Source organism: Vicia villosa, unplaced genomic scaffold (assembly GCF_029867415.1).
Source record: "Vicia villosa cultivar HV-30 ecotype Madison, WI unplaced genomic scaffold, Vvil1.0 ctg.000883F_1_1, whole genome shotgun sequence".
In the NCBI taxonomy this organism is placed as follows: domain Eukaryota; kingdom Viridiplantae; phylum Streptophyta; class Magnoliopsida; order Fabales; family Fabaceae; genus Vicia; species Vicia villosa.
Window position 1 is genome coordinate 24,874 of NW_026705398.1, and position 72,089 is coordinate 96,962.

At 36.5% G+C, this 72,089-nt stretch overlaps 2 protein-coding genes across 2 annotated transcripts; both read left to right on the forward strand.

The window, feature by feature from the left end:
- The first annotated feature begins 30,321 nt into the window (after positions 1-30,321).
- LOC131631934 (uncharacterized) lies at positions 30,322-32,007 on the forward strand. The gene has a single exon (XM_058902694.1). It carries the CDS (start codon positions 30,322-30,324, stop codon positions 32,005-32,007), a length of 1,686 nt encoding a protein of 561 aa, XP_058758677.1.
- A 2,300-nt stretch (positions 32,008-34,307) lies between these two features.
- LOC131631935 (uncharacterized) lies at positions 34,308-36,068 on the forward strand. The gene is made up of 5 exons (XM_058902695.1): positions 34,308-34,354; positions 34,466-35,080; positions 35,312-35,416; positions 35,638-35,776; positions 35,859-36,068. Exons 1-5 carry the CDS (start codon positions 34,308-34,310, stop codon positions 36,066-36,068), a joined length of 1,116 nt encoding a protein of 371 aa, XP_058758678.1.
- The last annotated feature ends 36,021 nt before the right edge of the window (positions 36,069-72,089 follow it).

A 72,089-nucleotide genomic window follows, 5' to 3' on the forward strand; every position in this document is an offset into this window, starting at 1 on the left:
TCTGAGCACCCTCAGGATCGTGCGTGCCTTTGAACAATGGAGGATTGTTCCTCTCAAAATTCCCCAGTTGCCTATCAGCACCAATCCCTGTTCCTACAGTCCCTCCTCCAAGCACACCAGCAATCATGCCCAGGGCCTCAGCAAGAGCATCATCGTTTCTTCCTCCTCTTCCAGCCATTTGTTCTGCTTAAATACAACAATCCAGTCAGAACAAGTATCGACAATAACTCGTATTAGTCGTATACACAGGAAAACTGACACTGACACTAAGACTCTGGTCACAACGACCGACTATGCTCTGATACCACTATTGTAACACCCCTCTAAATAACCCGCGGCAATTAAACATATTATTAAATCAGAGTAACATGTAGAGAGGTATCACAATTCCTAAATAACAAATATACACGTCACATAAGTCATGCATCATTCGAACACCTGAAAATCATAACTCATTATCCAAACCATGTCCTACGCAGCGGAAAATACCTCATCAAGTCTACATTATTACTAAATGTTTCAGACTTCAATCAAAACAGATAAATATAGAGTTACATTCAAAACCACAAACAAACGTTCCCAGTGTTACAACTACCAGAGCATGACACCTGACGCTAACTAAAAACACTGACTCATGAGCTAATCCTCACCGAGTCGAACAGCCGCTATCTTCAGTCTGAAAATGACAACATGTAAGGGTGAGTCTCGTCATAATTAACAAATGTTATAAGGTTATAAAGCAATAACACGTCACAGTTGTATCATTCACCCAATTGTTTCATAAACAGACGAACAAAACAAAACAAATAACAGCCAACGCATCATCGGCATTTACAACACTGAAATACCTCCAATCATGTCATAAATCATGCATATGAATGAACTGACACTATGCATGTGGTACCAACGTCATCCAATGGGTATAACCCATGACCGATCTATCATCATCCAGATACGGCCCTGCCAGCACAGATTCCACACAATGGGAATCATGCCCTTCACTGATCCAACACATCCCTTATGGATACAGTATCAACAATGCACATGAATGAATGCAACATATATAACATACTTATATCATTATCATCATCATCCTCAATAATCATCATCATCATTCAAGTATGTTCATATATATTAACATCATTCAACCACAATTCTATCATCATCGTGTCGAAAACATGCACATATTTGCTACAATCATCATCATCATCAAGAAATAGCAACATATGTTATCATCATTCTAAAACCAGTCAAATCATCGTCACATAGATCGATTAATAAGGTTCATTTAGCCCAAAACGGCGCATCAAATGAACCAACGGTTAGAAAGTTATGCCTCTTTGAACTTTCTTAAAAAAAATCACAAAACATCAACAGCACGCGGCGCCATCACACATTCGCGGCGCGGAACGAATCGAAACAACGCCTTCGCGGCGCGTACACATGTTCGCGGCGCGGAACGATTTGGAACAACGCCTTTGCGGCGCGTCACCTGTTCGCGGCGCGTACTGAACGCAACAAAACTTCCTGACCTTTTGCCTTCAGGTTCGCGGCGCCTCCCCTCTGTGCGCGGCGCGAACCGCGATTCTAAAAACCCCAATCTGCAGAAAAACAGCATTCCATGTATCCCAAACACCCCAACACATACCAGTGCGAACATGGAGGATTATAATGCACAAACAACACAAATTACGTCTCATAATGCACCAAATATTCATCAATTGAGATTATAACAACACATACATCATAGATTCAAAACACAGGGTCAAATATCACACAATTGACACAATCCCTAAACCTATCATATGACTCAATTGATCCGAATTCTACATCTATTCAGCATTATCAACCCCTAACCCGATAATAGATGATAATCAAGACAAGTCCCCCCTTACCTCAGATAATTCTGGATTCTTGGTCTCTCCCTCTATCGTTCTCCTTCGCGTTCTTCGTTCTTCAGACCTCTTTCTTTCACGCTCTTTCTTTTTCCCAATTCCAATGTTTATGAAATAATAAAATTAGAGAAAGGTTTTAGAGAATCACCCCCCCTTCTTCTTCTATTTCCACATATGGCCCAAAAGCCAAAAACTTCATTTATTCATTATTTCCACAATTTCTTTAATAATTCTAATTATTAATTCAATAATAAAATTAAATTAATATTAAAATTATACGGGCGTTACATAGGACAATAAGAAAGTTCGTGTGATATCGTAGGAAGAACTGAAATAAAATTCATCCCACCACGGGCGCATTCTCCTTCCAAATTTCGCGTGAAGGGTATAGCGTGCCGTCCTCCCAAGTGAAACAGGGAGGTAAAAAAAACGACAACCACACAAAGAATTCAAAGGTTTTTATATTAAAAACTTCAAAGATTCAAAGATCATCAATGCAAGATAGCTTAGATTTGCAGCACCTCCATGGCTTATAAATGAAGTAGAACACTTCAATAGACAGACATACATGATTTCAGAACCAAATACATGCTTGTAACACACTGGTATCATGCTTGAAATATTGTAAGAAATTTGAAATTCGAATTTTAAGTTTCAGTTCAATTCAATCCAAACTAAACACTCAAACACAATCCCTGAACATCACTGAATCTGTCCAGATCAATTTCAAGCTTTGAAACTCACTAAATCGAGCTCTATAGCCCACGGTTTGTTCAAACCAAAACTCACAAAAATACAATCATGCATGCATATTTAACACGATGTAATCATATATTTGAGTTTGTTTTCATGTTCTGATCGTTTCTGGAAACTTAATTGGTGTTCGGACACCTATACGAGGAATCACCATTTTAGGGTTCTTGAGTTCAAAATTAGGGATTCACGATTTAGGCAAAATTAGAAGAAACAAGATGCATATTTGAACTCAGTGAATCAGGGCTAGTAGAATGAACATGTCGCGAAACATTTTTGTATAGGTTTACCCCTATTTGCTATTTTGCAGGGATGAAGATGAAGATGTGGCACCATCTGATTGGCCAGAACACGCGTGCAATTTTTTTTTAATTCTGGGATCTTGTGCTACGCGCTCCACCATCATGCCATGAACCATGCATCTGTGTCCATCAGATCATTCCATCCACTCATCCAACGCACCAAAACACGCGCACATACCATAGACCCTCCTATCTACCACACCAGATCATATATTTAATATATTTTCCATTTTATTTTATTTTCTTTGTAAAATTAATTTAAAATAGTTTTAAAAATCAGAAAAATACACAAAAAATATTTTTAGGTTGATAAAATGCTAATTAATTTTTGACACAAAAATATTTTATTTTTCTTAATAATTAAAATATTTTGTTTAATTAATTAGTATATATTTATATATTTGCTTTTTAATTATTTCAACCTATAAAAAAAAATCAAAAAATATTTTCTTTTTATTTAAATTAAGTTTATATATTATAAACTAATTTTGTTCTTATTTAGAATATTTTTCTCTTTAAGCTTTAATTATTTGTATAATTATTTGCATAATTATATATTAATTAACTTAATAAATTTCTAAAACAACTTCAAAAATCCAAAAAAATTTAGTTTTATTTCAAAATTAATTAACAAGCAATATGAACATATTTTAGACTTAATTTTTAGGTTTGAATTTTATTTCTACCTTTTTCTCAATTAATTAAATTAATTATGCATTAATTCTAATTAAAGTCAACCATCCAAAAAATCCAAAAATATTTCCCTTTATCTTATTGCAATTTAAATTCATAGATAAGTGTATAGGTTTTCAAAATCATGTAAATAGCGTAGTTTACATTTCTCGCACAATCGATGTAATAGCGTAGATTTACTTTCCGCATTTTACATTCCCGCACTTTAAATTTCTGTACATATAAAACTGCGTGTATGTCAAAGATAATAACTGAAGTGTTAGGTCAATAACTTCAAAGATAAAAATATCTGAATCAAAACACAATCACACTTGCACCTCTTAGGGTAATCCCTCTGTTACTCTTTTTTAAAACCAATTCTACTGTTTCAAATACAAAATCCAAACTTTTGTTTACATCCGGTCAAAAAGAGAATTTTCTAAAAGAAATGGGAAAGAACCTTATATATTTAGGGTAGATCTCCTAATTGCTTGCTCAAATCAAACAAAACAACAAATGTCTCAAATATCATTGTTTTTTCAAAACTTTCAAAAAAAGACAACATTTTGTATATATCCAAACAAGGATCATTACGAAGTTAAAGATCTTTTTTTCAAAAACATCTTTCGAAAGATAAAACACTTTGTATACATCCGCACAAGGATCATTACAAAGTCAATTTGCAAAGGTATTTTAAAACCACATACAAGCATTTCAAAGCAAGACAAATGATTCAAACAAGTGAGCTAAGCAATTAAGAGCCCATGGATAACCATGGATACAAAGGGGTGCTAATACCTTCCCTTTGTATAACCTACCCCCGAACCCAAAATCTCTTAAAGGTCTTTTTCTGTTTCTTTTATAAACCTTTCCTTAATTGGATAAAATAAAAGTCGGTGGCGACTCTCTGATTTTCAAAACTCAAAGATAAAAAAAGAGTCAATTCGTATCTCACGAAAAAAACCGAGGGCAACATAATTGGCGACTCTGCTGGGGATTTCAAAAAACAAAATGTTTTCAAAAGGGGTTACCTTAGAGTTTAGATCACTTCGATGTTTTCAATTGCTTGTCTTGATTGTTCTATTTTCCAAAGTTCTGTTTGGGTATTTACTTGTGTGAAAGATTCTAACCCGAATCTCGAGATACCTTAAGTATGTGACAATAGACCAGGGAAACTGTACGGCATGTACCGATATGGTTGATCTGGTAGTCACCGTTAGTGCGACACTTTGGTCTGTACTGATATCCCTTGAAAACGATCAAGGAGTATGTTAGGCTTCCGAAATGTCATTAAACACTAATTTGCCTTAGAACCTTTAGTTGAACTTGACTTGTGGCCTATTAAGTGACTAGATTTGAAATTGATCGAAGTTAGTTATCCTCGAGGAATATTTTGATCGGCCGTCCGAGCGCCGTATTGAGATGTTGTCTCCAAGGATCATAGAACCCGAATACTATTTTAAGACAGGTTTAAACCAACTCAACTTCAGTGGGGAGGGTATCACCTATCAACTTCATGCAAGCCTTTAAACCTAAGGCTATTGTTTGATTTGTTTGTGTGTGCCACATGTTTGACATCATGACATTATAAGCATCATAAACATATCATTTTCTCACTAATCATTTCAAGGATCGAAGAGTTTACCTTTGTTCTGTTATTGCAGGTAATGGCTCCCGCTACCAGAGATTATGTCCGGATCAACATTTCAACAGTACCATCTGAACTTAAGGAATTAATATCAGAATTTCCCAGAAATGCTCAATTCACCGAAAAGCACGGTCACCTACTCCATTTGGTTACCTTAAAATTTGAAGAAGACATGATATGGGTCCTGTTCCAATTCTTTGATCCCGAACATCATTGTTTTACATTTCCTGATTACCAGTTACTACCCACTTTGGAAGAGTTCTCTGAACTAATTGAGTTACTGTAGCGGGGAAAATCTGATATCGAAGCCATTAATTGACTCGACTCAATATTCCGTTTGAAATCGCCACCGCGCTTTATTGTTTCCAAAGGAAAAGGGAAAAGAACGTAAAACCCAAAGTTTTGTTTTTAAAACAAGAAAGAGATCTCAGGTACGGGTGTTGATTATACAAGGGGAAGGTTTTAAGCACCCCTCATATCTGTGGTACTCCACAGGAACCTTTTTGAAAATCTGTGTCGTGTGTGCTAAAAAAGGGGTTTGTTTTATTTTTAAAATAAGCTCGGCAAAGCATTAAGCTTTGTGCCTACATACCTCCTCGGTGCAATGGAGAAGTCAGAGCTAATGTAGTTCCGCTTTAAAAGGGAAAAACATTTTTTAAAACGAATAAACACTTTATCATCGTCGGAGAGAAATACTCAGCCATTGATCTTGAGCATGAGAACAAACAAGTTCTTTGCATCGCTAATGAAAGAAGGGCTCCAACTCGGATAAAATCAACGAGTATGCCACTAGCTCTCTCATGCGGAAAAGATCTCATTATATCAATCAATTTCAAAATCGTGGGGTATAACCACTCGTTTCGACAATTAACAGTGTCTAAACTTTTTGAAGAAAAGCCACTAAGGGCAAAAGATATTTTTAAAGAAAAGGTTTTGAAAAGGTTGCAAACATAAGAAGATTTTTGAAAAAGGGAGAAGATTTTGAAAATCTAAGAAGTGGGAGGAGATGAAGAGGCTATCCTAATACATAAAATAAAAGCTAAGGAAAGAACGGTCTAACCGAAGAAGAAGCCAACACTTGACATTATGAGTCAAGGTAGATTTCCCATCCTTTGGAATATCAATACCAAACCAACACATTATCACTTGGGGATCCAGATGAACTTATTATCTTAGCACCACTTTGCATTAAGCACATTAAAATTATGACGAAAATCGGGCAGAGTAACGGCTATTTTCGGGTAAAATCCTTATATCAATGCCTTGGAATTAACCATCAAGGCCTTTCAAGTAAATACCTGCATACACAAACAGACAACAATCCAATGCCAGACAGACAGAATAACCACGGAGTAATAACGGAATAAGGGTCCAGAGGTACTAAGTCCATAAGTCCGAATCTCCAAAATGCTATGGATAGTAACCAATAGTCCAAAAGAGAGCCTTATGTGTTTTTTTAGATTTTTGTGGATTATTAGTGTTTTAGCATAAAAGTAAAGTATGGTCCAAGTGGACAAAAAGAAAATGGCGGAAACATAAACATATGTCCAAGTGGACAAAGAGAAAATAGCGGAATATAAACGTCCAAATGGACAAAGAGAAAATGGCGGAATGTAAATATGATGAAATGATAAAATAAAGCGATAAAGCGAGAAATATAAAGAGCAATATAATAAATTGCGGAAGTTAAAGTCAATTGTTAGATGTTAAAGATAACCATCTTGAAACTTGTCAAGTATGTTATCAAAGTTAGTAATTAAGATCGATGGTGAGTGAAGGATGTACTCGGATTTAAATTCAATGGAAACTTATCAGAAGCTTGATAAAATCATAGCGACTACACGGTAAATTTCCATAAGTCATAAATCAACCGCATACAATTCTCTTCCATATTTGATCTTTTTATTCGGGACACGAAATATTGCGCTATGTTAAGCAGATCGCCAAGTGATTTATGTAGAAATCACCCTACAACGAGGCCGGTCAAAACTTTATGTGCTAATGCATGCGAGAAGAGCGATATGTAGATCGCCTTCCGAAAGCAATACCACACGAAATGAAAATAGGTAACGATCTAGTCTTTACCAAGAATCCATAGAATTCTCAAAGTGTTAAGACTTTCATCGATCAAAAGAAAAAAAGAAGGAGAAGAAGATAAAATGCCTAAAGTAACATCAACTCACACTATCATTAATATCATTCATCTAATATTATGGTTTTGGTCATTTCAAACCTATCAACATCCTAGATCTAATGATATTAATGAAGTGGAGGAAGTAGGAAGCCAAAACAAGCATAAAAAAGGCAAAAAAACACATTCTGCCAGCAGGAAATCGATTTACCTCTGTAGGAAATCGATTTCCTGAGTGCGGAGTTCAAATTTTGAAAAAAAAAAGGTGGATATCGATTTCCTACAGAGGGAAATCGATTTCGTGCGCGCAGCATTCAAAAAATCAGCATCAGAAGGCATAAAACTTGACTTAAGCAAACATACAAACACCTTATGATCACACATCAATTGGAGCACGAATTTTCCATCAATTCACCATCAAATAGGACCAATATAGCATCAAAGATGCATCACACACAAGCACAAAAAAAATCACATTATGATGGATGAATAAAGATGAAGAAAATTACCAAATCTTGAACAAAACTTAGATCTACTTCAAGAATCACCAACACAAATCTTGATCTCTCAACAATTGAAGAAAAAAGAGTGAAATGGATGGTGGTTTAGCTCAAAGTTTGTGAGGTTCAAGATGTGACTCACAAAGTTTATGAAAGAAAAAGAGCTTTGGTGAATTTGGTAAGGATGAGGAGAGAAATTGCAAGGGTTTTTTTGGCTCTCAAAGCTTGTGAAATGAGAGAGTAGAGGTCTCTATTTATAGAATTGGAGCAAGAGTAGTGGCAAATTGGTCTTTTTGTGTTTGGTAATTAATTTGTGGTTAATTGGTAATTAAATGGCATTTAAATGGTAAGAAATGGTAAAATGAGGTTTAAGTGGGTTTAATGAAGGGGTTAATTTTGATGAGGTGGAAAATTGGTAAAATGATCAAATAAAAAAGGTGCCAAAATGATGTCAAGCTTCCCTCCTTATATTTTTTGAATTTCGCCTTAAGGAAATCGATTTCCCCAGGAGTCAAATCGATTTCATTCTGTTCCAGAAGAGAATTTGGTGCAAAATACACTAGGGAAATGGATTTACCCAGGAGGGAAATCGATTTCATGCTGTCCAGAATGAGATTTTGTTGAAGATTGCTGCAGGGAAATCGATTTACCCAGTAGGGAAATCGATTTCATCAGTAAAAAATGTGAAAAAATGCCTTGCTTATGGATGTCTTGGCTTAGTACCTACAAAACAAAATCATACAAAGAAACAAAGCAATATTTTTGGTATTTAGGTTAGTATAATATGCATACAAGATAAACAATCATTGGTGCTTGATGGTCCCTCTCATTGATGAGGTGAGTGCAACATCACAAACAAAACTTCCAAGTGAAGCTCTTGATTAATGATTGGGATATGAATGATACAGGATCTTAGGGTCAAAAATTGGGGTATGACAGATGCCCCTATTTAAGTTTCTTCGATTTGGAGATACGATGATTGGAAATCTTCGTTTTGACGAAATCGAAGAGACTTAAATATATAAAACACAATTTTTGAACCTAAGATGCTATGAAATGTTTAATGAATGAATATGGTGAGGATAAACACGGCTACACCGGGGAGAAAAAAGGAACTCCACTGGGGAAAACAAATGTCTTGCGGGCATAACTCCACTGGGGAAAACAAATGTCTTGCTGGCATAACTCCACTGGGGAAGGCAAGACTTTGTTGGAGAGATGAAACTTTGGTGGGAAAAGAAACTTTTCTGGGGAAAACATTTCGCACCAGAGAGGTTAAAGCATCACCTTTCGCTGGAGGTGAGAAAATGGGGTATCCTCTTCCACTGGGGATGAGAAAATATGCATCCTCCTTCGCTTGGGAATCAGAATGCCAATCTTCCATTTACGGAAAACACACCACCGTTCCATTGAAGGTGAGCTACGGACGTTCCACTGAAGGTAGAAAAGAGATGTACCGCCGTACCATTGTCGATGAAGATATAAGATACACCAACGTTCCACTGAAGGTGAGCTACCAACTCAATAGTTGAAGGTAGAGAAAGATTGAATTATCGCCTCAATAGTTGACGATAAACTACCAACTCAATAATTGAAGGTAGAAGAAAATTGAATTACCGCCTCAATGGTTGACGATAGGCTACCAACTCAATAGTTGAAGGTAGAAGAAAATTGAATTACCGCCTCAATGGTTGACGACAAGCTACCAACTCAATAGTTGAAGGTAGAAGCAAATTGAATCATCGCCTCAATGGTTGACGATAAGCTACCAACTCATTAGTTGAAGGTAGAAGAAAATTGAATTACTGCCTCAATGGTTGACGACAAACTACCAACTCAATAGTTGAAGGTAGAGAAAGATTGAATTACCGCCTCAATGGTTGACGATAAACTACCAACTCAATAGTTGAAGGTAGAAGAAAATTGAATTACCGCCTCAATGGTTGACGATAAACTACCAACTCAATAGTTGAAGGTAGAAGAAAATTGAATTACCGCCTCAATGGTTGACGATAAACTACCAACTCAATAGTTGAAGGTAGAAGAAAATTGAATTACCGCCTCAATGGTTGACGATAGGCTACCAACTCAATAGTTGAAGGTAGAAGCAAATTGAATCATCGCCTCAATGGTTGACGATAAGCTACCAACTCAATAGTTGAAGGTAGAAGCAAATTGAATCATCGTCTCAATAGTTGACGATAAGCTACCAACTCAATAGTTGAAGGTAGAAGAAAATTGAATTACCGCCTCAATGGTTGTCGATAAACTACCAACTCAATAGTTGAAGGTAGAATAAAATTGAATTACCGCCTCAATGGTTGAAGATAAACTACCAACTCAATAGTTGATGGTAGAAGAAAATTGAATTACCGCCTCAATGGTTGACGATAGGCTACCAACTCAATAGTTGAAGGTAGAAGCAAATTGAATCATCGCCTCAATGGTTGACGATAAGCTATCAACTCAATAGTTAAAGGTAGAAGCAAATTGAATCATCGTCTCAATAGTTGACGATAAGCTACCAACTCAATAGTTGAAGGTAGAAGAAAATTGAATTACCGCCTCAATGGTTGACGATAAACTACCAACTCAATAGTTGAAGGTAGAAGAAAATTGAATTACTGCCTCAATGGTTGACGATAAACTACCAACTCAATAGTTGAAGGTAGAAGAAAATTGAATTACCGCCTCAATGGTTGACGATAAGCTGCTGAGAATAATAAGCTGCCGCTAAGAATAGGGATCAACTTCTTCTTTAATCAAGGACATGGCTTGAGAAAAGGAACTGGATGCAAACTGTCACTTCTGACAAAGGGACTTACCATTTGCTGAGCTTCTTCCATTTGGATGCAAACTGTCACTTACACTGAAGAGACTTACCATTTGTTGAGTTTCTTCCACTTGGATGCAAACTGTCACTTATACTGAAGCGACTTACCATTTGCTGAGCTTCTTCCATTTGGAATCAAGAAGTTCATAAAGCCTGAGAGATTATCACTTGCTTTGAAGATAAGATTGATATGTGGAGACGTACAAACTTGCTCAAATAAAGAGGCTTGTTGTCAACCAAAACATGATGGGGATAACATAAGTTGCTTAAAGTTAAAACCTTCCCCTTGCTTTCAAGCACAAATTCCAAGGGAGTGCAATAACAACACTGCTGGAAAATAAATATTTCAGTATCTGATAAGAACATCAATCACAAATGAATTTTCCATTGTTGAGGAAAGAAGAATCCTCAATAGGTGCAAAATAAATGCCTTCTCAATCTAGGTTTCCCAGCCTAGAAAGGTTCAAAATAGTATTGCAAGAGACCAAAGTTCAACTCCAAGAACAAACTGGATAGAAACGGTCAAACAAAGCTTTGCCCCTTGAGGAATAAACTAAATTGGGGATTAATTCCATCCTGACAAATGAGCTGAGGAGGAACACCGAAGCAAAATTCTTCCACGAGGAACAAACTCAGTGGGGATTATCAATCTCTGTGAGGAATTTACAGATCATCTTCTTCTTATCAAAAAGATTGGACAACACATCAAGCTCTATTATGGGAAATCAGAGAAAATTTCTTTGGAGAAAATCTCCATTCCGAACTTGCAGAGGAAATAAGAAGTTAACATCAAAGCAAACAAGTTAACATGCGGGGAATTTTAGTTCAAAACTCAACACAAGGTGAGAAAGAAAACCCAACTGTCAACCGTTGTCTTAAAACTTCTTGGTAGAGAGACATACTCTGGACTAATCATAGCAACAACCTTTGTACTTCAAGCTAATGAGGTGATCAAGGTAACTTCTGATTCACAACTTGCCCCAGACTACATAGTCTATGAAAGGAAACTACCACAAAAAGGTTCATAGGGATCCTTGGCGTCGTGAAGACTTGGAATAATCTGCCCCATATCAACAGATTTTTTGAGAGATTTGTCAAATCTCGACGTAGCTGCCCCAGATTGACTAAACTTGGCACATTCTTTTACTCGACAAAGTCTTCGAGCTTTGCCCCATGATGGTAATCAAACTTGCAAAAGCGTTATACTGGGAAAACAACATGCCCCTGACAATGTTTTAGTTTTCTACTGATGATCAGATGTAAACTTCCTAGATGTCAAACAATTGTTTACAAGCAGAAAAATGTTTATTCTGAGAATGATAATGAAAATACAACAATTATGTAAGTCTTGAAGTTTTATTGAAAAGATGTCACAAAACCTTGTGAATGAATCACTGGTTAGGAAATGACATTGATTTTTGTATGCATATGATACCAACACAAGTTTTCAGCATAACCGATAGGAGTCAGGAACGCTTTCCTGTTTAAGTATGCTTTCGAAATAAACCACGCTTCAATTAGGACTTTTGAGGGTTGTAACGTGGCCTGGTTCACGGTTTTTAGAAAAAAAAAGATTTTTAGGCTCAAAGTTTATTTAGCCCACCCCAACTTCGTGATGTTCTCCAGTCCTATGTTCAGTTAACTCAACATGAGTATTCATCTCTCAAAAAGATTTTATGCCATTAATGATCCAATGAAGCTTTCTTGGAGTAGCAGTCACCCTTTTGTCTTCATTTTTGTATTCACACAGATTTGTTCACTGTTGAGGACTTTTGCTTTGTAGTCCTTTCTTTTCACTTTTCGCTTTTTTTTCATTTTTTTTGTTGTTTCCCTAACTTTTGCCTGAACTGATTCTTTTGAATTGGTCGTCCAGCGGGATGCTCTAACTTTTGCCTAAGTCATTTATTTTCAAGTTTCTGACTTAGCGAGCTTTTTCTTCTTCTTTTTTTTTTATTCTTTTGATTTGAACAAATTGTGTGACATTGACTTTGTCTTGACTTGTTGAGAGGGTTGTGACTGCCTCATTCTTTGGCGGATGGAAGATAACCATTGTGGTTTCACAATTTCCAGCCTTTTGATGCGCGATGGATAACCATTGTGGTTTCACATAATCCAACCTTTGATGTGGATATGACGTGATCCTTGGATGCACAATCCTTTTTGAAATCTGAACACTTGGCCAAATCAACTGAACACTACCCTGCCCCAGGTTAAAAATTAGGGTTTTTTCGTTTAGAAAAGAAACTCCTACTTCAAGGTTCAAAGGGGTTAACAAGGGATCATCTTCCTTATATATCTGGTGTTTGGGAATTTGAAACAATGCCTGTACATCATCAGCAGGGTTTTATTCAAAAGCATACAACCAGAAATTTTGCATTTTCAAATCGTCATCCTCCCTCCACTCTTTGCATAAGCAAGAGTTTGGCAAAAGCAATTGGTATCATAATGCATAAAAAACAAATAAACATGAGTGAAACGAATGAATTACTTCAAGACAAACATTATCATTGTGTTAGCATTAACATTCAAAAATAAACAAGTTTCTACATGCAAACAATGCATTGAAAAACAAGAAATATTACAAATGGAAATCAATAAGAAAACTAAAAACTTAGAACTCTCTCCATCTGGGTTTGTGCTGAAGGAAACATCTTTCAAACTTCAGGCTACCATCAATAGTGATTCATTCATGCTTTGGCAAGGGATTGTTTTGAACATTAGGGCCAATGTCTCGGAAAGACAAAATACTAGCACGAGTCAATCTTTGAACTTCAACCTTTAGAGCCCAACAATCTTCTAAACTGTGTCCGGGAGCATCCTGATGAAAAGCGCAAGTAACATCAGCATTGTACCACCATGGAATCTTCTCTAGAATCGGAGGTGGTGATCTTGGTTGAACCGAGTTCTTATGAATTAGAGCGGGATACAATTCTGTATATGTCATGGGGATAGGATCAAAATTAGGCTTTCGTCTTGCTGGCTGTTGACTAGCCTGAGCCACATGAGTTGAATTCACAATGGGAGTCCCTGACGCCACTTGATGAGGTTGATGACTAGCTTTTCCCCTTGATCGACTATTCCTTCCTTGAGAAACAACATTAGCATCAGATTCATTCTTCTTCTGAAAAGATGAACCATACTTCTTCACAATGCTAGATACACTGTCATTCTGAACCAGACGTCCGTCTCTTACAGCTTCTTCGAGTCTGACGCCCATTCCCACCATTTCGGTGAAGTCTAGAGGAGCACTCGCCATCATCTTTTCATAGTAAAATGGACCAAGAGTCTTCAGAAAAATCTTAGTCATCTCTTTTTCTTCCATCGGAGGAATTACTTGGGCGGCAACCTCACGCCATCTATGAGCATATTCCTAAAAGGATTCCTTTTCTTTTTGCATCATAGCTCGCAATTGATCTCTATCAGGAGCCATGTCCACATTATACTTGTATTGTTTCACAAACGCCTCTGCTAAATCATTGAAGTGCGAATATGGGTGCTATCAAGGCCCATATACCACTTAGAAGCAGCTCCAGTTAAACTATCTTGGAAATAATGAATCAACAGACGTTGATCATCAGTGTGAGTGGACATCTTCCTTACATACATCACTAGATGTGCCTGAGGACAGGAATTTCCTTTATACTTCTCAAATTCAGGTAGCTTGAACTTAGCAGGTACTTTCACATTGGGAACAAGGCAAAGATCATGCACATTCTTTCCAAACAATTCTTTCCCACGCAAGGCTTTCATCTCTTTCTGCAGTTTTTCAAACTGTTCTTGGAAACCATCCATTCTGTCATGAATTTTACTTGGAGCAGCATCATAAATGGGCTTTGGGACAAAAGGACCAGTATGAACAATAGGAGATGTGTTAACCATAACAGGAGTCAACGGACGAGTCATCTCAGGAACAGACAAATAACCTTCAGGCATGCCCCAGGGATATCCATTAGGCATACGTTGCTGATTAGCACCAACAGGAACAGCAGGAATGGTTGTAGCAGCAATTTCAGAAATCATAGTGGTCTGACCCAGAGCTTGGGCATTGGGAGGAGGAACCTGATTCTGATTTTGATTCTGAGTAGTCATCAATGCCTCAACTAGAGCAGTGAGACGCTCCACAGCAGATCTCAAAGTAACAACCTCTTCACGTAGCTCACGATTCTCTTGTTCAAGACCTTCCATCTTCTTCTTGCAGTTAGCTCGAGCGTTATACCGGTGAGACAACTTGATTCTTTCACTTCAATATGAAGAACATTGAATAAGACCTCGGGAATACTCTCGGAAGCAAGACCATAATGCGGAATGATGCATGAAATGCAGATGATTTGTTTTTTATTATTATTTGAGTTTTAAGGAAATTAAGATATTAACTTGTAAACACTCAAACATTGGACTAAGGTTTCGATTAAGTTATCATTAAAATCAATCATCCATTTTGGTGGATTAGAGTTTTCACCCCATCAACACCCAAGATCCATTGAGTTTGATGAAACTTATGATGTTTACAAGGAAAGACCTCTAAGTTCCTTGAAAATCAAAAGAAAAAGAGTTTTCATGGATGCATGAATGCATGGTTTATGCATCAACCACAACCAAGAGCATGCAAGGTAACATAAGATCATAGTTCAAAGGTTCGACGTCACGAGCATGGAGCCATGGGTCCAACCATCCCAAAAGGTATGATCTAAGGAACTTTGTACCTGCCAATCGGGTTCTACAAAGGTTCTCAGAGTTTTCAATCTTCTATCGGATATTACCGGCACGCACAATTGCTCATGGGCGCCAATAATATGCCTAAAAAGACCTCGTCTGAGCGTAGTATCGCATGACAACAAGCTCAAATTGGTACTTGATCTTGTTTCTGCACTACATCCTAAAAAGGCTTAGATTGGTTAAAAAGGTTCTAGGCCATTCAGCTTCTACGGGCACTCACTATTGAAAGTAATAGCGTTATCACGATGATTCGTAACAACCTCTACTACCTTCCATGAGGCCTCCACTGATTGGGGTTCCACCATATGATGCTCATGTTAAGGATTGCTCCTGACATGCAACTATTGGTCTTACCACCTCCTATCTCAAGTTACTCACCAAAGTTCGGGTTAGAACTTTATCTCATCACGGAGGAACCATCGAGACCAAAAAGAAAAAGAAAAAACAAACAAAGCACACAACAATAAACACACAGATAAAAAAAAATAAGCTTAACACACTTAAAACTGGGTCCCCAGTGAAGTCGCCATTTTTCTGTAGCGGGGAAAATCTGATATCGAAGTCATTAATTGACTCGACTAAATATTCCGTTTGAAATCGCCACCGCGCTTTATTGTTTCCAAAGGAAAAGGGAAAAGAACGTAAAACCCAAAGTTTTGTTTTTAAAACAAGAAAGAGATCTCAGGTACAGGTGTTGATTATACAAGGGGAAGGTTTTAAGCACCCCTCATATCTGTGGTACTCCACAGGAACCTTTTTGAAAATCTGTGTCGTGTGTGCTAAAAAAGGGGTTTGTTTTATTTTTAAAATAAGCTCGGCAAAGCATTAAGCTTTGTGCCTACATACCTCCTCGGTGCAATGGAGAAGTCAGAGCTAATGTAGTTCTGTTTTAAAAGGGAAAACATTTTTTAAAACGAATAAACACTTTATCATCGTCGGAGAGAAATACTCAGTCATTGATCTTGAGCATGAGAACAAACAAGTTCTTTGCATCACTAATGAAAGAAGGGCTCCAACTCGAATAAAATCAACGAGTATGCCACTAGCTCTCTCACGCGGAAAAGATCTCATTATATCAATCAATTTCAAAATCGTGGGGTATAACCACTTGTTTCGACAATTAACAGTGTCTAAACTTTTTGAAGAAAAGCCACTAAGGGCAAAAGATATTTTTAAAGAAAATGTTTTGAAAAGGTTGCAAACATAAGAAGATTTTTGAAAAAGGGAGAAGATTTTGAAAATCTAAGAAGTGGGAGGAGATGAAGAGGCTATCCTAATACATAAAATAAAAGCTAAGGAAAGAACGGTCTAACCGAAGAAGAAGCTAACACTTGACATTATGAGTCAAGGTAGATTTCCCATCCTTTGGAATATCAATACCAAACTAACACATTATCACTTGGGGATCCAGATGAACTTATTATCTTAGCACCACTTTGCATTAAGCACATTAAAATTCTGACGAAAATCGGGCAGAGTAACGGCTGTTTTCGGGTAAAATCCTTATATCAATGCCTTGGAATTAACCATCAAGGGCTTTCAAGGAAATACCTGCATACACAAACAGACAACAATCCAATTCCAGACAGATAGAATAACCACATAGGAATAACGGAATAAGGGTCCAGAGGTACTAAGTCCATAAGTCCGAATCTCCAAAATGCTAGGGATAGTAACCAATAGTCCAAAAGAGAGCCTTATGTGTTTTTTTTAGATTTTTGTGGATTATTTGTGTTTTAGAATAAAAGTAAAGTATGGTCAAAGTGGACAAAAAGAAAATGGCGGAAACATAAACATATGTCCAAGTGGACAAAGAGAAAATAGCGGAATATAAACGTCCAAATGGACAAAGAGAAAATGGCGGAATGTAAATATGATGAAATGATAAAATAAAGCGATAAAGCGAGAAATATAAAGAGCAATATAATAAATTGTGGAAATTAAAGTCAATTGTTAGATGTTAAAGATAACCATCTTGAAACTTGTCAAGTCTGTTATCAAAGTTAGTAATTAAGATCGATGGTGAGTGAAGGATGTACTCGGATTTAAATTCAATGGAAACTTATCAGAAGCTTGATAAAATCATAGAGACTACACGATAAATTTCCATAAGTCATAAATCAACCGCATACAATTCTCTTCCATATTTGATCTTTTTATTCGGGACACGAAATATTGCGCTATGTTAAGCAGATCGCCAAGTGATTTATGTAGAAATCACCCTACAACGAGGCCGGTCAAAACTTTATGTGCTAATGCATGCGAGAAGAGCGATATGTATATCGCCTTCCGAAACCAATACCGCACGAAAAGAAAATAGGTAACGATCTAGTCTTTACCAAGAATCCATAGAATTCTCAAAGTGTTAAGACTTTCATCGATCAAAATAAAAAAAGAAGGAGAAGAAGATAAAATGCATAAAGTAACATCAACTCACACTATCATTCATCTAATATTATGGATTTGGTCATTTCAAACCTATCAACATCCTAGATCCAATGATATTAATGAAGTGGAGGAAGTAGGAAGCCAAAACAAGCATAAAAAAGGCAAAAAAACACATTCTGCCAGCAGGAAATCGATTTACCTCTGTAGGAAATCGATTTCCTGAGTGCGGAGTTCAAATTTTGAAATAAAAAAAGGTGGAAATCGATTTCCTACAGAGGGAAATCGATTTCCTGCGCGCAGCATTCAAAAAATCAGCATTAGGAGGCATAAAACTTGACTTAAGCAAACATACAAACACCTTATGATCACACATCAATTGGAGCACGAATTTTCCATCAATTCACCATCAAATAGGACCAATATAGCATCAAAGATGCATCACACACAAGCACAAAAAAAATCACATTATGATGGATGAATAAAGATGAAGAAAATTACCAAATCTTGAACAAAACTTAGATCTACTTCAAGAATCACCAACACAAATCTTGATCTCTCAACAATTGAAGAAAAAAGAGTGAAATGGATTGTGGTTTAGCTCAAAGTTTGTGAGGTTCAAGATGTGACTCACAAACTTTATGAAAGAAAAAGAGCTTTGGTGAATTTGGTAAGGATGAGGAGAGAAATTGCAAGGGGTTTTTTGGCTCTCAAAGCTTGTGAAATGAGAGAGTAGAGGTATCTATTTATAGAATTTGAGCAAGAGTAGTGGCAAATTGGTCTTTTTGTGTTTGGTAATTAATTTGTGGTTAATTGGTAATTAAATGGCATCTAAATGGTAAGAAATGGTAAAATGAGGTTTAAGTGGGTTTAATGAAGGGGTTAATTTTGATGAGGTGGAAAATTGGTAAAATGATCAAATAAAAAAGGTGCCAAAATGATGTCAAGCTTCCCTCCTTATATTTTTTGAATTTCGCCTTAAGGAAATCGATTTCCCCAGGAGTCAAATCGATTTCACTCTGTTCCAGAAGAGAATTTGGCGCAAAATACACTAGGGAAATCGATTTACCCAGGAGGGAAATCGATTTCATGCTGTCCAGAATGTGATTTTGTTGAAGATTGCTGCAGGGAAATCGATTTACCCAGTAGGGAAATCGATTTCATCAGTAAAAAATGTGAAAAAATGCCTTGCTTATGGATGTCTTGGCTTAGTACCTACAAAACAAAATCATACAAAGAAACAAAGCAATATTTTTGGTATTTGGGTTAGTATAATATGCATACAAGATAAACAATCATTGGTGCTTGATGGTCCCTCTCATTGATGAGGTGAGTGCAACATCACAAACAAAACTTCCAAGTGAAGCTCTTGATTAATGATTGGGATATGAATGATACAGGATATTAGGGTCAAAAATTGGGGTATGACAGTTACCTATTCGAGATCAATTACCTTTCACTGGTTTAGAAAAGATTCCAAAACCTGAAATCATTGCTGCTGCCTTATATTTACGAAAGTCAGAAATCGAGTCCAATTGGGAAACAAAGAGTGGAGTCAAGGGTTTGCTTGCTAAGTTCTTAATGGAAAAGGCTCGATTACTACTAAAAAACAGAAGTTACCTAGCTTTTGAAGAAGTTGTGGCTCTTTTGATGTATGGGTTGGTTTTATTCCCTAATCCCGACCAGTTCATAAGTGTGCACGTTATCAACATTTTCTTAACCCACAACCCGATACCTACCTTGCTGGGAGACATACTACATTCTTTACACACTCGTACTATGAAAAAGAGAGGAACTCTTATGTGTTATGTACCACTACTGGATAGATGGTTTATATTACACCTTCCTCGATCAGTGTTGAGAAACGAACAAAGGATGCAATGGTCTCGCAGGATTATGTCTTTGTCTCATTCTGATATCCGGTGGAACAACTTCTTTCAAAGAGACATCACTCTCATTGACCATTGTGGAGAGTACCCTAATGTGCCACTCCTTGGCATCAGGGGAGGCATCACTTACAACCCCTCTTTAGCTTTGCGCCAATTTGGATATGCACGAAGAAACGGTCCTCATAACATGATTATCCGTGGCATTGTGTTCGACTACGAAGATGATTCCTAAAGACATCGACGAAGGTTTATACATGCGTGGGGCAGTGTCTACAAAGTAGAAAGCAAAACTTTAGGACAATGGAACTCTATTCCCATGGAGCCTTACCTCAAATGGGTGCATGCTCATGCTCAGAAGTTCATCATGCCATATCCCGCTATTTTACCTGTAACTATTGAGCCAAAAGTCGAAGGGGACGAACCTCGAGTTATTCTACATCCGGACATGCCAACTGACCTGGAAGAGCTGCAGAAATCTTGGGTTCAACTAAGAGGAGAAAGAGACACCTTCAAAGCACACTGTCAAGAATATGAGCGGAAAGTGTTGGAACTCACCAGACAACTCCAGGAAGAACAGCAGATCAACACATTCCTGGGTGCAAAGAGAAAGCGTCCATGGGAGGCTTGAGAAATCCTTTATTTTCTTTATTTTAACTTGTAAGCCCGAAAGAGGCAAAGAAAAAAAAAAGAAAAAAGAAATAAATTGTTTGACTAATAAATGTTTGTTTCTCTTTTAAACAAATCTAAATTCTAAGATCCTTGAAAACATTGCATATACATTTCATTCATAAACATTGCATATACATTTCATTCATAAACATTGCATATACATTTCATTCATAAACATTGCATAACAGGTTCACATAACAGGTGTCTCATCTCCTCGCTGTTTATTTCAGTTAGAAGGGATGGATTCCGAAACAAGCATCATGAATTTCGAAGCACAAAACGCCCAAGTTTAGATAGCAATTCTGGAGTTAGCAAAGGGGCAACAAGAACTGAAAGCCCTGATTATCAAGAAGAAAAAGAAGCCCAAAGGATCTGTAGGCTTAAGTCACCTGACAAGGAAGATCAAAATCCCAGTCAAGAGGTCCAAAAAGGCGCCGATCCCTGAAATAGTCGGTGAAGGTGATCAAGGAGACAATCACAACAACCAGGGTTCAGCCAAACCCTCTCTTTCTTCTAACGAAGAAGATTATCATTCCGAAGACGAACAGGGTGATAACAAATACCAGCAGCTGGAAGAACGCATGAAAGCTATGGAGATACAAAAAATACCTGGTTTAGACTTCAATGATCTTGGACTCGTCTCAGATATTGTTATCCCTCCAAAGTTCAAAGTTCCTGTCTTTGCAAAGTATGATGGAGTCTCTTGCCCAAAGCCACATCTAAGGTCCTATGTGAGGAAGATACTACCTCATACGGCAGATAACAAATTGTGGATTCATTTCTTCCAGGAAAGTCTGTTGGGTACACAACTCGAGTGGTACTACCAACTAGAAAGTGCAAAAGTTCACACCTGGGAAGATTTGGCTGCTGCTTTCTACAAACAGTATCAATACAACGCTGACCTTGCACCAACCCGTACTCAACTACGGGGCATGACTATGGCACCAAAAGAAAGTTTCAAAGAATATGCACAAAAGTGGAGAGATCTAGCTGGAAGGGTTCAACCACCCTTATCTGATCGCGAGCTGGTCGACATGTTCATGGGAACTTTAACTGGCCCTTTCTATAGTCATTTGCTGGGAAGATCGTCATCAGGTTTCACTGACCTAATATTAACTGGAGAGCATGTCGAAAGCGGTATTCAAAGTGGAAAAATTAAAATAGGCTCCTCCTCTGGTACTACAGAGAGGCTCATCAGTGGGAGAAATGAAGTCAATACAATGCACAGTCAGAAAAGTCGCAAAAGTGAGCATCACCAATCTGTAGGGGATGTTCTGATCTCTGCATCTGCACCTCAAAAAGATCAATCGCCAAAGTATACGCGTCGACCAGATGCACCAAGAAGAAATTTCACCATAATCAACATGCCAATCTCTCAAGCATTGCAGCACTTATTAAAAGCAAATCTGATTACATTGAAAGACCCTCCAAAGAATGTCAACACTTCCTCTCCGAGTTATTGCCCCGATGCAACATGTGCATACAATTCTAACTGTCCAGGACACGATGCAGATCACTGTTGGGCCCTGAAAAATAAAATGCAAGACATGATAGATGCTGGGGAAATTGAATTCGATCCTCCAGAGACTCCAAATGTCATCTTTGCACCTATGCCAAAACACGACAAGACCGTTAATGCTATCATAGACACTGTTTATATCTATGATGTGAGAGAATTGTCAACTCTGCTCCTTGAAGTCAAAAGAAAGCTAATACGAGATGGTTTCTTTCCAGGTTGTGACCCTAATTGCTTTTATTGTGCACCCCTACCCAATGGTTGTGAGAATCTGAAAATAGGAATTCAAAAGTGGATGGATCATCGTATCATTATGTTTGAGAGGCTCCCTTCTATGGACGATTTATGGGAAGTTTTTTCAAATGGGATGAGAATAGAGGACGCCTTAGTGGTTTCTACCATACCATTGAAAATCCCTTCCAAAGCTCCTTTCAAAATTTCTGCTGCACCCAAAGTGGCATCTGTAATCATCACTAGTCCGGCTCCATTTCCATACTCCTCAGACAAAGCTGTCCCATGGAGTTACGACATTAATGTTTATGTCCATGGAGTTAAGCAAGACACCTTGACTGAAGAGGCCATGAATTTTACTACTCCGACTGTTGATAATATTCTGGGTACTAGTAAGATTACGAGAAGTGGAAGGATCTTTTCACCATAAATTTCTCCAAATATTGCTACTAATCCAGTCCAGGTCCCAGTTCCTAATCAAGATATCAACGCTCGAGGAAAAGAGCCACTAGTTGAACCAGTTCAAATACCGGTGGAAGTCACTATTGAAGATCCATCGAGGCAAGAAATGGAGGAAATATTGAAAATCATCTGCAAAAGTGATTACAATATTGTCGAACAAATGGAACACACTGCTTCAAAAATTTCAATGTTGTCTCTGCTAAAGTATCCAGAAGCTCATGCCAAGGCCCTCATGAGGTTCCTGAAAGCTGCACATGTACCACAGGAGATATCAGTCGATCAATTCGAAAATTGTGTTGCTAGTCTAACAGTAAATAACGGCCTCGGTTTCTCTGATGCTGATTTAACTCCTGCTGGGAAAAATCACAATAAAGCCCTACACATCTCTATTGAATGTAACGGAACCACTTTGTCTTATGTGCTGGTAGACAACGGTTCCTCTTTGAACATGTTAACAAAAGCAGTACTGGAAAAACTTGACTTTGAAGGAGTTGTGTTACATCCAAGCGATGTTGTGGTAAGAGCCTTCGACGGGTAAACAAGAACAGTTTACGGAAAAGTCAAGCTCCCAATCAGAGTGGGATCTCAGACCTTTGATTCTACTTTTTACGTGATGGAAATTCATCCAGCATATTCCTGTTTACTAGGACGCCCTTGGATACATGGGGCAAGCGCTGTAACTTCTACCCTGCATCAGAAGTTAAAGTATCCGGTAAAAGGCAAGGTCGTCACAGTTTATGGCGAAGAAGAATATGTGGTTAGTCACCTGAGTAATTCCAAGTATGTTGAGATGGATGGCGAATTCATCGAAACTCCCTGCCAATATTTTGAGGTGGTCCCTCCCGCTATCTCTGCTGCCAAACATATTTCTGCTACTCCTGCTACAAAAATAACTCCAACTATGGCTTCTCCCAAAGATGCCAAAGATGTGATCGAAGAAGGTGGTTGCACAATATGGGGACAACTCCTTGATGTGCCTTACGAGTTCGATAAGCTAGGTCTGGGCTATGCTAGTGGAACTCAGAAGAACGATCAAAGTCCTCGTTCTGGAGGATTAATGTCACATTTCATCAGCCAAGGAGTGAATGCTATTGAAGACGATGGGCTGATCTTGAACCATATTATTCAGCAATATCCAAACAAAGTTCCACCTGTTTCCATGGAAGTTTGGGATACTTTAGGAGAACCAAGCGGCGGGTATGATTTTATAGTAAAGTACACTGCACCTCAGAGTTCCTTTATTGCCATTGAAGACATCGTCCCAACTAGATGGGGTGATGAGTTTGAAGATTGCAAAAGTTTCACAAGTTCCATTATTGAGCAATACCAAAGTCCACCTAGTCCAAAAGAAGTCTGGGATACACTAGGAGAACTAAGTGGCAAGTATGACTTTATGGTGAAGTATTTCGTTCCCCTGAGCTCGCAGATCGCTATTGAAGACATCACCCCAACTGGATGGGACAACCATTTCGAAGACAATATGACATTCACAAGCCCTGTCGCTCCTGAAGAAGTCTGGGAAACACCAAATAATGAGAATGATTTCCTGACATAGTACACTGCTCCCCAGAATGCATAAGTCTCCCTCAAAGACATCATTCCAACTGGATGGGACGATCTTATCGGGTATCTCTCTCAGCCAACAGAGGTATCTCAGCCCGGGCTCTCGTATCCAGCAGAGTATCTTGCTCACCCTGAAGGATCAACAGCTCATTTCACCACCAAAGAAATCAATGCTGTGGAAGACGAAGAAGACAACTGCAACTGGAGCAGCTGGATATTCCATACTCACAACAATGGAATGAACAACTAGGAAGCTGAAGATGTGATCTCCTTTGACCAGGAGTAATTGCAATTTCCTGTTTTCGTTGTTTATATGTTCAAAGATAAAAATGGTTCCTGTACTATCGAACCATGAACTAAAAAGCCAGGTGCCTTGCCCGAAGCACACTGGTCCTTTTTATAAGGGTTTGTCATACCATGGTCATGTTCATTCAATAAAATCATGGGACGTTTGCATATTAAAATTTAGTGATCCTTTTTGTTTCTTTCTTTGCTTTATTCATTTTCAAATAGCTATGTGTTCTTACACACACCCACATAATAAATGCAGATTCACATTCACTCTGGATCCTGTTGATAACGATTCTGCTATTGCCAGTCATGACTTTGAAAATCCGATCTACCAAACTGAGGACGAAAGTGAGGAAGATTGTGAAGTACCAAGGGAACTTGCAAGGCTATTAGAACAAGAGGAAAAGACTATACAGACGAACAAAGAACCAATTGAGGTTATCAACTTGGGCAGTGACGAAGAAAAGAAAAAAGTCAAGATAGGGGCTGATTTAGAAGACATTGTCAAGCAAAGACTGATTCAAATGTTACAAGACTACGTTGAGATATTCGCCTGGTCCTATGAAGATATGCCTGGCCTTGACACGGATATTGTGGTTCACCGCCTGCCAATCAAAGAAGGTAGCACCCTAGTTAAGCAGAAGCTGCGAAGAAGTAGGCCCGATATGTCCAAGAAGATCAAAGACGAGGTTAAGAAGCAATTCAATGTTGGCTTTCTGAAAGTTGTAAGTTATCCTCCTTGGATAGCTAACATTGTGCCTGTGCCTAAAAAAGACGAGAAAGTCTGAATGTGTGTAGACTATAGAGATCTGAATCGGGCAAGCCCCAAAGATGATTTCCCTTTACCTCACATCGATGTACTGGTTGACAATACTGCATAATGCAAGATATTTTCCTTTATGGATGGATTCTCAGGTTACAATCAAATCAAGATGGCGCCCGAAGACATGGAAAAAACAACCTTCACAACACCTTGGGGAACCTTTTGTCACTACAAGAAAAGCATGTTTTAGATGCAATTTTTTAGCGTCGGCCACGACTCCGACGCTATTAGCGTTTCCTTAACGTCTCACAAAACCGACGCTAGCTAAGGAAATAAGCAATTGTTTTACAAGATGACTCCGACGCTACGGCTGAAGCAGAAAAATTTCATTTCCCTCCACCAATTTCGTTTCCCTCCTTTACAATTATTGTTAAATAAAAAAGTTTAATTTTTACTCTAGTGACGGTTCGGGCCGACGCTACGCTTCGTGCGAAATTATTTCATTTCCCTCCATCAATTTCGTTTGCCTCCTTTTCATATATTGTTAAATAAAAAAGTTTAATTTTTACTCTAGCGACGGTTCAGGCCGACGCTACGCTTCGTGCGAAATTATTTCATTTCCCTCCATCAATTTCGTTTGCCTCCTTTTCATATATTGATTTAAATAATTATATAATCAATTATCTTTCATAGTAGCGACGGTTGTGACCGACGCTATAGGTGCGAAATTTTTTATTTCCCCCCACCACTTTCATTTGCCTCCTTTTCATATATAAATTTCATTTTTTTTTAATTTTTTCATGGTAGCGACGGTTAGAACCGACGCTATATTTGGTGCAAAATTATTTCATTTTCCCCACCACTTTTGTTTTTTTATTGTTTTAAATAATTTGTATTTATTTATTATTAAGTATAATTTAATAAAACAAACAAAAATACATATTAAGTTGATTTTGAAAATAAAATTTAAACATAATAAACTAAAACTAAAATTATATGTTGAATCAATATTTCAAAAACAAATCAATATTATAAATTTATAAAATAAAAGTAGAAGTAATATCTAATACAAATTTAATTTATAAAATAAAAGTAGATTTTATAACTAAAATTTAATTTATAAAATAAAATTTTAAAATTAAAATAATAAAATCAAAATTATATTAAACTCAAATATATATTAATATTATATACTAAATAAAAAGCCATATGGAAACAAAATTGCCATTGAAATTAAAAAAAAAAAAGAACCCTAAACAAAAAGCCATCGTTTCTTCTTCTTCTGAAAAATCATTCCATCGTTCTTAAAAACAAAAACCCTAAACAGCAGCAATCGTTTCTTCTCATCGTTTCTCCATTCCATTTCAATGTCAGGTTCTCATCGTTTCTTCTCATCGTTTCTTCTTCATTCCATCGTTTCTTCATTCCTTGTTTCAGTTTCATCGGTTCCTTGTTTTAGGTGTTTGAAGGTGACCGGAGCCGTAACGACGTGACCGGAGCCGTGACGATGTAATTCCTTTTTCTCAAGTAAGATCTAGTTTCTTCTTTCCCTTTCCCATTCATCGGTTCTTTTTTCCGATTTTGATGTTTGCTCTCACCACTTCTATAGCTCTCTCTCATGGTGTTGCTGATTCACTCTTTCCTGTTTCTTTGGGATTTAGTCTTATTGTCATGTATGATGCTATTGTTGTTTCGAATCAATTCTTATTAAGGTTTGATTAAAAACGTTTTTTTGATTTGTAGTGAAATCCTGTTTCAATTAGCATGCTAGCAATGAGGTACCAGGCCTTAGGATAGGATTATAACCCCAGCTTCTCTTCAAAAGTTTTTCTTTAAAATGGTAGAGTTTAGAAATCGTACAACATTAACAATCTGATACTGAAAATCTTTGCTAACCACTAAGTTCATGGAAGAGGTTGAACCTTGCGTACTCGTCGAGCTGCGATTTGTTGATATGTTTGACTGGCCTTTTATAGAGTATAGTTTGTTCTAATTTGAGAGGCAGGTCTTCGGTTGGTCTGAAATTAGTTGTATTATTGACTTGTTGGTTAAGATTACCAGTTCCTTTTAGTACATGTCTTTAGGTAGGCTTTACCCGTAATTTACATATTAGCTAGAATTATTCGATGAGAATTTGTACTTAGCCTATTTGGGGAACAAGTTACCATACTATATAGAATTTCTGCAGTATCAAGTAGCATCTTGTGGATGTTTATTTGGGGAACAAGTTGCCATACTATATAGAAACTATCATACCGCAACAATCTACCAATATTCCAATACGCTTAAACTATTAAACCTATGTTTGTTTACACCAATGTTATTAAATAGCCATTATAGCAGCCCTATACCGCTATAGCATAGTGGAATTTGAACAAACCACTATTATTCCACGATATTAGCAGCACTATCGCGCAAAAATGCTGTCAAACAGCTACTATAACGGCACTATAACATTATCCTTGAATAGCAGAACTTAAAACATATGCTATTTCCCACTATCCAAAGTTGACCACACTGGTTTACGCGGCAATCCACTATATCACCGCACATTTACTAACTCCTACAATTCCAATCATCGGCACCACCGTGTAACCAAAACAAAAACACATGCATTATGCATCAAAATTAGGTTCTTCTCAACTTCAATTAAGGCAAGAAATTTTCGTGGCATTAAAAAATGTATCATACTAGGTATAAAATTAAACACCCAAAGAAATTAACAAAAGCTGTTAAAATCAAAATCAGCAAGATCTAACAAACCTGATGAAACTTAGTATCTTGTTGAAGACGCTTCAATTCAGCAAGAATTCGATGCTTCCCTCTCTTATCCGTTGTAGCTCCTTCAACAGCAGCTGAAGAAACAAGGGTTTCTTTCTCCTCATCAGCGGACGAAGCTGTTTCAGACGCCATAATAAACTAGGATTTGAATTTTGGTTAGCAACTGTTAAGCTAGGATTTGAATTTTGGGTGGTGAATAGGTCAGAAATTTTCCCACCAAATTTGGTATTTGTGATTGACCGTGATAAACCAGGAATTATTTGTGATTTGGTGTAGTGGTTACTTCATATACCTTTTTGCATATTACATATGGTTAACACAATCGTACAAGTTCGTCACACTAGATTACTACGTTTTCAGTTTTCACTTGTGTGTTCTTTGAAACTTGTAGGTTGACTATTATTAATCCTAAAATTATTTATTTCTGAAGTGGAATTTTTGTTGTTTAGTTTTGTCTGCATTCTGTTCATGTTACATTTTGCTTAGATTGTTTACCTTGTGATTGATCATATTTTGTTATTAGAAAGATTATGGTAGTACTCAAATATTCTGCATAACTAGGTTAATGTAATCTGCTATATTGTGATTTGTGCTCATTTTGACATGTTTCGTGTAGAATTTGGATGGTTTAGTTGTTGCAGCAGCTGAACTCTATAGTGCTGTTACTAGGATTTAGGATAGGGGTTGATTGAACTCTTTACCGGGGAATTTATTCAAAAATCATTCAACTGTTATTGAAATAAGAAGCAGTGGCAGAAGTGTATCAGGGTTGTTGTAGGTATAATATGTATATCCCGATTATTAAGGTACAACCTAAGACGCGCTCATTGTCATTCATCACCCAGCGACGCGCTCCTTGTGCTGCTAAGAGCCCAACCGTTAGTGATAAATTACATTGAAGCGCGTTTTTGTTCTATGTCTGCTTCATATATACTACCACTAACGTTTGCGTCACTACCACCGCAATTAATGCGCATGGAGTAACGGGAAGTTCTTTTTTAGGCATGAATGAATGTTACTTCTGCAATACAGAATGAAGATTAAGAATGAAGATTAAGTTTATGTACTAAGCAAATGGTTGGAAAACATTATGTTCAAACCACATCGTCTTACTTCTTTGATATATACATACACACACATAAATTTAAGTAGTATATTGTATATTGTAGTAGCTACTGAATTTTCATGTGTTTTCAATGCAAGTTCATTGATTTTACGTATTCATTAAAGTCGTTGAAACATTTTTACACGTGATTTAGGAGTCACATGACTTTTTTAATTTTGTTGTATTATACAAATTGCAGTTTTCAAAAAGAATCCCTAAATTGCAGGTTTGATTTCTTCCGTCTGAATCGACAAGGACTTCATCATCATCACGGTTAGATTTCATATGTTTTAGTTTCGATTCTCTTTACCGCGGTTGATAGTCATTGTTGATTCCTGTTGGCCTTTTATTAAAGATTGTATAGCTTATCGCTTTTAAATGGAGAACTTGACATAGTCTGGTATTGGAATGCAATAGTAAGCAATCAACTGTGTGATAATTTGGCACTTATTCATGGCACCTGATACTTGAGTAGGAAAAGAAACACCAGACTTTATCCTACTAGCTAATTATTCTAAATGGTTCTACTAGCCAATTATTCTTATATGAAAAAAAACAAATCATTTGAACAACCTTTATCAGCACAACAAATCTTTTGAACAACCTTTATCAGCACAACAAGTTTTGAAGAGAGAGTATTGTGTTGTTTGTGATGGTGGTGGTATAATAAGTAGTGTTTGTTATTTTACTGTTCTAAGTTGATGTTGTTCTAGTAATGCGCTGCCGTTTTATTACACTCTTAACCAATTGCTATTATTAGATTGAAGATATTTTTAACTTTATTTTGAATAATAATCCTAAGATTATATTAGAAAATACTAGAAATTAATATCTAAAACTTGTTGAACAACCTCGATATTCAGTATAGCATATTTTTGTTAATAGTTGTTTGTGGGTCCAAACATATACTAAGAAGAGAATTATTGGTGGCTGTTAAAACTAGTAATATGACTCTGTTTTTAATTTTGGTGTATACTAAGAAGAGAATTATTGGTGGTTGTTAATATTGGTGGCTGCTAATCTACCTTGTGTAACATATTTGACTCTGTTTTTAATTTCTTCCAATTTTAGAGATTAGTATGTAGAAAATGGATAAATCTATTTGAAATAGATAAATCTATTTGTAATATATTCCCTGGATTTAATCTTTCGTACTTTGAGAAATAGATAAATCTATTTGAAATAGATAAACTTATGTTTGTTTTTAATGTATAAAATGGATCGAAGTTGGATGTATGATAGAGTTAACTCGGATAGGTATGGTTTGAAAGATGGTTTTGTTAGTGGAGTAGAAGATTTTGTCACTAAATCCATGAATCGACCACAATTTTTAAACAAGGGGGGGATAAGGTGTCCTTGTGTAAAATGCGGTTGCATTCTCTTGAAAACGGCTAATGAGGTCAAACATCACTTGTACAAATATGGTTTTTTGCCCAACTATTATACATGGATTGATCATGGAGAAGCGAATCAAAATGTGGACCTTGATGGTCATATTAGTAGCGGTGGGAATGCTGGTGGAGATAATACAGGTGATGAAGAACAATTTCATGCAATGAATGAAATGGTCTCTGATGTTTTCAGACCATTTGTTAATGCCCCAAATGTGAATGCTGATATGGAAAACGAAACAGTTAGTGAGGGTGAGGTACCAAATGAAAAAGCTCAACGATTTTATGATGAATTGATTTCCGCAAACCAACCGATTTATGAGGGAGCTTCTGAATCCAGACTATCTATTTCAGTTAAGATGTTGGCTGCCATGTCTAATTGGCTTGTTCCTCAAAAGGCCTTGAATTTTTTCTCCCAAATGCTAATCGATGTTTGTCCAACTAAAGGATGCTTACCTGAAAACTATTATAAAGTGAAGAAGTTGGTGTCTAAGTTAGGATTAGAGGTTGAGAAAATTGATTGTTGTGTGAATGGATGCTTATTATATTTTAAAGAAGATAGCACTTTAACTCAATGTAGAGTTTGTGGAGCTGCTAGGTATGTTCCTCGAAAGTGTGGAATGGGAAATTACAAAGATGTGGCAGTGAAGGGAATGTTCTATTTTCCAATCATTACTAGGTTACAACGACTTTTTGCTTCAAAGGAATCTGCATCTCAAATGAGATGGCATCGTGAGAACCCCAGTGATCCAAATGTTTTATGTCACCCATCTGATGGAAAAGCATGGAAACACTTCGATGAAGTTTATCCCGATATTGCTAGTGACCCGAGAAATGTAAGATTAGGTTTATGTACGGATGGGTTTACCCCTTACATTCAAGCCTCTAGTACTCCATATTCATGTTGGCCGGTAATAGTCACACCCTACAATCTCCCTCCCGAAATGTGCATGACGAAACCATACATGTTTTTGACTTGTCTTCTACCTGGACCGTACAATCCGAAAGCTAAAATAGATGTCTACTTGCAACCTTTGATTGATGATTTGCAGCGCTTGTGGAGAGATGGCATTTTGACATATGATATCTCTATGCAACAAAATTTTGTAATGAGAGCGCATTTAACGTGGACAATCAATGATTTTCCAGCATATGGTATGTTGTCTGGATGGGGGACACAAGGTAGATTAGCATGCCCTTATTGCATGGACAGTACAGATGCTTTCACCTTAGGATATGGTGGAAAAAGTTGTTGGTTTGATTGTCATCGTAGGTTCTTACCAATGGATCATCCGTTTAGGAAAAGTAAAAAGAGATTTACAAAAAACATGATGAAGAAAAAAACCCACCATACATGTTTACCGGCCATGATGTCTGGGAAGCAGTTCGTGATTTTCCAAAAGTTACAGATAGTGATTGGGCCACCAAATTTCCAGGGTATGGGAAACAACATAATTGGATCAAAAGAAGTATATTTTGGGATCTTCCATATTGGAAGGACAACTTGTTAAGGCACAACCTTGATGTGATGCACATAGAGAAAAATGTATTTGATAATGTGTTTTACACTGTCATGAATGATCCTGCAAAAACAAAGGACAATGAGAAGGCAAGATTGGATTTACCTCTTAATTGTTTACGTGGGGATTTAGAGATGGTTAATCTACCTAATGGGAAGATGGCTAAGCCAAAGGCAAAATTTTCTTTGACATCCGAAGAGGCAAAATTAGTATGTAGATGGATTAAGGAACTAAAAATGCCTGATGGTTATGCCTCAAATCTTTCTAGGTGTGCTGATGTCACCAAGGGTAGGATGAAGGGGACGAAAAGCCATGACTGTCATGTATTCATGGAGTGTTTGCTTCCAATTGCTTTTCGTTCCTTACCTCCGGAGATATGGAAGCCACTAACTGAGTTAAGTCGTTTTTTCAAAGACTTATGTTGTAATACGTTGAAGTTGGAAGACCTTGTCAGGTTGGAACAAAACATTACCATCATCATATGCAAGCTTGAAAGAATTTTTCCTCCAGGTTTCTTTGACTCAATGGAACATCTCCCGATTCACCTACCTAATGAAGCAATTCTTGGTGGTCCTGTACAATATCGTTGGATGTATCCATTTGAAAGGTAAATGATGTTCAATTTCTGTAGATTATGTTAATGAAAAAACATCTTTTAATCTTTTCATGTGTAGATTGATGGGAGACTTCAAGCGTTCGGTGAAAAATAAAGCCAGGGTTGAAGGTTCAATATGCACTGCCTACTTGCACCGTGAAACTACTCATTTTTTCTCTCACTATTTCAAGACCTTTAGTTTGTTTCCAAGTACAAGTTTAAGGAATGATCCTCGACCAGATGATGAGAACTCCCAACCAATTACACTTTCAATTTTTAGCAAATGTGGCCGTCCTAGTGGAAAATCTCGTGACAATTGGGTGATTGATAAGGAATGGAAGTCTGCTCATGTGCACGTCTTAATCAATTGTGACGAGGTTAAACCGTATCTCGAGTAAGTACATTTTTGTAAAACAATTGTGTTGATGTCAACCATTTTGCATATATATACTCATAGATTTTATGGCCGGTGTCAGATTGTTCATGCAATATCATTCTATCAATAAGGAAGATGCTTCTGGTCTTATACACGAGCAATTTCCTTCATGGCTAAAGGACTATGTTAGTATTTATCTCATGATTTATATTATGTGGTTGACAATAAACTATAACTAAGATTAGGTGTATTTTTTAGGTGAATGATGAGAGGAATGGAACAACTAGTCCACACCTGAAGGCATTAGCTCTCGGTCTTAATCCGAAGGCAACATCATGGAACATATACTTTGTTAATGGGTACAAGTTTCACACCCAAGAATGGAGTCATGGTAAAAAGACTACTAATTGTGGGGTATATGTTAAAGGTCTTACAAATGGAGGAGAAAACGATTTTTATGGCATCATCCAACGTATCCTTCAATTGGAATACAACGGCTTTAGCAACAAGATTGCCCTATTTTATTGTGATTGGTTTGATCCAACAAAGAATAGTGGCACAAAAGTTATTACTGAGTACAATATTGTTGATATTAAGATGAATAAGCGATATCGTCAGTATGACCCATTCATTCTTGCACAAGAAGCAAAACAAGTGTATTATGTCCCTTATCCAGAAACGTGTAAAAATATGCGTGGATGGTGTGCAGCAATCACCACAAAACCAAGGGGTTATGTTGAGATAGACAACACCGGGGATGAAATTCCTTATCAATCTGATGAAATGTTACCAGTTGTGCCTATTACCGAAGTTGAACAAATACGTGGTTTAGCTGATGGGGGGTTAATTGATGGCGACGTCGAGATAAGAATGACAACTGAACCAATGACTCAAGATTGAGAGAACATTTTATCTTGTGTTTCTATATTTACTTGTATTTTATGTTACTAGTACTTTATCTTATGACTTTATCAATTTGAATATCTATGTTGACTTGTAATCTATGTTACTAGTATTTTATAACTTATTTTATATTTGATGCTTTTGTTCATCACTCCCACCATTCTTCAGTGTTGCACTGTGTTCATCACTTCTGATTGATAAACTTTTATATATGCTAGATTCCTTTTACTTGTTTCATACTAGATATCTCTTAATTTAGGATTTGTGTTTTCATATTAAATTGTAGTCACTCTATTTCTGGGTCATATAAATTATAATAATGATCTGATGTACTAAGTGTATACTATTGATGTGATATGTGAAAATGTTATATAAATTTTTTTATTGTTGGCAGCTTTATTGTTAGCTTCTATTCAAATGACTGGACAAAACGGAAAGAGAAAAGCACCATCAAGCACGAATAAGTAAGATGGCTTAACCTTCACTAGTTCGTTTCTTTGCAATTTACTATTTTTTGATGCATTTTTGCTAATGTTATTGATAATGTCAATTGTGTAAAAAAGTTTTGTTGACAGGTTATGTCGTCAACGACAAATTCCACCTGGGAGTATTGCTATAAAGAATTCTCGCATGGTGCATGGGAAACCTGGTTCAAAGAACCCACCGCCACCACATACTCAGAAAAAACATCCACCACCGATTCAGACAACTAAAACACCACTTCCTACTCAGCCTTCACCATCGATTCAGACAAAACCAACACCACCACCTACTCAGCCTCCACCGCCGATTCAGACAAAACCAACACCACCACCTACTCAGCCTCTACCACCGATTCATACAAATCCAACACCACCATTTTTGCACCCTCCATCAAAGACTAGGAAAAATCCAACACCTCCACCTTCGCAGCCTGCATCAACGACTCATACAAACCCAACACCACCACTAGCTCAGACAAACCCAACACCGCCACCTATTAATCAACCTCAACCATCAATCCCGACTTCCGAGGAATTTAGATTCATTCCTACCCCAGGATATACTCATCATGTTTTGCAAAGTCCTCCCCATCACACCTCGGAAGAGGATGTTCAAGAAGAGGGTGACCAAGCACTTTCTAACGAGGAACAACAAGAACAAGATGATGGGCAGCGACCGAAGATCTATATTGTAGAAGATACTAATGCGTAAGCACACTTTCTGTTCTATTTTGTACATTGACATAATAGAATCTGAATGTTTTTGAATTGGTAGAGAGTATAACTATGATTATGAGTTCTGATTAATTACTTTGATTCAATGTTTAGAATTTTGATTTAATAGAATCTGAATATGCATTTAACCTACAGTTTCTTAAATGTTACAATAACTATGATTATGAGTTCTGTTTAATTACTTTGAAAGTGTATTCTTAACAGAGGTAAAAGTAATAACCTATATTGTAATTCCCATAGGCTTACTACAAGTAACATTGAAATTGGCATACTCAAAATACCAATAGGTTTCTCCACACAGTTTTTCCAGTAACTAATAATTAATAGAATAGAAGGTGGCTGTTAAAACTAATAATTAATAACATTGATATAAAAGATTGTTTATGTGAAAATAGAATAGAAGGTGGCTGTTAAAATTGTTGTTGTTGGTGCTTTGTGAGGTGAAGAAATGTCTAAAATTGACGTGAATGGATTGCTTTGCGTGTTACATATGTGTTTTAATTAACAAACATTTTTCATTTGCCTCATAGGTTAAGTCCAGGCAACCTTGTTGCCGAAATGTGCAGAAAAGTTATAGTAAAGCTTTACAAGGGTACTTTTTTTAGTTATAGTGAGCTTAAACGCGATGAAAAACAAGCCGAGAGAAAGGAATGGTTCAACATGTTTAAAGTAATACATGTAATTTCTTTTTTAGTATTTTGATTATAATGTATATTGTTGAGTTTCATTTATTATTTGTATATTTTGTCAGTCGCTTGTAAGCTGGGACCGTTGCGATGATACTAAAATGGAAGGCTTGTTTCATCAAAGGTGTGCTGCACGACTGCGTGATATATTGCAAAAGGCTAAAGATCAGGCGCGCAAGCCGCCTTGGATGGGTGTAGATACATGGGAGTTTCTTCTTGCAAAGTGGGAGACAAAAGAGTTCAAGGATGTCTCCAAACAAAATAAGATTAATTGATCATCAAGCAGAGGTGGGGCAGTCCATACGTCTGGTCGTATAGCTTACCATGATGTTGCACTTGAATTGGTATGTATTATATTTGTTATTGAAATGCTTTAATATAATTATATTCAATATACATTGTGACCATATATATTATCTTTAATTATAGGCTAAAAACTCAAGCGACCCGCACATCCGGATGAGCTCTTCATTGCCACCCACAAAAAGAAGAATGGAGAGTGGGTTGACGAGCGTGCAGCAAAAACACATGTAAGTTGTTCGTTTCATTTTTCGTTTTGAAGTTTCTAAATTTGTGACTAGGAAGAAAATACATTATGAAGTTGCATGAGACATGTTAGTTTCATTTTCATTTTGAAGTTGCTGAATTTGTGACTAGGAAGAAAATACATTATGAAAAACTATTATTATATTAAGTCAACAAAAATTAAATGAACTATACGTTAGTTACTTTTGTTTATTAAGTCATCCAATGGAAGTAATAATATATGCAATGCCATAATCTGCATTTTTAGAAAAACATCAACAGCAACTTTAAAATTTGTTTCAAGTAGGCAGAGAATAACACCCAGCCACATTGTCAAACAAATATTGTCAACGTCTTTCACTTGGTGAGTACACTGTCACACTATCAAACAAGTAAGCAGCATAATTAGATGATCTTAAGCACATTTTCGAGAGTGTTGGTGAGTACTCAGACTACTTCTTCTTGGTGAGCAACGTCTTTCACTTGCTTTGGGCGACTGATAGAAATTGGAGAGAAATTAGATATGGGAAAAATGGAAATTAGAGAAAGAAAATTGAAATTGAAATTGAATTGAAGAGAAAGTTGTTTTGTATAGTTGCTGGTTTTGTATATTAGATTCAGAAAAAACAACTAGGAATGTTATCCTATCATAATGAAACACGTGGCATCGTGTTGCGACGCCACGGAGCCGACGCTATAGACAACATGTAATGTTGGTAAAAGGAAACACCCAACCATATGGTGCCACGTAGCATATATTAGGGATGGTGTGGGCCGACACTACAGTTATGGGTATAAGCTATGGACAACGAGTAGTGACCGCTTAGCGTTACTTCAAGCCGACGCTACGGTAGCGACGGCCTTACGCTACTGTTAGCTTCGGGGTGTTTAGCGACGGTCGCGACTCCCACACTAAGCCGACGCTAACAGCTATTAACGTCGGTTTTAAAGATATTAGCGACGGTTTATGACCGACGCTAAAGTGTTGTTTTCTTGTAGTGTCTTACAAAGTAATGCCCTTCGGTTTAAAGAATGCAGGAGCAACATATCAGCGTGCAATGGTAGCTCTGTTCCATGATATGATTCATCAAGAAATAGAGGTTTATGTCGATGATATGACTGCAAAGTCCAACACTAAAGAAGAACATCTGGGTCATCTGCACAAGCTGTTTGACAAACTCAAGAAGTACAGGTTGCGACTGAACCCGAACAAGTGTACCTTTGGAGTAAGGTCCGATAAACTCTTAGGTTTCATCGTCATCAGCAAGGGTATTGAAGTTGATCTTGCCAAGGTAAAAGCCATTCAAGAAATGCCCATACCCCATACCGAGAAACAAGTCAGAGGATTCTTGGGACGTCTGAATTACATCGCCAGATTTATTGCCCATATGACTACTACTTGTGTGCCGATCTTCAAACTATTGAAGAAAGATCAAGTGGAAAGATGGAACGGCAAATGCCAATTAGCTTTTGACAAGATCAAAGAATATCTTCAAAAACCACCAATCTTGTTACCACCAATGGAAGGAAGACCTCTGATAATGTACCTAACTGTGTCAGAAGATTCAATGGGGTGTGTACTGGGGCAACATGACGAGTCTGGCCAAAAAGAGCATGCAATCTACTATCTTAGTAAAAAGTTTACCGATTATGAAACAAGATACTCACTACTCGAGAAAACTTGTTGTGCCTTAGCATGGGCGGCTCGCCGACTAAGACAATATATGCTAAACCATACCACTTTCCTGATCTCCAAAATGGATCCTATCAAATATGTGTTCGAAAAAACTGCTTTCTCTGGAAGAATAGCAAGATGGCAAATGATCTTAACAGAGTATGACATCCAGTATACTTCACAAAAGGCGATCAAAGGAAGTGTGGTAGCTGATCATCTGGCTCATCAAGCAGTGGATGATTATCAAGCATTGAACTTTGACCTCCTAGATGAAAATATTATGCTAGTTACTGACTACAAACAACCAGGACCGGAGGAAGGACCCAAGCCAGGATCCCGATGGACTATGGTTTTTGACGGAGCCTCTAATGCGCTTGGCAATGGCATCAGAGCTGTGATCATTTCTCCTACAGGAGGACATACACCATTCACTACCAGATTATGTTTCAACTGCACTAACAATAGAGCCGAGTATGAAGCATGTATTCTGGGTCTCAAAGCTACAATCGATCTAAGAATTAAGTTCCTGGAAGTCTATGGAGACTCAGCCCTTGTAATTTATCAAGTCAAAGAGGAATGGGACACGAAGCACCCGAATCTAATTCCATACAAAGAATATGTGCTGAGTTTGATTCCTTATTTTGAAGAAATCACTTTTGAACATATCTCGCGCAAAGAAAATCAACTAGCTGATGCCCTAGCTACCATGTCATCTATGTTCAAAGTGAGATGGGACAGTGAGGCGCCCATGATTACCATTTACAGACAGGATGAACCAGCCTATTGCAATGAGATTGATACCGAAGGAGTGGAAGAAAAACCATGGTTCCATGAAGTAAAAAGATATCTCGAAGATCAGGAGTACCCTGAAGGGGCATCCATTAACGATAGAAAGTTTCTAAGAAGATTTGCTGCCAAATTCTTTCTAAGTAATGGAATCCTATACAAACGCAACCATGACTCGACTTTGCTTCGTTGTGTGAACAAGAAGGAAGCAGAACAGATTATGGAAGACATACACGATGGTGCTTTTGGTACTCATTCAAGTGGACATACAATGGCTAAAAAGATCTTAAGAGAAGATTATTACTGGTCTAAAATGGAGACAGACTGCCATCGTCACTCCAGAACTTGTCACAAATGCCAGATATATACCGACAAAGTACATGTACCTCCAGTCCCATTAAACATCCTGACGGCTCCTTGGCCTTTTGCAATGTGGGGTTTTGATATGATTGGAGAAATCAAGCCTACTGCCTCCAACGGACATCGCTTTATTATGGTCGCTATTGATTACTATCGCACGCTCGCGAAAAATGAACAGAGTCGCCACCAATATATTTATCCCATAAGGGAAAGGAATATCAGAAAACCTAACAAAGGAATAAGAACAAGGTCTCGCGACTAGAGAATCTAGGTACGGGAGTCGGTTACGCAAGGGGAAGGTATCAGCACCCCTCGCGCCCATCGTACTCGATGGTATCCACCTATGTTTGTTTCTATCTAAAGGGTGTAATCTATGTCTATGTCTATATGCGAATGAATGAAAAATGTAGGGAAATTAAAGAATTGTACTCGAACGGGCCCTACCCCGCTGCCTACGTATCCTTTTCAGGAATCAGAGTTACCGTAGCTCGGCGCAAGATTTTCTGTTTGTTTTTGTGTTTTTTAGTTGGGCGGAGTTAACGTTCGCGCTCTTGCATAAGGGATCGACCTACGATGCATTCGAACGGAAGTAACATTGCCCTTAGAAAGAAGGAAAACAGAGATTGGTTTGTGTCTTTTAGGGTAATTCCGTGATGACGAAAACCCATTACAAGGCTTCGCATCACTTCCTTACTTTGTTTTAAATCTGACCATTTATTAGTGTTTTAAGTGTTTTTTGTTGGTGTTTTTTAAGGGGATTTATTTTGTGACTTAGATCATACCAAAAAGAGTTTTTGTTTTTTGAGTATTTAGAGAATGCACATCAAGGCCTACACCTTAATCGTTTCTCTAAATAGCGACTAAGAAATACACCGAGGCCTCACACCTCAATCATTTCTTTTCCGCTAAGTAAAAGAAATACAAAAAGAAGTTTTTTTTTGTGAATATTTAGAGAATGCACATCGAGGCCTACGCCACCATCGTTTCTCTAAATAGCGGTTTAAGAAATACACCGAGGCCTCACACCTCAATCATTTCTTTTCCGCTAAGTAGAAAAGAACATACATCGGGGCCTACGCCCCAATCATTTCTTTCCAACTATGAAAAATAATAGCAGTATGATCCTTGTCGGTATTTATTAAGTATTTTAAAAGTTGAAAGGAAAAAGAAAATGAGAAGGGAACTATTTCTAAATTCTAATCTAAGTTGTCTATACAAGGGAATAAAAAATAATAAAAACTAAACAATCTATTAAAGAAAAATCTACACATGGGATAGGTAAAAGAAAATCATTATACGACAAATAGAATCGAGAACTATAACAAATAAATGGTATTCACAAATACACATATGTCAATTAAATCTATGAAAAGAAAAAAATATAAACTAAAGTTAATTCCTAAGTCTATTAACAGGTTATTTACAAAGAAGTGTTTAAACAAAGGAAATTCAAACATATTGTGAAGAAAAAGATTTATTAAATGGGTTAAAACAAATGAGAAAAATTAACAAAAATAATGACAATTATTTACATACCCTAAAATATCTATGAACAATTTTTATGTATTTTTGTTTGAATTAAAAAGGAATTATGAGTTAAAAAGTAAGAGAAAACAAAATTAAAATAAAAATAAGACCTAAACTGCAGGGGGTGTAACAGTATTTTTCAAATGAACTAAAACTAGTTAGGAGCGAAAACAGGGCCTAAAATAGGGGGTGCGGATGGCAGGGGTGCTCAGGCCCAATCCACATCACGAGCGCGTGTGTGACTAAGCTAGGGGTGTGATTCCAGGAATGAGCGAAGCCCAAGTGCGCAAGGCCCAACTTGCATTATTCCATCTTTATTTCATTTTTCATTTCACTTAATTTATCATACATGTAACATACAAAAACAGATACACAACATGCAAGTCAATTGGTCACGTTTGGGTTTTAATGAATAAGGACAAAAAGATTCACGGACCAGTCACTGCGTACCACATCACATCCCAATGATTGACTAAAAGACCAAAAAGGATAAAAACTGGGGAACGAGCCAACCTCGTCGCGCCACGTACTCCCCCTTGCACCGAAGCACACACAGATGACGGAGAGCATCTCCGGTCATCTTCTCTGGCTGACTGGCGGCGGAGATGCACGAAAATTTCCAGAAATCATAAGTAATACCTCCGTCCTACTCGGTTTTCAAAGCTGAGTCCAGATCCATAATTAGATTTCACTGATTCCTCTCCTATCTCCTTAACAGAACAAAAACTTAAAGCCCTAGTTTCTAGCAATATCACTAAAACGCAAGCCATACATATCACCATGGTCCTTATGACATAGGGAACCCATAGACAACACTCAAGCACTCAAACACGTATCAGATTGAACCGAGCAAACTAAGTTCCAAGAATCGAAAAAAATATACGCAAACGAATACGTCAGAGACACCAACGAATATGCCACATAGATCCTAACACAGTGCCTAAGATGTTGAGAAGGATTTAGATCATACCTGAAAGATCTTGAATCGTGGCCACAAAAAGATTCTACTCTAAAGCGGTGAGTTCAACAAGAGACTCTGAAAGTGATGTTGGAGCTCGCGTTAGATTGACGATGGAGAGGTTGATAGTGCTTGCAAAGGAGGATGGTGTTCATAGAGTTGATGTAGTGGTGATGATGAAGGTTGGACGAAGGATGTGATGGTGGTGCAGTGCTGTGAGTGACTGGGTGAAGGTGATGAAGATGAATACGTTGAGAGCTTGATGATGATGAATCTTGCTCCAATCTTTGATAGGCGAGCTCACGGTTCAGGAAGCCTTAGAGATGAAGCTTTGCTTCAGGAAAGTATTGTAGTGGTGAAGCCATGGTGGTGATTTGATTGCGGAGATGATGATGCTGATGTACATGAAGGGAAGCCAGGAGGATGATGATGATAGTGAATGGAGAAGGTGATGAAGATCAAGGTTATGGTGGTTTTGAGTTTGTTACAAAATGTAAAAACTTTTGAATGCATGAAGGGAAAGAGAGAAAGCCGAGGAGAGAAGAAAATAGTGAAGAGAGAACTTTGTGAAAAGAAATGGAAAAATGAGAGTGTGTGTTGTTGTTTGTGAAGAGCTCGTGGCTTTTATATAGAGGAGAGGTTGCATGGTTTCGTGGTGGAGTGTTGCGTAGAGGATATTTTCATCTCTAAACTTGGTAACCAAGTAGTGTGCATTTGTAGTAAGTTCTCCCTTTTGCTTTCACGTGTACAGTGGTATGCATGGTGTTTTATGGAAGTAGGTTGGTGAGTGATACATGTTTGGTTGCAAGACTTTTGTTGCCATGATGCTTACTTCAAGTCCATACATCTCTTGCTATGGTACACCATTTGCTTCAAGCTTGGGGTCATTGTGAAGGAGGCATGGAGTAGAAGAACTTTTGTGTTAAGAGTCTTTTGAAAAATCATTTGGAAGCATGAGAAAGTTGCTTGTGAACATGGTGACATACAAATGCTTCTGGCGTGCGCACGTGACTTAAGGTTTGGCCTGATGCTCGTGCAAATACACACTTCCCGGGGGCATGATTTCAAGACCTAATATTTTGTTCAATGCACGAGCAACAATGGTGTTATTGGATCCGTTGGAAAGAGGGCGTCGCAAGGAGGTGTTTTTTACCAAGATTGATCTCAATAGAAATTTGTAGGCTTATAAAATTGGCTTCAAAGTCAGCACACCATGTGTTTGATCAAATGCATGCGTGTGACTTGGGATTCTGGCTCAGCCTTATGCCATGAGGTGTTTTTTGTGATTGCCACTTTGAGGCCTTGTAATTTGTTCCACACTCATCCAAATGAATTTATTTTTGCTTCAATGGGTAGAGGACATGGCAAAGAGTGTATGTATACCAAGTTTGAATTTGTATGGTTCTTTCGTTGCCCTAGAATTGGCTTCAAATATAGCACATCACATGTTTGATGAAATGCTTCACGTATGACCAGAAATCTGCCCAGCTTTGTGACTTGATTCAAGTGAAAAATCCTCAACTTCACACTTTGATAACATTTCAACCAAGCTTCAAATGGAAAAGTGTCCAACTACAAAGTTGTTCTCCTCCATGAGAGGAACAACTTTGATGTTAAAAATGTCTCCAAAAAATGTCATTTGCTACGTGTAAACTGATGGTGAAGTTGACTGATTATCCAATTCCAAAGGCCTCAAAAATTTTCTAAGTATGAAACTTTCCATTTTTGATTTTTTTCTATTTTTGGCAACTTTTGTCAAACTCCTGATTTTATTCATTCTTTGACTTTTCTTGATCGATTTTTCACCAAAAGTCAATATTTTAGTGATTGACCTGATTTTGACCCGAAAGTCAACTGTCCTGATTTTTTTCTCCGATCTTAATGAAATTCCCAATTAATTAGTTTCTAGCCAATGGCGATCAATTGAACACTTCCGCCCAGTCACCATACCATCTCCTTTCATAAAATCAACTATTGATCAGTGTGTTGACCAGAAAGTCAACTGTGCTGACTTTGGTCAAGAAACCCTAACTTAGAATAATCACATGAACAACAAGCTTCTACTTTCTAACCAATGCTATGAGTTGAGGGTGAGAAAACCCTGATTCAAGAAAACCCTCAGAAGGATAATGTCACAGGACCAGATCTCAGATCTTTATATTTAATCAGAAGTTCTTTGCGCCAGGAGCTCCTTTTTGGAACAGTACCCATGATATGAATGCATGAATTGGGCCATGACCTAAATGATGTATGTATATGAATTATAAGCCAGATAAATAAGGGTAGGACAAATTTGGGGTATGACAATTACTTCACCAAATGGGTAGAAGCAGCTTCGTTTGCTCCAGTCACCAAGAATGTTGTGGCCCGGTTTATCAAGCACAATCTCATTTGTCGGTATGGCATCCCTGAAAGGATCATCGCAGACAATGGCACAAATTTAAACAACAGAATGATTACTGAACTCTGCATGCAATTCCAGATCAAACATCATAATTCCTCTCCTTATCGACCAAAGATGAATGGCACGGTGGAAGCTGCCAACAAGAACATCAAGAAGATCATACAAAAGATGACAGTAACCTACAAAGACTGACATGAGATGTTACCTTTTGCTCTTCATGGTTATCGCACATCAGCACGTACTTCAATAGGGGCAACTCCATTCTCCTTAGTCTATGGTATGGAGGCGGTTCTTCCAATTGAAATTCAGATTCCTTCCCTAAGGATTATGAAAGAAGCCGATCTAGACGAAGACGATTGGATTCAGACTCGGTTGGACCAGATAAAATTGATTGATGAGAAGAGGCTTGCGGCTATTTGTCATGGTCAGTTGTACCAGAAGCGTATGATTAAAGCCTTCAACAAGAAAGTCAAAAGTCAGGCATACCAAACCGGTGATTTGGTTGTCAAACGTATCATCTTACCATAAGGTGACCCCAGGAGCAAGTGGACTCCCACCTATGAGGGACCATTTGTAATCAAGAAAGTATTCTCCGGCAGAGCCATGTTGCTTACCACTATGGATGGCGAGGATTTCCCACACCCTGTAAATGCGGACATAGTCAAAAAGTACTTCGCTTAAAGAAAAGCTCACTAAGTTGAAAACCTGAAAGGGCGACTTAGGCAAAAAATGAGCGTCTCGGTGGATTGAAAACCTGAAAGGGCGATCCAGGCAAAAGTTAGAAACTAAATAAAGTTATCCCGGTAGGCTGAAAACCTGAAAAGGCAGCCTAGGAGAAAGTTAGGGAATAAATTGTACGACTATGTCCCGTTTGGCTACCTACTCACCTTCAAGGTTCAACACATCAAAGGCACCAATCAGTCCAATCACTTTCTTCCAACAAGTGAGGGATGAGATACTCGAAGACATATTGGTAATAGCAGAGTTGAAACTTGACTGGATTGTTTTCACATAGCTATTTCTATTTATAAGTACTTTTCAAAGTTTTAGGACAATTTCCTACTACTAGGATTTTTGTCTCCTTGTACTAATCCGCCTATTATGGCTCTCTTTCAAAATCAATACAGTTCATGCTCAAAATCAAAGTTTCCATTTTTTCTATTTTGAATACGTAAACGTCCCAATGATAATTTTGAATGAACATATGCATTTAAATATGATTGATGTTCATAAACAGGAATAACATCCAGGTAATGTCCCAATCATCTGGACATCATCCCGAAACCAGCATCAGAAGAAAAGTTCCCCGATAGAGATGCATTTCTCAGCAAATTCCTCAATGAGATTTTTCTTTCCAACAAAGTGATTCGAGAAATATTATTCCCCAGCAGGGCTGCTCAAAATCATTATCCCCAGAAGGTGTGATATTCCACACCAAGGCTTGGTCAAATAGTGCATCGGAGGATTACGCATCTTTTTTATTCCCATTCAGTGTACATCAAAATCAGGACTTTCAAATTACCTTTCATCCCCAAGCGGTAGTCAAAGATCCCTCAACAGAGTACCCTGGTCCGTAAAGAAGTTCCCCGGCTGAGTATACTCGAACAAGATAGCAAAGATCATCAACGATCACAATGCCTTCATTTCCAAAATAGCAAGCAGGGATTTATTTTCCCAACCAGAAGTTTGATACGCTCTAAATTGCATAAGTCATACATCATACGCATATTCATACATAGCATATAATGTTTCATAACAAATGCATACATAACATGCACGTTTCTCATTTAGTCTGAGAATCTCAACATATACATTACATGCATCATGACATTGCATGTCACTAACTTGATTTTTTCAGGTGGACGAATATCCTCAGCAAAGTTATTCTCAATCACATGCAGTGTTCCCCTGGATTCTATTCAGACGAACATTCCTCTCAGATATAATCAAATCAAAGATTCAAACTGAAGGGATATCTCTTTCCAAATCACCTATCAACTCAAAACAAGCAAAGCAGATACGGTCTAATGGTGACTCATTCTGACGCTTCCAGACTATACCACAGTCGAATAAACAACTTCAAATCCTTCCGATCTAAGTCGATACCTTAGACGGTTCCTTAAAAGATTTACCTTCAGATCTAAGTCGATACCTTAGACGGTTCCTTAAGGCAGTCAACCTTCAAAGATCTAAAGCGGATACCTCAGACGGTTCCACAACGATCAAACTTCAAAGATCTAAAGCGGATACCTCAGACGGTTCCACAACGATCAACCTTCAAAGATCCAAAGCGATACCTCAGACGGTTCCACATAGATCAACTTTCAAAATCTAAAGCGGAAAAACTTTGGACAATTCCGTAACGATCAGCCTCTAAGATTTAAAACGGTAACCTCGGACGGTTCCGTAACAGTCAATGCAGAGGTTTTCAAATCCTTCATCAAGATATAATCAATGGATTCATTATGATGAATAAACCATCAACACATTTGCCAGATGGCATCTGAAAGCCCGTCTCAGGTAATGTTTCGATCTGCCAACAACATTTCCTAGACAACATTCAAATGCAATTTCCAACATCACTTCCGGTGGAGGTAAGTGCAAATTTTCAGGGTATCTAAATATTCAATCATCTTCTACCTTCAGATTTCAATCAGTATCTTCAGGTTTAAGAAGATTGAATAGGGGCAACTATTATACCCCAAAATTTTCCCGCATCTTTTTCAGAGAGAAGCCAACAGACTTCTGTCTAAAAATGGGGAGTTTCATATAATCTTGGATTTTATTTCACAAATATCCTGATTTTATGAATACTCGGTTTTTAGAATATTTCTTATAAGGTATTTTGATTCGCTGTTGAATTTATTCTTACACAAACGCCAAGTACTGTTTATCACTTCACACACGCTGTTTATTTGAGATTTATTTGCAGATAAATAGTACTGACGCAATCGGTACAGAATTAAATTTTGCAGGCGCAGAGTCCGGGATTCAGACTGTACTGGTAACAAGTAAATTATTATTAGTTTTTGTTTCCCACTAATTTTTGTACTATATTATTATTTTCAAAATCTCTTCCTTTCTTTTCAAATCTCTTTCTTTCAAATCAAATCCTAACTTTATTCTATACATCTCTCTTTTCAAACCCTACCATACACTTTCTTTCAAATCCTACTACTACTCAAATTTTCCTTTTTTGTACGGAATCACTTCATTCCCCAACGTCTCTATGCTTCTTTTAACTCTATAAATACCTCTCATTTTTTCCATAAATTCTCACATCAACTTTCAACTCATTTCTCAAACTTCTACCTCATAATTATTTTCTCTTCTTCCCCGGCAAAAATGGCAAAGTGGATGGATACGTGTTTTCTTATGGTCATCACTCTCTTGGTGGTGATCATGTCCTTTTTCTGTCTACATAGTCCTGCAAAATGCGGACCTGGGTTGCTTACACTACCGTTCATCTACATGTTGCTATTTATAGCATGGGTTTTTAATCGTCATTTTTAAAGTTTATTGTATCTTTCGCTTTCAAATAATGTACCGTTCATTTTATTTGTCGTACTGTTCATTATATTATGTACTGTCAGTATTAAATATCGTACTATCTGTCGTACTGTCGTTTAATTATCAAGATAATATTATGTGTGTTTATTGCTAGTTAAATATTTATTTTTCTGTGCATTAAATATTTTTCAAGGTTATTATCGGTAATTTCGTTCATGTACGGTATATTTTATTTATTTATTATGTTTTGTGTTTTTCTAACAATTCATGTAAATAAATTTTCACCATTAACAAAACAAAAAACAAAAAAAGAAAAATTTGAGTTTAACTGTTGAATTTTCACTTTAACTGTTACGTTAATGCCCAGACAGCCAGTTGACAGTCAAACCCACTGACAGCGCGATTCTCCGTGTTATGTACCATCAATCAAATCAATCTTTTGCATTTCAAAATTCCAAGATTTTTGTTCTAGAAGTCTTCTGATAATCACATGATCAGCCGAGACTCAGCACTACACAAAAATCAGGTACGCTTAATTGTCTCCTACACGAACAGTCCCTAATTAGGGTTTTTGTTTTTTTCAGGAGAACCAGTTTTTTGAGACCTCAAATGGATTTCATGGACCTCCATATGTCTCAAAGTACCACAATACAAATTTTCAAACTTCAATTGACTCAGACGCACAGTCAGCAGCTCAAACAGTCAACAGACGACCAGTTTGACCGAAAAGTCAACAGACAGTCAAAAATGAAATTTTTTGTTAACATCCATATTTTGTCAAAATATTCATCATTTGATCAATGGTTGATCATAATTCATCAAGGAAAGATCAAAAATCAACAAAACCCTAAGTTTCAAAATTAGGGTTTTCTCCTAAAAAGTCAATTGAAATTTGACCGGCCATAACTCTCTCCTCGTTCATTCAAAAAATTCCAACCAAAGCTTGTTTTGAAGGAAATTCAATTATCTTTCAAATTCAATTGATCCCATGGTCATTGGATTCGCCATTTGAAAAATATGAGCTCAGACATTACAGGTCATTTTCAAAGTCAACAAAAAGTGGTTTTTTGTCAAAGGCCATAACAACAAGATAACTTCTCCAAATGAAAAATGTTTCCAAAGTAGCTTGTAGAGGACATCTTGAGGTTTCTAAAAAGTACAAGAACTCCTTCATATGATCAAAATTGAGGGATTTATGCCTTGTTGAAGTTGGCTATTTTTTGGGAAAATGCATGAAACCAACATTGATCAAAAATGTTTTTTTCCAAAAGAGGCCAAGTTTCCATGATCCAAACATGATTCTAATGATGCTAAGGGCCTCCCACGACTAACCTAAGGCCCATAACATTTTTATTTATTTTTTGGTTTAATTTTATTACATTTAAAGTTAAATTAAAAAAGAAATGGTGTAAGATAATGATACAATGCTTTGATCTTAAGCTAAATCCATCAAGAATGATTCAACTCTGCAGCAAGAAAGGTACATAGCCGGCCTAGAGCAAGAGGGTGAAGAAAATTCAAAGCCATGGCCAAAGAATTCAAAGGTTTTTATATTAAAAAATTCAAAGATTCAAAGATCATCAATGCAAGATAGCTTAGCTTTGCAGCACCTCCATGGCTTATAAATGAAGTAGAACACTTCAGTAGACAGACACACACGATTTCAGAACCAAATCCATGCTTGTAACACACTTGTATCATGCTTGAAATATTGTAAGAAATTTGAAATTCGAATTTTAAGTTTCAGTTCAATTCAATCCAAACTAAACACTCAAACACAATCCCTGAACATCACTGAATCTGTCCAGATCAATTTCAAGCTTTGAAACTCACTAAATCAAGCTCTATAGCCCACATTTTGTTCAAACCAAAACTCACAAAAATACAATCATACATGCATATTTAACACGATGTAATCATATATTTGAGTTTCTTTTCATGTTCTGATCGTTTCTGGAAACTTAATTGGTGTTTGGACACCTATACGAGGAATAACCATTTTAGGGTTCTTGAGTTCAAAATTAGGGATTTGCGATTTAGGCAAAATTAGAAGAAACAAGATGCATATTTGAACTCAGTGAATCAGGGCTAGTAAAATGATCATGTCACGAAGCATTTTTGTATAGGTTTACCCCTTTTCGCTATTTTGCAGGGATGAAGCTCACTTATTACAGCGTCTTTTGGAAGAAAACGATGTTAAAAGTAGAGTCTGGAGGTAGAAGATGAAGATGTGGCGCCATCTGATTGGCCAGTACACGCGCGCGATTTTTTTTTAATTCTGGGATCTTGTGCTACGCGCTCCACCATCATGCCATGAACCATGCATCTGTGTCCATCAGATCATTCCATCCACTCATCCAACGCACCAAAACACGCGCACATACCATAGACCCTCCTATCAACCACACCAGATCATATATTTAATATATTTTCCATTTTATTTTATTTTCTTTGTAAAATTAATTTAAAATAGTTTTAAAAATCAGAAAAATACACAAAAAATATTTTTAGGTTGATAAAATGCTAATTAATTTTTGACACAAAAATATTTTATTTTTCTTAATAATTAAAATATTTTGTTTAATTAATTAGTATATATTTATATATTTGCTTTTTAATTATTTCAACCTATAAAAAAAAATCCAAAAATATTTTCTTTTTATTTAAATTAAGTTTATATATTATAAACTAATTTGGTACATATTTAGAATATTTTTCTCTTTAAGCTTTAATTATTTGTATAATTATTTGCATAATTATATATTAATTAACTTAATAAATTTCCTAAACAACTTCAAAAATCCAAAAAAAATTAGTTTTATTTTAAAATTAAGGGTTAATACTACTTTACCCCCCTGCCATATAAGCGAGATTCGGTTTACCCCCCTCTAAAAAAAAACTTATTGGACAAACCTTGCAAAATAAAGATTCCATCAAATTTGACCCTGATCAGTTTTTTTGGCCAAGATTCTTAGAATCTTGCCTACGTGGCATTTTTGGTAGTGCTGACTGTACAGCACATTGCTTATGTGGCAAAGTCAGCACTGCCACGTGGAATTTACTTTTTTTTTAAATTTTTTTTGAAATTTTTTTTTTAAAATTAAAATTTTTTTTTAAAATTTTTTTTTTTTTAAAATTAATTTTTTTTTTAAATTAATATTTTTTTTTTTAAAAAAATTTAATATTTTTTTTTAAAATTAATATTTTGTTTTTTAAAAATTAATATTTTTTTTTACGTTTTTATTATATATAAATTATAAAAAAATTGAAAAAGAATTATAAAAAATTGGAAAAATTAAAAAAATTTACGTTTTTACGTTTTTATTAATTTTTTTTAAAATCCACAGGTATTTTCAAATCCGTAGGTAAATCCACAGGTATTGTCAAATTCGCATGTAAATTCGCATGTATTTTTAAAGGTAAATCCGCAGGTAATTTTAAATTCGTAGTTAAATCCGCAGGTATTGTCAAATCCGTAGGTAAATCCGCAGGTATTTTTAAATTCGTAGGTAAATCCGCAGGTATTTTCAAATTTGTAGGTAAATCCGCAGGTATTGTCAAATTCGCAGGTAAATTCGCAGGTATTGTCAAATTCGTAGGTAAATCCGCAGGTAAATTCACAGGTATTTTTAAAGGTAAATCCCCAGGTATTGTCAAATTCGTAGGTAAATCCGCAGGTATTGTCAAATCCGTTGGTAAATCCGCAGGTATTTTTAAATTCGTACGTAAATCCGCAGGTACTGTCAAATATTTTTTAAAAACGTAAAAAAATATTAAATTTTTAAAAAAAAAATATTAATTTTAAAAAAAATTATTTTTTTTTTAAAAAATTAATTTTTAAAAAAAATATATTAATTTTTTAAAAAAAATTTAAAAAAAAAAATTCCACGTGGCAGTGCTGACTGTGCCACATTGCTTATGTGTTGTACATTCAGCACTACAAAAAATGCCACGTATGCAAGATTCTAAGAATCTTGGCCAAAAAAACTGATCAGGGTCTATATTGATGGAATCTTTTTTTGCAAGGTTTGTCCAATAAGTTTTTTTTTTAGAGGGGGGTAAACCGAATCTCGCTTATATGGCAGGGGGGTAAAGTAGTATTTAACAAGCAATATGAACATATTTTAGACTTAATTTTTAGGTTTAAATTTTATTTCTACCTTTTTCTCATTTAATTAAATTAATTATGCATTAATTCTAATTAAAATCAACCATCCAAAAAAATCCAAAAATATTTCCCTTTATCTTATTGCAATTTAAATTCATAGATAAGTGTATAGGTTGTCAAAATCATGTAAATAGCGTAGTTTACATTTCTCGCACAATCGATGTAATAGCGTAGATTTACTTTCCGCATTTTACATTCCCGCACTTTAAATTTCTGTACATATAAAACTGAGTGTATGTCAAAGATAATAACTGAAGCGTTAGGTCACTAACTTAAAAGATAAAAATATCTGAATCAAAACACAATCACACTTGCACCTCTTAGGGTAATCCCTCTGTTACTCTTTTTTAAAACCAATTCTACTGTTTCAAATACAAAATTTAAACTTTTGTTTACATCCGGTCAAAAAGAGAATTTTCTAAAAGAAATGGGAAAGAACCTTATAAATTTAGGGTAGATCTCCTAATTGCTTACTCAAATCAAACAAAACAACAAATGTCTCACATATTATTGTTTTTTCAAAATTTTCAAAAAAAGACAACATTTTGTATATATCCAAACAAGGATCATTACGAAGTTAAAGATCTTTTTTTCAAAAACATCTTTCGAAAGATAAAACACTTTGTATACATCCGCACAAGGATCATTACAAAGTCAATTTGTAAAGGTATTTTAAAACCACATACAAGCATTTCAAAGCAAGACAAATGATTCAGACAAGTGAGCTAAGCAATTAAGAGCCCGTGGATAACCATGGATACAAAGGGGTGCTAATACCTTCCCTTTGTATAACCTACCCCCGAACCCACAATCTCTTAAAGGTCTTTTTCTGTTTCTTTTATAAACCTTTCCTTAATTGTATAAAATAAAAGTCGGTGGAGACTCTCTGATTTTCAAAACTCAAAGATAAAAGAAGAGGCAGTTCGTATCTCAAGAAAAAAACCGAGGGCGACATGTATAGTCAGTCAAGCATTGAGACTTTGATATTCAAAGGAGCTTGAGTATGAGAATGTGGTGGGCAAATTTTGGGGTATGACAAGTCACTTGTGCTCTGATCATATGTAACACATGGGAGTTGGGTTTTATGTTTTTATGACCCGATGTTATGAGATATTTGTTTACTCATATTGTATTCGTATTTGAATATGTTATTCTGGTTAATGTGTGGCCTTGAGTCAAGATGTTAAGACATGGTGGATGATGTATGGGAATTATCCTATTTTAGCATTTATTTGATGAGATGATTATTCCGCTGTGGTTTACATGTTGTTTTAAATTCCCGTGTTATTTGGAAATGACCATTGCATGTTTAAAGATAAAATATTTGTTCTATTTTGAAATATGTGTAACGCCCTCGTGAGATGCATGCTTTCTTTACTCTGATTTACGCAAATATATGCCTTATTTGTTTAGTATAGAATTGGGGGTGTTACATAGTGGTATCAGAGCACGGTCGGTCAGTTGGCTAGGTCATTCATGTTTTTCTATCCCTTTTTGTATTGGATTTGTGTGTCTTACACAATCGATACTGTTTGTTTGTTGGTCGTTGGATGTCTTAGGACAATGGCTGCAGGAAAGAATGTTGACATTAATGTTGAGGCGGTGATGAGGTGGACTGGTGCGATTGGACAAGCGCCGCAAGAGAATGCCGGTTATGGAGGAAAGGATGAGTTTTGTGCTTTTGGAGACTTCCTAAGGTGCAATCCGGCAACTTTTGAAGGAAAGTATGGACCGGACAAATCACATGCATGGATGAGAGAAATGGAAAAGATTTTTCAAATCATGATTTGTACGGATGTACAGAAGGTGCAGTTGGGTACTCACATGCTAACGAAAGGAGCTGACGATTGGTGGAGTAATACTCTACGGAGATTTGAAAGAGAAGGTATTGAAGTCACTTGGAATCTTTTTCGTGATACATTTTTGGAAAACTATTTTCCAGAAGATGTGCGTGAAAATAAATAAGTGGAGTTAATAAAGTTGAAACGAGAAAGAGAACAATCCAGTGGGAGACCGTATGATATCAAGAGGAAACAATCTGGTTTTGGAAAGAAGCTAAGTGGGGGAGGGACTCCTACTCCACTTAAGTGTTTTAGATGTGGTGTTGAAGGTCATCATGCTGCTGAGTGTAAAAAAGAGGTTACTACTTGTTTCAAGTGTAGCAGGCCAGGCCACATAGCTGTTGATTGTAGAGCGGGTTCGAGGGTGACTTTCTACAACTGTGGAGAGCAAGGTCACATTAGTACCAAGTGTAACAACCGAAGAAGGAATAAGCGAGTGTAAGAGTACTTGCGTTGTATGGTTATGAGACCACTACTAAGGATAAGCTAATCTGAGGTACGTGCTTTATTATTGATAATGGTGCAACGTATTCATTTATTTCTTTGGATTGTGCTAAGAGGTTGAATCTTGTGTTATCTGATATGCGTGGAAGTATGGTTATTGATACGCCTGCTATGAGTTTTGTTTCTACTTCTTATGTGTGCTGAATTATCTGTTGAGCATTTTTGGTAGAGATTTTGGAATTGACTTAGTTTGTCTCCGTGAGTTCAATTTGATGAGAATATTGATATGAGTTATTTGGATTTAAATCGAGTAATTGTAACCTCAAGAGATATTTTGGATCTCGGTAGTTTAGGTGGTTTTGAATACAAGATCTGAAGGAACGATATTGTAGTTCCATAATGGAGGTTTAGGTTTCATTATGATTGTCGACTGTCTATTGACAAATTGAGGACTTGATCACCCTTAATCTATTGTTGATAGAAAACGAGATCGTATTGGACGAGATAAACTTCTCTTGCTAACTTGGTATTGTGCATATCGACTAAGGAGAGGTTGAAGAGTCGAATTGAGGAGTTGTTGAGAAGAGGTTCATTTGTCTAAGTGTATGGTTATAGAGTTGCACTTATTTTATTGAGTAAGAGAAGGAATGTCCTAATGAGGTAATGTTTTAAGGATGTTTTGATCCTAAGAGTGAAGATTATCATGCTGAGCATTTGAGAATTGTGTTGTCAGTGTTGAAAGAGAAGAGGTTGTTTGCTAAGCTTTCTAAGTGTGATTTTTGGTTAAAGGAAGTGAGTTTTCTTGGTTTGGCTAGTTATTACAGGAAGTTCATTGAAGGATTTTCTAAGTTATCTTTGCCGTTGACGTTGTTGACTAGAAATGTCAAGCTTTTCTTTGGACTTCGCAATGTGAAGCTAATTTTCAAGAGCTTAAGAGAAGATTGACTTCTGATCCTATTTTGATTTTTCCGGATCCGTTTGAACCGTTTGTGGTGTATTGTGATGCTTCATTATTGGGTTTGGGATGCGTTTTGATGCAAAAAGAAAGTGGTAGCTTATGCTTCAAGGCAAGTTAAAGTTCGTGAGAGGAATTATCCGACACATGATTTAGAGTTAGTTTCCGTTGTATTTGTGTTGAAACTTTGGAGGCATTATTTTTTGGATCAAATTGAGGCGCATAGTGACTATAAGAGTCGAGAATGAGGTAAAGAAGATGGTTAGATTCTTGAGAGATTAGGATTTTGGTTTGAATTACCATATTGGAAAAGCAAACGTTGAAGTCGATACATTGAGTGGGGAATCATTGCATATTTCTATGTTGAGGACTCAAGAGTTGAAAATTGTTGGAATAGTTTTCGAGATTTGAGTTTGGTTGTGAAACGACGTCTTCTTGTGTTAACCTTAGTATGTTGAAGCCTATGTCTGGTGTTCTTGACGAGATTAGGGAGAGTCTGAAATTGGATTGCAATTGGTTGACGAGATGACATTAATTAATTAAGGTAAAGGTAATCACTTTCGGATTAACGAGATTAAAGTCATGAAAGGTGGTGATCGAGTTTGAATTTTTGATATTTCGAAGTTGGAAAAGAGAATTTTGAATGAAGGGCATCGTAATGGTTTGAGTATACATCATAATGCTACTAAAAGGTAAAAATATTTGAGGAAAATGTTTAGTGGTAAAGTATGAAGAGGGATATAGCGGAATTGTGTATTTGAGTTGGACTTGTCAGAAACCGTTTAGTTGGTACAACACTTATCTATTCCCGAGTGGAAGTGGGATCATATTTCTACAGATTTTGTTTCGGGTTTCTCGAGAACGTCAAGTAATTATGAGGCGATCTGGATAATTATGGATAGACGGACAAATGTGTTCATTTTATTCCGATAAGGATGGATTATTTGATGGAAAGACTTGCTAAGTTATACATCGAGAGGATTATGTGTTTGCATGGTATTTCGTCAAGTATTGTTTTGGATAAACTCCGAGGTTTTCTTTTGGATTTTGAAGAGGTTTGCGGAGTGATTTGAGATTAGAAGAGAAGATACTTGAAGGTTGAATGAAGGATTTGTACTTCGGGTTAGTGCTTGAAGAGAATTTTCGAGGACGAAAATCTTTTAAGTGGGGGAGAGTGTTAGAACAAGATTTGTTCTGATCAATATTCTTAGTTTTGATGATAAAAATGTATATGAATTTTGCTTGAGACAATGTGGTACTCTAATTCTACGCAATTTCCATTTCAGGAAATATATAAAGAGTATGCACAAAATCAGCGCAAGAAGCACTGACTCAAAAGGTTCAGGTATGCAACATCAGAACATGCTCTCGCATGACATCTAAAGATGGTCAAGAAGAATCAGAAAATGGTTTATTGAAGCATCAGAAGAACTTGAGATCAGAAGCAGAAGCACTGAAGTTCTCATGGTATCACGCTAGAAGATGCTTTGCACCAAGCTGTTTGACTCTGATATATTCAAACGTTGTATCAACAAATATCAGATCAGAAGCAAGTACAAGATGGCAGGCTACGCTGATTGACAAAGGGAACGTTAGAAGCTATTAAAGGCAACGTCAGTTAATGCAGGAAAAGCAAGGCTCGAGGTAGTTGACAAAAGAGTGAAACATTAAATGAAATGGTGTACGGATCACGCAACGCATTGAATGCTCCCAACGGTCATCTTCTCAAACGCCTATAAATAGAAGTTCTGATGAGAAGCTGAATACAATACTTTGCGCAAACTTACAGAAACGTTGTCAAATTCAAAAGCTCTCAAACTTCATCTTCAACCTCACTTCATTACTGTTGTAATATCTTAGTGAGATTAAGCTTAAACTTTAAGAGAAATATCACAGTTGTGATTATAGCTTTTAAGAAGCATTGTAATACTCTTGTTAGAATTTGTTTATATTTATTTGTAAAGAACTAGAGGAGATCAAGTTGTGATCGGATTCTTTAGAAAGTCTTAGAGGGTATCTAAGCATTGTGTTCCTAGAGTGATCAGGTTGTGATCAGAATACTCTAGGAGACTTAGAGGGTATCTTAGTGGAAAACCATTGTAATCAAGTGTGATTAGTGGATTAAATCCTTAGTTGAGGTAAATCACTCTAAGGGGGTGGACTGGAGTAGTTTCATTAACAACGAACAAGGATAAAAATCATTGTGCAATTGTTTTTATCTTAAGAGTTTTTAATGTACACTTATTCAAACCCCCCCTTTCTAAGTGTTTTTCTATCCTTCAGAGAGTTGTAACGGCCCGATTTTATTAGATATTTTATTTATCAGCCTATTTGTGTGTTTTATTAATTATGTGTTTATTTAATTATTATGTGGTATTACTAATTATTTGAAACATCTAGTTATATGCATATTTGTGTTTTATGGTTTAATTAGGTTATTAGTAGTATACTATGTATTGGGCCTAATTAATAATTGGATGGGTGGGTAATAACATAACTAAGCCCATTAAGAGAAAGATAGTAAGAAGAGAAAAACTAGGGTTTTAGAGATAACACAATTTGGGGAAAAGAAGAGGAGAGAGGAGAAAGAACATAGAAGAGAAGAAGAAGAAGGAATTTGTAGATTTCTTGAAGAGGGTGGATTTAAGAGTTAGAGGTAAGGGTTTGAATCTAAGTTCTTATAGACTATATGATTGGGTAATGTGTTTTTTTGTGATTATTTCTTCATCTTTGCAATTTCATGGAAACATAGAAAAGTTAGGGTTTATGATCAAATGCATGAATTTATGATTTGAAATGTGTTTTAATTGATGTTTGATGATGTTATGATGTTAGAAGATCCATAATATGTGTTATGTTTGTGGTTATAACATGTATTTTATTGTTGTTCGTGATGGTGGGTGTTTTAATCTTGATTGGGTTGAGTTTAGGGGATTTGGGATGAAATTCGCGTGTTGTTTTCTGAGATTTGTGATTTTTTGAAATCGGCAGTTCGCGCTGCGAACTATTGTTTGAGCCGCGAACTGCTTGGCACAAACTCAGGAATATTTGAATCACCCAGTTCGCGCCGCGAACTTTGTTGGCGCCGCGAACCCTGTTTTAAAGAACTTCTTCCAAACTTTGAAAGGCCATAACTTTTGATCCGTAACTCCGTTTTATACGCCGTTCGAAGCGTTAAGAAGCTAATGAGATTGTCTATATGATAAAATATAATGGATTAACACTTGTCTTATAAATTATGATGATAATTGAGAATAACATTTACCTATATGTGTATGTTATGGATGAATTGTGCATGATCAATGTTCATGGATGTATTATGTGATATGATAACCGTGAATTATGTGATTGAACTCTAAATGCTAGCTGATGTGGAATAGATTAAATTGTATGTTAATATATGGATAACATGTGATTACTTATGTGTGTATTATGAATTAAGACTTGTGGTTAATATTCATATATGTGATAAGTGATGTGATGTCCATGATATGTTGGAATGAATATAAATATACATTTATATGTACTATTTGAATGTGTCTTGTTGATAATGATCATCTAAAGGTGTATGTATTGAGATGTGGATTGAATACATGTAAATGCTTTTATGTGCGTTACGTTTTAGTATGTAATGAATAACAACTATTGGTAAGATGTGTGGTAATATATTCATGATGATTGTGACTGGATATATGATGGTTGTTATGCCTTGTTGTAATTGTTAATCGTGCTGTGAATGTTGTGTACAATTGGAGGATAATTCATAGAGTTATATTATTGTGGTATGCGGTAAGTTAAGATTGATGAGATAATCTTAATTGCATAAATTGTTGGTAATTGTACATACATTCATAGCATGGTCGGCTTTATGGTGGAAACGGTGAAACTTGGGTTCACATGGTAAGAGACATTGATCCTTGAATGGAAACAGGCGTAGCAGACATGATCCTTAATTGGAAATAGGCGTGTTGGCTTTGATCTTTTCCGGATCGGGAGCGTGGCTTGGATTCTAAACATTGAATCGGAAAGCGGTGAAACATTGGATTCACATTGGGTACCACATGCATAGAGTCACATGTCTTGCATTGAGTCACATTGGTGTTATGCGATGTTTGAACATATGCAACTATGTGATTGTTATGTGTGTATGAGATGTGATAAGTGAATTTGGTGATTCATTTGATATGAATGATTGTTGTGTTATAATTGTGATATATGTGATTGAAACATATGTGATGTAGATGTGAAATTACATGTACTTAGAATCTAGATGTTGGTGAAATATGATTATGTACATTGTTTAGTAATCATGTATGATTATGTGGAATTGAATGAACTAGGTCGTATGGCATGAACATGTGAATCTTGATTAATGGCATATGATGCATGTTTATGTGAAGAGTGATGAATTCTTGAAATGTATTCTTGTTGTGTTTTTCATTTCCCGTATTATGTTTATCTATAAGAAGTTGAATTCTCACCCTTCTGTTTGAATGTTATCCTTTGTTGGTAACGTGCAGGTTTCGTGGATAGTGATGCTTCGAAGGAGGCTTAGCGTCGAGATTTAGATCTCTAGTTGGGTGTCGTGACCAAGTAGTCACTTGTGCTCTGGTCATATGTAACACATGGGAGTTGGGTTTTATGTTTTTATGAATCAATGTTATGAGATATTTGTTTACTCATATTGTATTCGTATTTGAATATGTTATTCTGGTTAATGTGTGGCCTTGAGCCAAGATGTTGAGACATGGTGGATGATGTATGGGAATCATCCTATTTTACCATTTATTTGATGAGATGATTATTCCACTGTGGTTTGCATGTTGTTTTAAATTCCCGTGTTATTTGGAAATGACCATTGCATGTTTAAAGATAAAATATTTGTTCTATTTTGAAATATGTGTAACGCCCTCGTGAGATGCATGCTTTCTTTACTCTGATTTACGCAAATATATGCCTTATTTTTTAGTATAGAATTGGGGGTGTCACAAAAACCACATAGCTTTCTCTTGTGCTATAACAAGGACCCTCGATGACCTTCGATTAGCCTCCTCTTGGGCTTTGTACAAGGACCCACAGGCTTCTTAAAAGCATTCTCAGCTTACTCTTGAGCTTGTATACAAGGACCCATCAGGTTTTTTATAAACATAGGAACAGGTCTTTAGTCACCTTTTAGCCTACCCTGGTGAGTTTCATCCATTCTTAAAATTCAGACTTTACACAAGCTAAGATTGTCTCAATTTCAGCATTGAGTACACCTTTTGGAATGAGAGACATGGACAGTCTCTGTCACCCTTACCTCCAATAATTTTCTTCCTTAGCAGAGTCTAGGATCCATATCTGTCAATCCTTAGTCAGTGTCAGCCTTAATCTTGGGCTTCAAATAAGAAGTCTCAAATAGATAATCCTTCTGCCATCATTCAAAAACCCTGGAAAGGGTCAACCTCCAAAATTACTCCTTAAATCCAAATTCCCTGGAAAGGGTTAGCTTCCAAAAATTAAACTTTCAAAAGATAAACTCTCCAGCAGAGTAAAACCCTTGGAAAGGGTTAGCCTCCAAAATCAGTCCTCTAAAGTCATAATTCCCTTGAAAGGGTTAGCTTCTAAAAATTCAACTTTTAAAAGATAAATCTCACTTAAAGTCAACCTCAGTCAATAAAAGTCAAGTCCTCAGTAGAGTCGACTTTAGGTCAATCATCTAAATAAATTCCCCAGTAGAGTTTAGCTTCCAACCTGGGTCTTTTATTCAACAAAAGCACAATCCTCATTAGGGTCAATCTTTAGGATAATCCTCAAAAGAGTAATCCCCTCTGAGTGAAAAGACCCCACACTGGTAGATCTTTCCCCTATTAAAAAGTCAGCCTCAACCTTGGGCTTTGTACAAGGCACATACTCCTCTTAGAGTCAAAACCCTACTCAGAGGTATTCCCTTATAGAGTCAGCCACAACCTTGGGCTTTGTACAAGGCAGATAATAGAGTCTCCTCAATGAGTCCTTCATCATCAAGTAGCCACAACCTTGGGCTTTGTACAAGGCAGATAAACCACATTTCCTGTGTCAAAAGATTTCTAACCTTTAGGATCTTTTCCCCTATAGAGTCTTCCATACTCAGTTTATTTAAGAGTCCGCCCGAACCTTAGGCTTTGAACAAGGCAGAAAACAATGTCTCCCCTAGTAAGAGTCCGCCACAACCTTGGGCTTCATACAAGGCAAAAAATAATATACTCCCTAAGTATAGTCAGTATATATATATATATATATATATATATATATATATAACCTTTTAGTTAAGTTAATCCCCAGTGGAGTCATCTCCTAGAGTCAATAGAATCAATCAATCAAAAAGCCTCAAGCGTGGGCCTCATACAAGCTAGCTAAAGTCAAATCTTTTATACAGTGGATAGATATAGCTTATCTCTATAAAGAGATCTTTCTCCTATCTCACTACATTCAAACAAACATTACATTACATTTTAATTTTAATCAGTCTCCCGCTTAGGATTTTGAAAGACATGCTCTGGTAGTAAAAACCAGGCATGTGTAACTTTCCCTAATTTGGTTGAGCATCTTTCTTTCATTCAAGACGCAGTTGACTGGTATACTTGCACATAAACAAGTAAGGTCCCCCTCTTGAATGAAATGAATTCAATTATTTTGTCACTCTTTTAATGTTTGTGGTGGAATAGTAGAAATATCTCTCTGTAAAGATAATTTCATGTCTCTTTACTGTAAACAGAGATTTAATTCAAGCTTCAACCTTGAGCTTTAAGCAAGGCACCAAAAATATTTATTTCCCTAATTAGTTCTCCGAACTACAAAAAGCTTTGACTTCCATTAGGGATATGTAGGCATGAGGTTCACAAGGAATCTCAGCGAGCTAATAAAATACCAAAAATAGTCGTTATGTCTGTCTTTCTGTTCTTTTAATTCAATTCAATTCTTTCTCCTAATACAAAGGAGAAACTTTCCCAATCAATTAGCAACAAACACAAACACATAGACACAGAGAAGGTTCCCTTAGAGTACTACGGATATGTAGGGTGCTTAAACTCTTCCCTATGTATAACCGACCTCCCGGACTCCAGAATTTCTAGTCTAGGTGAATCCCCACACTTAGCAAACTCCTAGGGTTTATTTGAGATCTTTTTCCCGTTTCCTACTCGTAGGATAATTAAAATGTTCGTGTGATATCGTAGGAAGAACTGAAACAAAATTCATCCCGCCACGGGCGTATTCTCCTTCCAAATTTCGCGTGAAGGATCTAGCGTGTCGTCCTCCCAAGTGAAGCAGGGAAGTAAAGAAAACGACACCACATGGACTTGAGAAGGACTCAAGTATCTTTGACACTTTTAATAAAGTTGAAAATTCTGCCACATATTCTAATAATAAAAATATAACCCTAGAATTCTTCTAGCACTTTGAGGGTTGTATCAGAAGCTATGTAGCGGAAAATATCCATGTTTCAACGGACTTTACATAATGCTTACTTCATAATTCAATTGTAAGAATGGAATCACAAATTAACCCTACAATACGCTTGTTTCTTCACCAAACAATAGACTAGACCTAACCAATATTTTGACCAGATGAAAATACATAAGCCAAACAATTACCTTATCAATATCTTCACTCCCGCATGAAGGTTTTGACAATGTTCTTCTCTATGTTGAATATAAGTTGAACAATTTAATTCAAGTTCTCCACTCCCGCATGAAGTCTTTGAATTTAACTCTCTTTATTCTAGCTTCATTATCTTGTTTCATCAAGAAGGTACAACGGCTCTGGCCAAGTTGGTCTAGTCTTCCACAAATAGGTCCATCCTCCACTTCAAGGGACCATATAATATGAAAACTCCTTGTTCAAACAATCTTCTACCTTGTACATAATTAGAAAGTATCCCCCATGTATCTAATCCAGAAACAGTCAGGATGCATGCTCTGATACCAACTGAAATTCTAGTATGAGAGAACCCGGATGTCATTTATGACGTCGTGACATCTGGTCTGTTATAAAAAATCATGTTTTGATCTGGGTTGATTTGCTGAAAACAGATGCTTTGAAAGAATTCCATGATGTCATAACTGATGTTATAACATCCTATACTAGATCAATAAACCAGTGCAGAAAATAGATAACACAAAGAATTGTTTACCCAGTTCGGTTCAACCAACCTACTCCGGGGGCTACCAAGCCAGGGTTAAATCCACTATGATAGTATCAATTCAAAGCTAAACTCTGTCGTTTATAACTTCTCACTTAATCACTGCCCAAGTTAGATTTCTATCTAAGACTCACCTAGATATGAGGCCCCCCTCAAATCTCTTCAATCACGACTAGTGATAACAAACAGACGACAATAAGAACAGAGTGAAGTCACACTTCAAACAAACCTTGATCTTGCTTATTAGCTTCGATCAAGAGAAACATATCACTCAAATCTTACCTACAGGTTTAGAGTGAGAATAATACTTCTCTTCCCCACAGGTTTAGAGAAGAACACGGCAGCCATCCCACAGCTTGGGTGATCTGCCTTGACAAACCCTAATGTTTACATTGTTTCAATACTCGACTTGCTTAATAATCTAGGTTACAAAGCTTCCTATTTATAACCTATTTTTAACTGGACTTGAGCCTTCAATCACAGCTTTATTTGCTGTTACAAATCAGTTACAAATCAGCAGAAAACTTCTGCTAAAAGAAAGGTCTTTAAATCATAATCTTCAATATTCTGAATTGATTCTCTTGAACTTTAAAACTGCGGCACATATGATTGTATAATATTCCATAGAACATTTTGCATCTATTAATTACTTCTGAAATCTTCATCTTCCAGCTTAGCAGGCGCGATGTCATGAGTTTCTACATATGACATCTCATAAGACGTGTTGTCATAGAACATGTCTTAACATTCCATAGAACATCTTGCTGTTGTACCTATGTTGTACATGTGTATATTTTCCAGTTCTATACATCCTATTACATATTGTAGCTACTATTTTTTAGCCAAACATAAATGCCAATCACATAAATCAAGGCATTAACAAAATCGTTAGCATTATTTTACACTAAGTTAACAACAACGTATTACAACCAAATCATCAATTTAATACAACACTTATCCATCATCACAACAACATTATCAATAAAAATTAATCAAATCGAAATGTGACTCGTAACAATGCATATGCATGTGGTACGAATTGAATTAAAACTCCCAACTTAAACATTTTCCATTCAGGCCATCGTCACTTTTGTCATTTTCAGGCCAACATAAAAAAATTTCATTTTCAGGCCGACGTGTTTGCCATAATTTTCAGTCCGTCGTGTTTTCCATAATTTCTAGTCCATCGTGTTTGCCATAATTTTCAAGCCGTCGTGTTTGCCATAGTTTTCAGGCATGCATTATGCAATTGACGCGACTCAATGAATGCAACAATCACATACAACACAACAAAAATCTCATCACGAGGCATACGCCTATATCATTGTTACTACCAATTATTAGAGGTAATCATCATAAAAGGCATAAGCCTATATTGTCACTACAACACTGACCATAGGCCTACAACATCATCGTCGTATCAACATCATAATCATAACGATACTATAATCATAATCACATCACCAACATCATAATATCAACAACGTATTATTACAACAACATAATAACTATACCAAAATCGACATAGAACAATTTTCAACAATAGGCTCATTGACAGTAGAACAATTTCAGTAATTTCAGAAATAACCAACACAAACAACCACGCACCGTAACAATTTTACACATCCACAAACAGAGGCGATTATACAAACCCAATCCCACATACAATTCATCATAAATCCCATTATAGAGTCAGGACCCCACCCATACCTTGGATTGGAGATTACTCTATAAATCTACCGATTAAAGCCTTCTAGCCTTAGCTTCTAACCCTTGCCTCTTTTAATCAGAATCAAAAGCTGAAAATTTTCCCAAATATGCAGCTACAGTGCGATGATTATATCTCACAACTCAGACCTTATTTTAAAGATCTCAACGGTCAAAAGTTAGATATAGGTGTTGAGAACCTATCCTCAAAATTTAGCCACGATCCAACAGTTAATGAATCAAGGATCTTCGATTTAGTGAGACTACTACAAGAAAAATGGGAATGAATTTCTCTCCTATTTTCTCTCTTCTCTGCAATATTGATGTTGTGTTCGGTGTGAATTATGCATAATTTGATTTTTTGAATGGTATTGAAGCATGAATACATTATACTCGATGTTGCTTTCGGTAAGTTATTTTGTAATGATATTGTTCCTCTTAATTTGGTGATGATGATTAGTATGCTATATCTCGTGCATGAATTCATAATCATTATTTGTGGCTATATCCTGGTGGTGTTTGGATCGGTGGTAGCTAATTCCCATTGTGTGGAATTAGTGAGTTGGCGGTGGGCGTATCCCGATTGTGTTTGAATCGGTCAGATGGGTTTAATTCCTTGTTTTGGTACTACATGCATGAGTCCTATGAAGTTGCATTTCATTATTTGTGGCATTGCACAATACTTGGATTAACTGATGTCTATAATTGATTTTTAGAAGATGATGCTTGGTATATTTTAAGCGATGTATTTTATTCGTTATTGGACTTATGATGCTATGACGTGAAGAACTGGTGATTGTTGTTATGTGATGGAATGTACTAAATTGATGCCATTTTGTTGTTATTACTATGCCATGAATACTATATCAATTACTTATGCTTTTTATGATGATTGTGACTTACTCACCCTACCTGTTTGAATGTTACCTCCACTTGGGTAACACGCAGTGATCAAGTTTAGCGCAGAAGCATAAGAGATATCTTCGGAGTGCGCTATTTAGTGTCCTTGAGTCTAGTGGTTCTTGCTCAAATATGTAACATCGAGATTGGGATCGATTAATTATGAACCTTGAGCACTTTGTTATTTTGAAGAGTTTGTATTACTTTTACAATCATGAAGTTATAAACACAAAGTATGGTGATTTTGTTGATGTTTGAACTACCATTCATGGTAGTGATTATTTATGAAGAAGTTTCTAAGATATATTTATTCCTCTACGAAGTTTTGAAGTAACTTGATTAATGTCACTAAAGATGCTATTTATGTTTGAATGTTTTACAACCCGTGTTACGGAACTGGATTAATTGTTATATGAAGTTGTATGAAGATGTGACATCCTTTCTTTTGTGTTATGTTTATTTATTTATTTAAAATATTTGTGAAAATCGTGGGGTTTTAGAAAGGTGCTACAGGTTGTACTGTGGTTTAGATTCAAAGAAGAATAAGATATTCAAATGGTATCCAATTCTAGGGAAGCATTCTAATCATCCCTTTTGTCTTCTTGATTATTTTTATCTTTTCACTTCATGTTTCTAACCACTTTCACGCGCTTTCACAGTTTGATTTTTTTGAGTTTTTCCCTTTTTTTCGTGGAACTTATTCATACCAACAACTTCTACATAGCTCTTCATCCTTTGAGAAGTGAACATCAACAATTCTTGATCATCCTCTTCCTTAAGAGAGTCCAACTTAACTAGCAATCAAAATCTTAAATCCAAGTCACCTTCGATTTGGGAAACAACAAACTCCCTCGACACTTGCACTGTCGCCAACAACAGCATACTAACATCCTACAACTGAAACATATCTGAGAGGCATAGCTTCTACCCCATGTAGCTTCAAACCAACTCCTGCAGACAACTAATCAGAAGAACAAGTATAGACAGTGTTTCACACACTCGTCACATACACGGGAACAACTAACATAAGATAACATTGGCCGGACAGACCGACCTGCTCTGATACCACTAATGTAACACCCTAATTATACCCCGCAATTATAAGCGAAAATCATAGTGCATTTAAAAATATTCAACAAACAATGGGATGTCACATTTCAACTTAAACCAACAAGCATAATTATATTTCATTTAACAAAGATACATAGAATTCGGAAACAAAATTTTATCCAACAAATTCCAATTTCAACTTATAAACATCTTTCAATTCAACTTAAAATAAATGCCAACATAGAATACAACAATTAAATAATAACAACTAATCCCCCCGAGTGCTACGTATCAGAGTAATGGACACCAACTCGACTTGCCATAAAGCCACGTGAAGACTTCACATAAATAACCTCGAACAATCCACGACTAATCTTGAGTACCTGCCCATTTCCCATGATAGGGGAAATATCAGCAAAGGGGTGAGCTATCTTACAATATAAAGAAATGCATGATAACTAATATAGGGGGTATAGATCATACATAATTTCACCACTTTGCATCACATAACATCTTATAACAAACTTTAATCACAAAATAACTTATCAATATAATACAACTTTCGAAACGGTAACAATGTCATTAACCAATTAAAACAACATATTCAAATTCACGTTTATAATATGATCACAACAAACATCTCATCATCACGTCACAACAAACATCTCATCATTTCAACAATCCAAACATAGTTCAAATGCAATTCAAATGTAACTCGAATGTGACTCAAACTTATGCACATGCATGTGATACCATTGGAGTAAACTCCCGTCTCAAACAGTTTGCCATTGGGCCGTCTCAAACATTTGCCACAAGGGTCGTCTCAAACATTTGCCACAAGGGTCGTCTCAAACAATGCAATGGATGCGACTTAATGATGCACATCCACAAACACAACGTAAACCGCTTAATCAACTTAAACAACATAATCAACTTGAACGACATAATCAACTTAAACAACATAAGCAACACAAACAACATAAGCAACACGTCATGCATCATCTCAATCAAACCAACTCAATGCCAAGGTTCTATGGTAATAACATTATCATTACTATCATAGTAATTCATCACGTCTCAATCACATCTTTAAGTCATATCATCATACAACAATTATTTAATTCACAACACATCATAATACAACTTAGCAACATTGGCCATACGGTCTAAAACAACAACGACAAATTCATCATGTTACGGCAACAACAATAATTCAATATATTACAACAATTAGCATATAATCATTCACACTCATCATGAATATCATATCACATATCATGCCAACAATATTATTATCAATCAACACCAATTCACATTTATAAATACGATTCAAGTAACATGTTATCACTCACATATAAATCATACTCATAGTATTCACCAATTCAACATCTCATTATACATGTACTAAACAATTTCCAATACATTTGTGCACATCCTCATCAATTCATTACGGTATACAATATGAATAAATTACAACGTATCATATCAACACATGTTATTCACATTTCATCAAGCCATAACACATATTCACATACATACATACATACATACATACATACATACATACATACATACATACATACATACATACATACATACATACATACATACATACATACATACATACATGTTATTAAAACATCCACATCATAATTAAGTCTTTAAGAATATTTCTCCACAAGAACATTCAAATAACACATATTCATTAACACACATCATGAATATTACACCACATAACATGCCGTCACAATGTTATTCACAAATTATCAAGTTATAACGCACATATACATAATTACATGTTAACAATATCATAATTTATCCATCATGTGCTAACCATTCTACTTCTATCATATAGATAATTTCATTAGCTTCCCAACGCTTCGAACGACACATAAAACGGAGTCACGGATCAAAAGTTATGATCATTTCAATTTTTACGAAACATGGCATTTTCGCCTTGCAGAAGAAATCCTTCGCTCGACGCTCCAAGGCGTGACCACAAAAAAGGTCACTCGCCCGGCACTTGGTAGCCCGGCGGAAGACACCTGACAGCAAAATTCTGTGTGTTTTCAGCACTTTCAATACCAACTCAAATCCGATTTTTGCCAACCAAAACTCATCCAAACCACAATTTAACACACATAAAAGGCTCCTAAACATGTTGCGAATCATTTTTTCACATACAAACATTATCAAACATGATTAATAGCACAAATCCCATGAATTGAACATAAACCCTAACAATTTCAAATCACACATTCATGGAGAAACAACATATGAAACCTAATCTCTACCATACCCATCATCATGACAACCGTTAGAGAGTGAGAACCCCACCCTTACCTTAGTAAAAGCTTCAACTTCACCAATGGAGTTCTTCTCCTTCATGCCCTAGCTTTCCTCTTTCTTACCTTCTCTCTCTCTTCTTTCTCTTCTTTCTCTTCTTTTCCACAAAATGAGTTATGAGGTTCAATCTCTAAAACCCTAACTCTTACTATCTCACTAATGGGCTTAACCCATAATCCATTTGTTGTGTCATGTTTCCACCACTTAGGCCCAATTCATAATATTCCTCTGTTTACTCAATTTGGCCAAATAACACACATAATTGAATAATCACATGACATAACGAATATTATTCCCAATAATTTTCCACAACTACAATTGATCCATAATGAAAATAATACTAACTCGCAATTGTATTTCTCCGACTAATCCGACCATAACTTAACTGCTACAATCAACATATTAATCCAATTACGCCTTTAGAATAATACCGATAAACCCCGACTTCAACTAATTCCAACAAATAAATCCTTGATCAATTTGATTAAATAATTAATGAAATTCGGGGAGTTACAACTCTCCCCCATTTAGAATGTTTTCGTCCTCGAAAATCTATCCGACATAACCATCCTCAACTTCGCTTCCAACTCTCCTATCCTTAGTTGCGTTTGACAACACTTCGGCCACCAAAACAACTCAATCTGACTTAAATCCAATGTCAATTATTCGACATCTCTATGACATACTCGTTAACAACTTACTAACCACCTCAAGAATCTCTCGGCTTATCAACACTTGAAACGGTAACAACCATAACACGCTTAAACATGGAGATACAATCTCACCTCATTAACATAGCAACAGAATCATCACTGCTCCACAAAACCTTGACATATGATTCTTAAGGTAGTAACAACAATAACCCTCTCATACTTGGATGTTCAACGCCATACCATTATCGTATTAACAACATTCTCAACACCAGAACACATACGTACTTTCATTCCCATAATTATGCATGCCAATCTTTAACAAATACCAACAACTCTATCTCCGCCTCGTTGTATCACTCTTATATTGACATCAATATAGCCAGCATACTCAACTTAGTCATAGTACGTAATATCACTTCCCACTTGTGGTGTCGTTTTTTTACCTCCCGTTTCACTTGGGAGGACGGCACGCTAGACCCTTCACGCGAAATTTGGAAGGAGAAAGGCGCCCTTATGGGATGAATTTTATTTGAGTTCTTCCTACGATAGCACACGAATTTTTTAATTATCCTACGAGGAGGAAGGGGAAAAAGATCTCAAATAAACCCTAACAGTTTGCTAAGTGTGGGGATTCACCTAGACTAGAAATTCTGGAGTCCGGGAGGTCGGTTATACATAGGGAAGGTTTTAAGCACCATACATATCCGTATTACTCTACGGGAACCTTCTCTGTGTCTATGTGTGTGTGTTGCTGCTTGATTGGGAAAGTTTATCCTTTGTGTTAGGAGAAAGAATTGAATTGAAAGACAGATGAACTGACTATTTTTGGTTTATGATTAGCTCGCATAGATTCCTTGTGACTCTCATGCCTACATATCCCTAATGGAAGTCAGAGCTTTTTGTAGTTCGGGGAACTAATTAGGGAAATGAATATTTTTTTTAGGTGCCTTGCTTGAAGCTCAAGGTTGAAGCTTTGAAATTAAATCTCTGTTTACAGTAAAGAGACATGAAGTCATCTTCATAGAGAGGTATTTATACTATTCCACCAAAAACGTTTTAAGTGACAGAAAAGCTGAGTTTGTTTCATTAAGAGAGGGACCTTACTTGGTTGTGTACAAGTATGCCAGTCGCGTGTCTCTTGAATGAAAGAAAGATTTGTTAGAACAAGAATTGTTCTTATCAATATTCTTAGTTTTGATGATAACAATGAATATGAATTTTGCTTGAGACAATGTGGTACTCTAATCCTATGAAATTTCCATTTCAGGAAATATATAAAGAGTATGCACAAAATCAGCGAAAGAAGCACTGACTCAGAAGGTTCAGCATGCAACATCAGAACATGCTCTGGCAAGTCATCAGAAGATGGTCAAGCAGAATCAGAACATGGTCTATTGAAGCATCAGAAGAACTTGAGATCAGAAGCAGAAGCACTGAAGTTCTCATGGTATCACGCTAGAAGCACTTCAAGGTCATAAGACAAGAAGATGCTCTGCACCAAGCTGCTATGACTATGATATATTTAAATGTTGTATCTACAAAGATCAGATCAGAAGCAAGTACAAGATGGCAGGCTACGCTGACTGACAAAAGGAACGTTAGAAGCTATTAAAGGCAACGTCAATTAAAGCAGGAAAAGCAAGGCTCGAGGTAGTTGACAAAAGAGTGAAACATTAAATGCAATGTTGTACGGATCACGCAACACATTAAATGCTCCCAACAGTCATCTTCTCAAATGCCATATATAGAAGTTCTGATGACAAGCTGAATACAACACCTTGCGCAAACATACAAAAACCCTGTCAAATTTAAAACCTCTCAAACTTCATCTTCAACCTCACTTCATTACTGTTGTAATATCTTAGTGAGATTAAGCTTAAATTTTAAGAGAAATATCACAGTTGTGATTATAGATTTTTAAGAAGCATTGTATAACTCTGGTAAGAATTTGTATATATTCATTTGTATAGAACTAGAGGAGATCAAGTTGTGATCGGATTCTCTAGAAAGTCTTAGAGGGTATCTAAGCATTGTGTTCCTAGAGTGATCAGGTTGTGATTAGAATACTCTAGGTGACTTAGAGAGTATCTAAGTGGAAAACCATTGTAATCTTATGTGATTAGAGGATTAAATCCTCAGGTGAGGTAAATCACTCTAAGAGGGTGGACTGGAGTAGTTTCGTTAACAACGAATCAGGTTAAAAATCATTGTGCAATTGTTTTTATCTTAAGAGTTTTTAAAGTACACTTATTCAACCCCCCCCCCTTTCTAAGTCTGGGGATGTGCCAGAGCATGCCTTTAAAATTCCTAAATAGGAGAATATTTT

Excerpts from the sequence above, each read along its gene's own strand:
- LOC131631934 (XM_058902694.1), top strand. The coding sequence starts at position 30,322 with ATGGATCGAAGTTGGATGTATGATAGAGTTAACTCGGATAGGTATGGT.
- LOC131631935 (XM_058902695.1), top strand. The coding sequence starts at position 34,308 with ATGACTGGACAAAACGGAAAGAGAAAAGCACCATCAAGCACGAATAA. Across the intron at positions 34,355-34,465 it reads GCACCATCAAGCACGAATAA|GTTATGTCGTCAACGACAAA; the intron begins GTAAGATGGCTT and ends TTTTGTTGACAG. Across the intron at positions 35,081-35,311 it reads ATTGTAGAAGATACTAATGC|AGGTAAAAGTAATAACCTAT; the intron begins GTAAGCACACTT and ends TATTCTTAACAG.